The sequence below is a fragment of the Lampetra planeri genome, chromosome 29 (assembly GCF_965212315.1).
Source record: "Lampetra planeri chromosome 29, kcLamPlan1.2.h2, whole genome shotgun sequence".
NCBI lineage: Eukaryota > Metazoa > Chordata > Hyperoartia > Petromyzontiformes > Petromyzontidae > Lampetra > Lampetra planeri.
Genome location: NC_136135.1, coordinates 741,731 through 802,678, shown reverse-complemented (window position 1 = coordinate 802,678; position 60,948 = coordinate 741,731). Strand labels below are relative to the sequence as shown.

The following is a 60,948-nucleotide window of genomic DNA, read 5'->3' as shown; positions in this document are numbered from 1 at the left end:
CGCATCCTCTTTTAAACTGATCGATCTACACCAGAGAGAGCCTTCTTTGGGGCCTAGTCGCCAACAGGGTTCGATCAGAGGACGCTAAAAGGTGAACAGCATAAAGACAATGCCACTATGAGAGCATTCATAGCTCGGGATGAGCAGCTACAAAATGGGACATCTATTGCCAGTATCAAAGCATAACACTGGTCAACAACAAAAAACATTTTTTTCTGGCCTGGACTTTTGCAACTGTTTTAGACTAATTTCAGGGTGCTGATTCCAAATCTGATCTCAGATTTGCTCCATCACATCTCATTTTTATGCTATCGGCATACCCCATTTTCATTGATTTTACCCGAAATTAACTCTGTCACTTATGATTGCAAGTTGTTGCAAGTCAGTGACTGCTTTAGTGTTAAAATATGGTGCTGTATTTTTAGGATAGTGTGTTTATAATATAATTTAATCTAGATATCCACATTTATTTAATATTTTTCTTCTGCAGTTTTTATTGAAAATGCAATATTTGATATCTCAAAAACCTGATGTGATAGACAAAAACTGATGCCAGATGATTTGGAATCAGCACCCCAAAATTACCTTAAACCCGTTGGAAAACCTTATGCCAGAAAAAGTGTGTTGACCTGTGTTATAATTGTTTGCAGTTTCACCACAAGTATGTGTGTGGTTAATGCAGACATGATTCCTTGCACAAGGTTTCTGTTTGGTGTTTGAACATCTTAACCCCTCCTGTTTTATTGCCAGATAGGGTGACAGCTATTCTTATACTTTGGTGCTGGCAAGAAAGGCCTCAGTTGTCCAGGTTATCCCATCCGGATGTCACAGTGGGCCTTGCGCAATGCCCGACAGCCTCCTCCGGCACATCGGTTTGCTGGTTTTCACCATCAAATTCAGTTTTCCAAAGGCACTCCATCCTTGCTCTTGATTCACGTCTATTTGCATAATTGTGAATCTGGTCACCTTCAATAATTACCTCAGGTGCACTGTACACAAATCTGCCTTGCTCGCAAGTTCTCTTCCTTCTGCCGTTCCTGTTCAGCGAGATTGTCTCGCGTGACCTTTGCTTTGCTCATGTTGACCTTGATCCCAGCTTTACAGCCTTCTTTGCTAAGGTCGTAAATTATTTGCAAAGTTAATTAATTTTGCTTTTTGTAGGCAACATCTGAGGTGGCTCATACTTTGCTCCGTTACCTATTTGGGACAATATCTCCTCGCGATGCATCACATAATTAGTATTTTGTTAAAATTTAATGTTTCATACTTTTACTTATATATTCATGCTTGTACATTTCAGAGTGTGTCGGCGTGCGATATTATATTTAAATCCAGGTCTCCCTTGAAGAAGCTCTGGTTTCGCTGGGCTCTTACCTTGTCACAGTGAAGGTTGATTGTCGTGAAAGGTAGGTGAGCGTGTGGTGGGGAGTAGAGTGAGATGAGAGGGGAGATGTAGGAGAGTGCGTGGAGGGGAGTAGAGTGAAATGAGAGGTAGGAGAGTGCGTGTGGTGGGGAGTAGAGTGAGATGAGAGGGGAGAGGTAGGAGAGTGCGTGGAGGGGAGTAGAGGGAGATGAAAGGGAAGAGGTTGGCAGGGCTGAGTCCACGGAAGATTTTGAAGACGGTGAGCGTGATCTTGCTTCTGATGCGAGATCGCATTCGAAGGCCGATGAACGACTGCGCTCATCTGACGACTCAGCCTCGCCGTGGCACGCGGAGCTCACGCCGCCCTGCAGGTGAACCACGAGGGGTCCCAGCAGCCTCAGCGGCCACGTCGTGACCACGTGGCCTGTCGACCCACACCAGGGACGGGACTGACCTTCGCCACAGGTGCACAGCCAAGAGCGATGTCCTGACACTTGACGACGTGAGGTTGAAGGGGCCAGTGTCGCGTGTCTTGGCGTAAAGTGACCACCTGGACGTCCAAACGACGTCTAAATCTGACCCAAAAATAACGGCGGTTTGTCGCATTTCACGAGTCAAATGAATCACGGCCGTCAATGTGAATGTAAATGAACACAATTAGTTAATCGGCAGACAATATCTCTAGAATAGAATAATTTCTACCCAACCCCATCGGCCTTGTGGGAGTATATGATTTCAGCAGCATTGGTTCAAAACAAGCAAACACTGGACCGATTTCGACAGTGTCTCATCAGCAAAATCATGCTCGCTCTCATCAACACTGACGAAGTGCTCATGTTACAGGCCAGGGTCCTCCCTTTACGCTATGGGACCCTACTTCGACACGGCGCGTTTTTTTATGTAAAATACTCGCAAACATTCAACAAAGATCCCCCGCAAAGACTTTAACAGACTTGGGACAAGTTCTGTTCGCGAGCAGCGCCTATGCAGCCGGCACGGTGCACGGGGGGGCAGGGTGGACGGCACCACGCCCGGCCGCCTTTGTCTCCCGCGTAACGATGTTTACACTCCGCTCCTGGCACTCATTTGAGGCTGAGTCTACCTAGGGGACGCCCAGGACCGGTTTAGATAATCGTCACTGGTGTTGTGGGCCGTGAGCAGGAATCGAACTCGGGTCGCCGGGTTCACAGCGTAGCGCGCTGACAGATCACGCGACCGTTCCCCGTATCCACATACACAACAAAGACACACACACACACAACAACAACAACAACAAAGACACACACACAACAACAACAAAGACACACAACAACAACGACACACACACAACAACAAAGACACACACAACAAAGACACACACACACAACAACAAAGACACACACACGGACACAACAACAAAGACACACACACGGACACAACAAAGACACACACACACACACAACAAAGACACACACACAACAACAAAGACACACACAACAACAAAGACACACACACGGACACAACAACAAAGACACACACACAACAACAAAGACACACACAACAACAAAGACACACACACGGACACAACAACAAAGACACACACACGGACACAACAAAGACACACACACGGACACAACAAAGACACACACACACACAACAAAGACACACACACAACAACAAAGACACACACAACAACAAAGACACACACACGGACACAACAACAAAGACACACACACAACAACAAAGACACACACAACAACAAAGACACACACACGGACACAACAACAAAGACACACACACGGACACAACAAAGACACACACAGTCACACACAGGCACCAACAATCGCGGAAACACCAACAACCCCCATCATGCACGCGGCTATTGTCACAGCCGTGGTTGTGGTGGTTGGGGCCGTGGTTGTGGTGGTTGGGGCCTTGGTTGTGGTGGTTGGGGCCGTGGTTGTGGTGGTTGGGGCCTTGGTTGTGGTGGTTGGGGCCGTGGTTGTGGTGGTTGGGGCCGTGGTTGTGGTGGTTGGGGCCGTGGTTGCTGTGATTGTTGGTGGTGGAGGCTGCGACATCCTCTTCTATCTTCACGGCGGCGACTCAGGAGCCGTCCGGTGTCGCTTGGTGGTGTCGCACGACGCACAGAGGCTCCACCAATCCACCTCCACCTCCGCCACACTCCTCCCATCATCGCTCACGCACTCTTCACGAGCTACATGATCTGTAAATTGACCTCTTTATTTGGGAAAATGTTAGTGATGTGGAGACAAGAGAAAACAAAACCGTGACATCGCCGTTCCCCGGGGGGTGGGGGAGAGGGGGCATCGCCGCCTTCCCGTGATACACCGCGAATGCCCCGTGATGCACCGCGAATGCCCCGTGATACACCGCGAATGCCCCGTGATGAAATGCACCTGCGCGTCGTGAGAGGCCGTCACAGGTGTGGAGAGCCATGGAGAGGCTGGGGGCACATGGGGGATGAACGCCGGGTGTCGGGTGGTGGAGGGCAGCGCGGGTGGGGGGGGGGGGTGACGATGGTGACATCGCCGCCTCACGATACTTGACATCCCAGACCGATGACTAATGCGTACATGAAAAAAACAACAACCCTACTCTGAGCAGATTTAGCACGTGGTACAAGGCAGCTCCGTCGGTCACCGCGCGACTCCAACGCCGCGTCGTCGCCCTGAAGTGTCGGGAAACGACCGGGCGTCACCGGCTCCCGTGCGGGAGCCACAGTCACCGTGGGGGTCACATCCGGTGCCGCTGCTGGACAAGGAGGGGGTAAGGGGGGTTGCGGGGAGGGGCGAGGGGGGGGCCGCCAAATTTAAAAGCGGAACACCGCCGTCGTGACCGTCGGCGCACCGCGGCCCGGCGGCAGCGTCGCCCGCTTCGACCTCCTCCCGTCTCGGCGGCACGGGGAGCGTCTCCGTGACGGAGCGGGCGGCTCCGGCTCGAGAGCCGCGCGAGCTCTGCCACGGCAGCCCCCGGCCCCCCCCCCCCCGCGCCGCTGGTCGGGTTCCGCGTGGTGCCGGGCGTGTCGGCCGGAGCGCCGTTGCGCGACGGCGCGAGCGAGTCCCTGCGTTGCGCCGCGCGTCCAAGGCACGCGCCGCACACGCGCGCGCGCACGTTCCGCGTGGCCAGTCGGAGCACGCGGTCGGCGCGGCCGCGACGTCCTGGCCGGACTCCGCTGGCATTGGCGGCCGCTCGTGGGCAGGAGGAGGAGGAGCCGTTCAGCCTCGATCGACGTCGCGCGGAGCCGGCGGTCGGCCGGCGCTTTCGGGATGCCGGCGCCGGATCTCCTTGCGGCGGCGGCGACGGTGGCGCCCTGTCCGGATGGCCCCCCCGTCACGTCGCGCGGCCTCCCCGCCCGCGTCTCTCGTTCCCTCTCTCCCTTTCTCTCCGCCGCTCGCGCCGGGCCGTCAGAGCGACGACTGCTCCGTGTCGCGGTGCAGAGCGTCCGGCGCCGCCCGCGCCGCCAGCAGCCTCAGCCGGTACTGCTTCCGGCACTCGCGGCACGAGTGCATGTGCGTGCAGGCCGGCGAGGGGGGCTCCGCGAGGCCGCCCCCCGCCACCAGCTTGCCGTTGGCGAGCTTGAGGTGGAGGCCCGAGGCGTCGGGGGCGTGCGGCCCGCGCGGCGGCAGCGGCGGCGCGCGGCCGGGCCTCCGTCGGGGTTGGCGTCTCCGCCGGGACGTCTCCTGACACGAGACAGCACGGCGCAGCTCGCTCACCATCTCCTGGCAAACAGACACCTGCGCACACCGCGCCGCACACACCACCGCCACCACGCACACCGCCGCCACCACCGGCACCGCACACGCCACGCGCAGACACCACCACACGCAGAGCACGACAGGCGTCCCGCACTCGCTCCTCCACCTCCAAACAAAACTCGCGACGCCGCGGCGGGATTCGTACGACGCATGCCGGGGTCGTCGCGGGTCAACTCAAGGCGGGGGAGACGCCGGCGCGGGGCTCTGCAAAGCGCTCGGGTGGACACTGTGGGGGCCCCCAGTGTGAGACGGCATCGATTGATTACTTTAACCGCCCCTTACCCTCTGGTGGTTTAACCCCCCCCACCACCCCTCCACTGCAACCAGCTTGGGTGGTCATAGCTGTAACAAGGTGGGAGTTAACAAAAATACAGGCCATCACTAAGCTGAACACAGTTAAATCTTGACTAAAAGCTTTCGTGACTGCAGGAATTAATATTCTTTACGAATAAGAAAACTGAACACAGTTGTAAGAAACCTTGGGCAGACACCGCTAACCCTATTGACTACGCTGACTCTGTGTTTAGCCGGGGTGGGGGGGTGGGGGGCGGGAATCAAATTGCTGTGATAGCATCTCTACCCCAGGGTCCCATTCCAGGCAGGGGGATGGTGTGCGGGTGGCTGTGGCGGTGATGGTGGCGGTGGTGGCGGTGGTGGTGGTAGTAGTAGTGGTGGTGGTAGTGGCGGTGGTGGCAGTGGTGGTGGCGGTGGTGGTGGTGGTAGTGGTAGTAGTGGTGGTGGTAGGGGTGGTGGTAGTGGTGGCGGTGGTAGTGGTGGTAGTGGTGGTAGTGGTGGTGGTAGTGGTGGTGGTGGCCATGGAGCCCTACCTCATCTGATTCGGAGGCCGTTTTTCGCGAGTTCCAGATAAACTCGAGAACAGCGATGAACACGGCCATGATGAGGCCACAGAACAGAACCACGAAGATGCCGCCAATGTTTTCCAGACCCAGGCCTGTGCGGCACACAGAAGACAACATGGTTACCACGTGCGCTCAAAACCGGCTTCTGAAGGGCGCGTGAGTTGACGGTGTCGGCCCAGTTACCAACAACAACACAGACGCACGTGACGACAATATCGGTTTGACCGCCACGTGACGAACTTCTCTCTCACACGCAGAGCGGGTGGGAAGGCGCTGCCCTCTACTCCGTGTGGACCAGAGAGGTCACTCGAAGAAGCGGTCTCGAAGGTCACTCTGCGATATCCACTTCCGCGGCCCGTTCACGAACAGGACGGGCTCCACTGCTCCTCTGCCGGATTCTTCGTCTCGTGAAGATGCGACGCCGATTGCGCAACCGGCATTAAAGTGGGGGGCACTTTATTTAATTATTTTAAACATTACCACCTTGCCCTCTCGCGGGGGGCTTGGGTCCCACGGCAGCAATTCAACTGGCCGGAGCTTCCATTCAGAGTGGATGTTGCACGACTCCGTGTGACCCACCACCCCACCACCACCCCCACCATGGCCCCCACGCCGTCCCCGTGTCCCCACGTACCTTTGGCGCGGTGATCTTCCTCCTTGGGGCAGCTGCCCCCCTCCCACCACTTGCGCTTCAGGATCTCGATGCGATTGTTCTCCTGCAGCTGGAGGATCGCGAGTGTGATGTCATCACGGAAGGGGGAACCTGCGGGCACGCGTCACGCAGCACACTCAACATCGCCCCCCCCCCCTCTCTCCACTCCCACACCCCCCCCTCTCCACTCTGACAATCCCCCCCTCTCCACTCCCACAATCCCCCTCTTTATCGTTAGTCATTGATATTAAATAAGATTAATCGAATTCACCCATTGGCTAACCTGATCTGATCGGATGTAGCTACGCCACTACCCACCCGCCTCCCCAAAGATAAAGACGCCACGTGCAACCTTTACAGACTGTTGGGGCAAGTGCTTGTAGCGAGCACCTATTAAGCCCGAAACGGCACACAAAGGCGGGGGGGGGGGGGGTGCCCAGCACCACGCCCGGCCGCCTTTGTCTCCCCAGCTACGATGTTTGCACACCGCACTAGGTACTCATTTGATGCCGAGTTGACCTAGGGGAGGCCCAGGAACCGGTTCAGACGACTATGGTCACAGCTGTTGGTGGCCGTGAGCCGCAATCAAACTCGGGTCGCCGGTTTCGTGGCGCAGCGAAGCGCCACCGCTCCTCGCCCAGCCGCCCGGGCAGCGTGAGCACCACGGCGGCGGTGGTGGCGTCATACCGAGCGGCATGCCGAGCGTCATACCGAGCGGCATGCCGATGCCGTAGCCCTTGGTGTCGAGCAGGCCGCCGATCTGCGTCAGGTTGCAGTTGCGCTGCCGGTGGTACTCGTTCATGGTGGACTCGAGCAGGAACGCGTAGTTGGCGTTGAGCACGCGGGCAATGCCCTCCTCGGTGCTCTTCACAAACACGCTCGGCTGCTTAGACAGCATGAAGTTCCACATGCGCTGGTAGGTTTGGTAGCGCGAGTTCTGCAGGGGGGTGGGGGGCGAGCGGCGGCGGTTGAGGTGGCGGGGGGGGGGGCGAGGGAAGGGCGGCGAGTCGGGGGTCTGGCGGGGGCGGCGCTCCCCACGGCTTTGACCCCCGGGCGGGCACGCCGCTCGCCTCCCCCCCTCGCCACCTTCCGGCCTCGCCGCCAAGAAGGAGAGGCCACGCAGCCACCCGCAGCACAGCACGCCGCCTCGAGCAGCCACACCGACCTCTCGCCACCCAGGCACACACCTCACCAATACAAGGACACCCCCCCCTCCAATAACACCCCGTAAGTGCTGTTAGCGAGCACCTATTGAGGCCGGCAAGGAAACACGAGCGGGTGATGTGGAAGCACCACGCCAGGCCGTCTTTGCCTCCTCAGTGCTGATGTTCACACAACGCACCTGATGCTCACTTAAGGCTGAGTCGACCTAGGGGTTGAAGTGAGAAGCCAAAGCGAACTTGTGGGTTGTTTGATTCAAGAACGCATTTGCACAGTTGTGTCTTACCGTTTTCCCAAATCGGAATTGCATGGCTCAGAATTGTTCCAGATTATAACCCAGTTGCACCAAATCAACCCTTCATGGAGTGATGGTCACTGGCTTTCTATTCATAACTCAGCCAGTCACTTTATTTCCGGTAAGGCCCAACGTCTCCCACTAACTCTCACCACCTCTCACCATGTCCCACAATCACCACCTCTCACCATCTCTCACAATCTCCCACCATCTCTTACAACCTCTCACCATCTCCCACAAGATCCAGCGATCTGTCAACATCTCTCGCCACCTCTCCATATCCCACAATCTTTCACAATCCCCCAGCCATGTACCCCCAAGCTCCCACAAGCTCCCATAATCCCCCACCATCATCCGACATCTCCCACCATCCACCAGCATCTCTCGCGAACTTTTCAACAACATTTCCCAGAATCACCCAAACATCGGCCACAATCTCCCACCATCTTTCATCATCAATCATCACCACACCCCCCTCCCTCCCCCGCCCCCCCGCGCCATAACAGACCTGAAAGAAGGTCATGGTGGAGCCGGCCTGTAAGGTGCCATACTCGATGTTAGTTTGGTCAGCGAGGTCTTCGGCTGACTCGATGGGCACTTCCATTCTCTGAACGGTAAGGAAAGCAGCCAGATTCGCTGTGTAAGACGAGATGATGATCAAGGTGAATGCCCACCTTGATAAGAACATAAATTTTCAGGCAACCTTGGCGGGGAGAGAGGGCAAGTCTTCAAAACACACTCTAGAGAAAAGAAGACATCTGCAACATCTGACAGCCGTTAGTACCCTCCAACAGCCCCCCCCCCCAATTCCCCACCTATCTACCCCTACCCCCCACCCCGACCACACAGGGCTGCACACGTGACCGTCTGGCTGGTGAGTGATGCGCCGTGTCATGTGACTGATGCCCCGTGCCACGTATCTGATGCACTGAATCAGTCGACCTGCTTTGCCTTTTCATGGGCTGCGAAAACTCTGTGTGGCAACCACCTGATCTGTCGCTCCATACAAAGTCAAGCCCTCCCTTCTCTATGCTTGTGAAGCGTACAGCCCTGTACAGGAACATCTGTGCTGATTTTCAACATTCAGGCGAGACTGCCCACGATCCATTCTGGGTTTAACCCTATTGGATTGTGTGAGGACCTCACAGATCCATTCTGGGTTTAACCCTATTGGATTGTGTGAGGACCTCACAGATCCTTGAACGATCTCGACACGTTCACATCGGTGAGCTCCTACGGCAGGCGAGGTTGCGTTGGCTGGGTCATGTCGTCCGCATGCTGAACCACCACATGCCCAAGCAGCTCTGCTTGACTGGATCGAGGGTGCTAAACGGGCGTGGCGCGGGCTAGAGAAGAGATCGGCTGCTGCGGTACAGGAGGATATGGAGGTGAGCCGATGACTGGTACCAGCAGTGTCAAGATCGGCCTCTATGGAGGAGGCTCGTGAAGGACGCTCCTGGGCAGTTGGAGGCAGTAGCCCTCCAGTAACAACGGAAGGCAGAGGAGCGACGCTCACAACAACGAGCAGAGCGCTGGACGGCTAAAACGCAGCAAGGTGGCACAGTGCAGAGCACAGGTGGTGCATCTACCAGTCATCTCAGCCATTCAACTCGTTTAACATGGGTCCGTTCCGTCACCTCCTGCCAGAAAACCTTCTACACTTCACGTGGCCTCAAGGTGCACCTAGGCGCCATGGTGACGTCGGCGTGTGAGAGTGAGCGCGGGTGGACGTGGGGTGTGTGTGTGTCCGTCTCCAGCGGGGCTTGTCAGATGAGCGCGTGTGGTGGTGACGATGGGACACGCATGCAGCCCTGTTAGGCCAACCAACCAATGTCACGTAGCCCATGCACACACGCACCCACGCACACGCGCAAAGACAAAGATCCCCCATACAACCTTTAGCAGACTGTTCGGGCAAGTGCCGTTAGCGATCACTGATCGAGGCTGAAATGGCACACGCGGGGATGGGTGGCCAACACCACGCCCGGCCATCGTTGTGTCCCAATACCACACCAGGTACTCATTTGAGGCTGAGTCTACCTAGGGGAGGCCCAGGACCGGTTCAGATACTCGTCACTGGTGTTGGCCGTGAGCGTGAAGTGCTAACCACTGCGCCACCGCTCCTCCCCACCCTGACACACACACGCCCCTCAAACACATTGCTAGACTAAGTATGGACATTTAAACGTTTCATTTTAATATCTAAACAATGAATCACCGATTGTCGTAATTAATCATGTGAACTACATCGAAATTCATGAAGCAATTACAGCGAGCAGTTCACGAGGAGGCGTGAGTGTGAGCAGCGCTCGTGTCGTGGGAGCATTGTGTAGAGTGCAGCAGTGGGAGGTAGCGGGGTGCAGCAGCAGCAGCAGTGGGAGGTAGCGGGGTGCAGCAGCAGCAGCAGTAGGAGGGAGCGGGGTGCACGTGGCGGGGGAGTGGGGGCGGAGCGGGACCACCTCGGGCTGCACGCTTCATGCTGGGTGCGTTGTGCAGGGAGTTTAATGCAGCGTCTTGGGTGCTGGGTGCAGCCTGCGGTGTTCTAACGCGAGGGGTATTGGCTGCTTAGTGGGTTGTGCTGGGTACGATTTCACGCGCAGGGCTTTAAGAACCGGTTCAGATCATCGCTGTGACTGCTGTTGGTGGTGGCCGTGAGCGGGAGTTGAACTCGGGACGGGGAAGGGGTCTCTGCCAGGTCCGTAGCGCAGCGCGTGGATCTTTGTGGATGAGCGTGCGCGTGTGCGTGCGTGCGCGTGTAGCTAGGAGGGGACACGTACCAGACGCCGCTGACGCAGCGGGTGGAGAGCGCGCGGGGCATGATCTCGGAGCCCTGCTGCATGAAGCCCCCCACGGGGAACCAGAGGCTGTTCCCCAGCGTGTACTGGTTGACGGCGAGCTCCGTGCGGCCCCGTAGGCACGGGTACGGGTTGTACCACTCGTACGGCGAGAGCCTGGGGGGGGGGGGGGGGCACAAGCGCTGAGATCGTGTCCCGCTTGTCTGTGTGCGTGCCTTGCGGTGTGTGTGTGCTGCTGCTGCTGTGTGTGCCGTACCGGCCTTTGTAGGTGCTCGCTAGCAGCTCCTTCTCCAACAGTATGTTAAGGCTATACGGGGGATCTTTGTCTTTGTGTGTCTATAGATATCGGTAATGTCGTGGTTAGCGCGCTGCGTTACGAACCTGGCTACCCGAGTTCGATTCCCGCTCGCGGCCAACACCAGTGACGATAATTAACCGAACCGGTCCTGGGCCTCCCGCTAGCCTCAAATGAGTACCTGCTGCGATGTGTAAACATCGCCCCTGAGGAGACAAAGGCGGTCCGGTGTGGTGGTGGCGGCCACCCACTCCCCTCGGGGGCGGAGGGGGGGGGGGTCTCTGTGCGTGTCGTGTCGCGCGCGCGAGCGACGAGGTGTGGAGTGAGGAGGTAATGGACCTGGCGACGAGGAAGAGAATGCAGGAGACGGCGAGGTACGCGAGCAGCATGAACAACCACACGGCCGGGGAGAAGGGGTCCAGGAAGGAGAAGTAGCCGGGCTTGCGGCCCTACACACAACCACAGAAGCAGCAGCAGCAGCAGACGCAGCAGCAGCAGCAGACGCAGCAGCAGCCGCAGCAGCAGCAGACGCACAGCCACGTGTGAACGGGACAGCAGACACACGTCTGCGCTATGAATCCAATGAGCCGGGTGCGATTCCCGCTCACGGCCAACACCGGTGACGAATATCTGAACCGGTCCTGGGCCTCCCCGAGGTCGACTCAGCCTCAAATGAGTACCTGGTGCGGTGTGTAAACATCGACCACTAGGGAGACAAAGGGGGCCGGGCGTGGTGCTGGTCACCGACCCCTTTGTGCGCCGTGCCGGCCTTCGTAGGTGCGCGCTAACAGCACTTGCCCCAATATTCAAAGGAAGGTTATAGGAGGGGGATCTTTGTCTTTGCATGTGCGTTCGTGCGTGTGTCTGTGCGTGCACATGCGTGTGTGTATCTTTCTGTGTGTGTGTGTGCACGCGTGCGTGTGCGTCTTTCTGTGTGTGCCTTTCTGTGTGTGTATTTCTGTGTGTGTGTCTTTCTGTGTGTGTCTTTCTGTGTGTGCACGCGTGCGTGTGTCTTTCAGTGTATGTGTGTGTACGAGTGCGTGTGTGTCTGTGTGTGTGCACGCGTGCGTGTGTGTGTCTTTCTGTGTGTTTTTCTGTGTGTGTGTCTGTGTGTGTGTGCACGCGTGTGTGTCTGTGCACGCGTGTGTGTGTCTTTCTGTGTGTGTGTGCACGCGTGCGTGTGTGTGTCTTTCTGTGTGTGTGTCTGTGTGTGTCTGTCTGTGTGTGTGTGTGTGTCTATGTGTGTCTGTGTGTGTGTGTGTGTCTATGTGTGTCTGTGTGTGTCTGTGCGTGTGCCAGTGAGCGCCCCACCAAGTGCACGCGGTACAGGATGCTGATGCCGAGCGTCATGAAGGGTTTGGAGAAGTCGATGACTTTCTCGCGCTCCGCCGTGATGGTGAACGACGCCACCGCCAGGTCCGCCTTCTGCGAGCGCCATGCACAACGACGACGATCAGCCAGCACTCAGTGGCGGTGACGCCACCACGGCGCTTGTGCCAGGCTTGGTGCACTTTGAGGTCACGTGACATGTGGAAGGCTCGCTGACAGGTTAGGGGCAGACCCAGGTGCCATGGGTTGACTGACTCAGATGACTGGCAAATGCACGTGCATCATCTGTGCCCCCTACTGTGCCAACTCGCTGTGCTTTAGCCACCCGGCGCTCCGCTCGTTGTGAGCGTTGCTGCTCCGACCTCCATTATTGTTGGAGGGCGACTGCCTCCAACTGCCCGGTAGCGTCCTGCACGAGCCTCCTCTATAGAGGTCGATCTTGACACCGCTGGTACCGCTCATCGGCAAGTCCACTCAGCCCCACATCCTCCTGTACCACGTCACTCCATCTCTTCTCGAGCCCGTGCCGTGCCCGTGTATCCCCTCTTCTGGCCGGCCAGACAGAGACTGCTTGGGTAGCACATGGTACAATCCCGTCAAGCCCTGATCAGCGCCCTACCTTATTACAGACAAATTCAGACCTTGCTGGTCACCCCGTGCCCTCAGACATCTCAGCGTTCATCATACGGAGTCCCATTACAAGGGAGAAACACAAACACGTAGACAACAACAATTTCCCGGATTGAAACGGCTGTACGCCGTATGGACCTGAAAACTCAATTTCCCTGCACAAGAATACGGGGTGAACCGTCTGGGTTGACAGCGAGGGTGACGGCTGGAAACACACACACGCACAAACACACACACGCACAACACACACACACGCACAACACACACACACGCACAAACACACACACAAGCACAACACACACACGCACAACACACACACAGGCACAACACACACACGCACAACACACACACACCAGCACACACGCACAACACACACAAACACACACGCACAACACACACACAAACACACACACACGCACAACACACACACGCACAGACACACGCACAACACACACACACGCACAAACACAGGCACAACACACACACGCACAAACACACGCACAACACACACACACGCACAAACACACACGCACAACACACACACAAACACACACACGCACAAACACACACACACACGCACAACACACACGCACAACACACGCACAATACACACACACGCACAACACACGCACAACACACACACACGCACAAACACACACGCACAACACACACACACGCACAACACACACACACACGCACAACACACGCACATGCTCACCCTCTGAATGAGCTCCCCCACCATGCCCGTCCACGTCCCGTTGGGCTCCGGCGCCCCGTAGATGCCATCGTCCACCAGCTTGATGCGGTAGTTGAACTTGAGGATGTCGGCGATCTCGGCGAGGAGGTCCACGCAGAAGCCCTCGTACTGCGCGTTCCCCTCCACCTCCTTGTAGTTGGGCCGCAGCATCATGTACGGGTTCTCCTGCACGTGCACGCGCCCAGCCACCGGGCGCGCAACCCGCTTTCAGATGCGCTTCTGCGGCCGTCTGGAACGTTCTTCGTTCCAATAATCGGAGGCCACTGGAGCTCTGCACTTTAAAATCTCGATTAAAAACTCTTTTCTTGTGAACTGATTTTCGTGTTTCGTTTGTCGTCCTTCTGCCGCACCTCCGATTAGCGCGGGTTGGCTACGTACGGTGCGAAATAAGTTCAACATACATACAATCCATATTTTCCCACCAGGCACACCCGAGCCGTGCCAGCACGGTTCTTGTGGACAAAACAGCTTTATAGCTCATTAGATTCCTCCAGCATAAATACAGATTATGATTCTGGTTCAGGCTGGGTTGTTTGTTTTCCCACTGGCTGTTTGGTGTGCCGTGCCGGAAACCGAACGAACCGTGACGCGCCGGCCTTCACGAGAAGACGCCGGAGTCTGGCTTGGGGCCAAATCAGGGCCATGCGCGGAGCGCGACGTCACCACGTGTGCGTGACGTCAGTCCGTAGGCGGTGGCGGTGACCTCACCTGGATGGTGGTGACCGTCAGCGTGCGGTTCGCCAGGCTCTCGGAGGGATTCGCCGTGGGGAAGGTGATGTCCATCATGAGGCCCCGGTTCGAGTGCCACTTCCCGATCTGCGGAGGGGGCGTGGGGAGGCGGGTTCATGGATTATATATTTTTTATTAATTACAAATTTTTACCCCCTTAGAAAACCCCAAATAACATGCATGTGGCAAACACGTAATGACACACACACTCGTATACAAAGCCAAAGATCCGCATCATCTCCATCCCTTCTCTAGCCCGTGCCGTGCCCATGTAGCCCCCTCTTCTATCCGACCAAACGGAAGCTGCTTGGGCAGCACGCGGTGGCTGGGCATGCGGGCAACATGACCCAGCCAACGCAGACTCGCCTGCCGGAGGAGCTCACGGAGGCTGGTGAGCCAGGCGAGGCAGGCGAGGTAGGTGAGCCATGTGAGGCAGGTAAGTATGGTGAGCCAGGTATATCAGGTGAGCAAGGTGAGCCAGGTTTGTGACGCAGGTCTCACCTGCTTGAAGCCGTCTCTTCTCAGCTGCAGAACGCGCAGGCTGTAGTTGGTTCGCTGTCCACGGCTGTTAAACTCAACACGGCCCGTCAGCCCGTCGTACTCCACCTGTGGGACGCGGGGCACAGGGACACGGAGGACACCGAGGTGAGAAGGGATTGACACAGAGACATGAATGCACATAGGACGCGGAATCGCACAAGACAGAGACTGGGTGGAGATGCGGGAACACGGAGACACGGAGAACACAAACGCCGAAGGCACGGTGCCATGTGAGAGAGAGAGATGGGACGGGGACACGGGGACGCAGGGAGCCAGGCAGCCGGTGGGACACCAGGGCAGGGGGCTACTCGAGGGCACCTTTTGCCGGCGCTTTTCTCGAGGTGCCCCGTGTGACCTCACGGTGTCAAACACCGTGTTGTAGGGGTCATGGGGGGGGGGGGGTCAGGGCCACAGGTTAGGCTCGCCACCTGTGCAGGGACAGCCCAGGAACTGCGTCTGTGTTTGGGTGGTGGCACTGGGAGTCGATTGGAACCAAGGTCCGGTAACGGTGCTGAGTCGAGCTCTGTCGCGGTCAGGGTACGGGCGGGGGAAGGGGTGGAGCTCGTGGTACGGGTAGGGGCGGGGTAGGGGTGAGGTGGGGGTGGGGGTAGGGCGGGGCTAGGGGCGGGGCTGGTGGCTCACGGTGCGCATGTAGTTCATGAGGCTGGTGCCGTGGTTCCAGATGTGCGGCGAGCTGCAGGACAGCGTCTTCACCGACACCACTTGGCTGCGGTTGAGCTCCCGCACGGCGTTCACCACCACGTGCACCGCGTCGAACATCAGCCCCGCCGTCAACTGAGACGCGCGGGCGGGCACAGAGGCAAAGACAAAGATCCCCCGTGTAGCTTTTAACAGGCTGGTAAAGCAAGTGCTGTTAGCGAGCGCCTATTAATGCCGGGGTGACACACGAAAGACACGGGAGCAACCTCCCACCACGTCTCCCTCCTCCACGCGACGCCGTGGGTCATGGCCACGTGGGATCCAACGATGCCGAGGCCACGGCTCTGTGTCCCGTCTCCCGTGTCTCACCTCGGGCCCTGGGAAGGGTCGTCTCCTCCGGCAAGTCTCCCTGCTCGACATGTTGAGGCTGCGCACGAACTCGGGGTAGAAGGGGTGAGCCTCGTTGTAGAGCGAGAAGCCCAGGATGCTGGGGCCGTCCGCTCGAAGGCCCTCCAGCTGCACCACGGGGAAATCCTGCCCAGGAAACACGCGGGGTGACCTCCAGACACACAAGGTGACCTCCAGACACGTGGGGTGACCTCCAAACACGCGGAGTGACCTCCAGACATGCGGGGTGACCTCCAGACACACAAGGTGACCTCCAGACACGCGGGTGACCTTCAGACACGCGGGATGACCTTCAGACACGCAAGGTGACCTCCAGACACACAAGGTGACCTCCAGATACGCGGGGTGAGCTCCAGCCACGCGGGGTGACCTCCAGACACGCGGGTGACCTCCAGACACACAAGGTGACCTCCAGATACGCGGGGTGACCTCCAGCCATGCGGGGTGACCTCCAGACACACAAGGTGACCTCCAGACACGCGGGTGACCTCCAGACATGCGGGGTGACCTCCAGACACGCGGGTGACCTCCAGACATGCGGGTGACCTCCAGACACGCGGGGTGACCTCCAGACATGCGGGTGACCTCCAGACACACAAGGTGACCTCCGGACACACAAGGTGACCTCCAGACAAGCGGGTGACCTCCAGACACGTGGGGTGACCTCCAGACACGCGGGGTGACCTCCAGACACACAAGGTGACCTCCAGACACACAAGGTGACCTCCAGACACGCGGGGTGACCTCCAGACATGCGGGTGACCTCCAGACACACAAGGTGACCTCCAGACACACAAGGTGACCTCCAGACACGTGGGGTGACCTCCAGACACGCGGGGTGACCTCCAGACACACAAGGTGACCTCCAGACACACAAGGTGACCTCCAGACACATAAGGTGACCTCCAGACACACAAGGTGACCTCCAGACACGCGGGGTGACCTCCAGACACATAAGGTGACCTCCAGACACACAAGGTGACCTCCAGACACACAAGGTGACCTCCAGACACGCGGGGTGACCTCCAGACACACAAGGTGACCTCCAGACACATAAGGTGACTTCCAGACACACAAGGTGACCTCCAGACACGCGGGGTGACCTCCAGACACATAAGGTGACCTCCAGACACACAAGGTGACCTCCAGACACACGGGGTGACCTCCAGACACGCGGGGTGACCTCCAGACACACGGGGTGACTTCCAGACACACGGGGTGACCTCCAGACACACAGGGTGACTTCCAGACACACGGGGTGACCTTCAGACACGCGGGTGACCTCCAGACACGCGGGGTGACCTTAAGACACGCGGGGTGACCTCCAGACACACGGGGTGACCTTCAGACACGCGGGTGACCTCCAGACACGCGGGGTGACCTCCAGACACGCGGGGTGACCTCCAGACACGCGGGGTGACCTCCAGACACGCGGGGTGACATCCAGACACACAAGGTGACCTCCAGACACGTGGGGTGACCTCCAGACACGCGGGGTGACCTCCAGACACACAAGGTGACCTCCAGATACGCGGGGTGACCTCCAGACACACAAGGTGACCTTCAGACACGCGGGGTGACCTCAAAACACGCGGGGTGATGAGGGTGGCCTCAAGGAAGATTGGGTGACCACACGGCACGCGGTGAGGCATGGGTGGGTGGGGGGCGTGGGACGATTGCCGAGGAGATGCTGAGAAGGAGGCCCCCAGTTCAACGATGGCTCCGGGGGCTCATGCCAACCAGGGCGGGTGAGCGTGGTGAGCGAGGCTCGCAGTGGGCGGTGGTGCTCACCAGTGTGGTGAGGATGTAGCGGTAGTACGCAGACAGCATGCCCAGCTCGGACGCCTGTCCGTCACACACAAACATGCAGACAAAGGCAAAGGTACCCCAATAGCCTTAACAGATCGCTGGGGCAAGTTCTGCTAGCGGGCACCTATATGAAGGATGGAACGCTGCATGAGGCTGTGTGTGCGGAGCGTATGGTGAACACAGTGAGTGCGGTGAGTGCAGTGTGGTGAGTGCGGTGAGAGCGGTGAGAGTGGTGCCCACGTGCGTACCCGCTTGAGCACGGTAAGGGCCGTGGGCGCACGAGCGTCCAGGATGATGGTGCTAATCTTGTCGTCGCGGATCTCCTTGAGTAGCGGCGTCGGGTCCTGGTCCTCTGCGAGCATCCGCACGGTGAACGCGTCGCGTGCGATCAGGAACTTCCGCACCAGCTCCTCCAACCGCATGAGACCTGTGGGGCAACCACGCACAACCACGGTCAATAACAACCACGGGTAACCAGGATCACATGCAGCCACACAGCATGCGGTTATAGTGGTTGTTGTGGCGAGCAGCGGGTAGTCAGTGGCGATCAAGGTTAGGAATAACATTGATAAGCACTGTGCATTGTGAGCAACAAGCGTGGTGAGAATGGTGAGTGAGGTGAGAATGTGGTAAGAATGGCGAGCGTGGCGAGTGTTTGGTAAATGTTTTGGTGAGCGTGGTCAGTGTCTGGCGAGTGTGCCGTTGGGGAGTGTTTGGCAAGTGTGGTGAGTGGCGAGCGTGGCGGGTGTTTGGTGAGCACGGTGAGCGTGTGGCGAGTGTCTTGCGGCGCGCGCGCACAGTCGGGCTTGACGCAGAGCAGGCTGACGGTGGAGGCGTTGAAGAATCCGATGAGGCTGCCGATGGCGTTGCTCACGTCCTCGTAGCTGGGGTAGAGGTTGACCGAGGCGAAGCGCTGGTACAGCAGCTTGGGCGTCTCCTCCGCCCCCACCTTCACGTGTGGAACCTGCGTACGGAGCCACGGAGAACACAGAGAACAGAGAGAGAGAGACACAGGGATGTCCCACGGTTTTTCCATTCCCACAAACCGAGCCACGCAAGGGCCACGACGGGGTCGTGCCAGGCCAGACCGACGCTGCTCGGAAGGCGTCGCGGTTGTTTTTCCACTGGGGGAGCCGAACCTGCGCCGTGCTAAGTGACGCACTGCGTACCGCCTGACGTCACGCACGCGGTGAAGGGATAGTTAGCCCTGGCCCTGCTTGGCCCCCGATCCAGATTCAGATGTGGTGGGTGTGTTGATTGTGGTGGTTATTGTGAATGTTGTAGTTGTGGTGACTATGGTGGCGTAGTTGTGGTGGCTTTAGTGATCACTTTGACGTGATTTTAAAGTTGGAGTCAAGCAGCCACGTGAATAGTCTGCGCCACATCTAAACTTTGGGGGGTGGGGGCGGAGGCACTGCCCCTGCGTTCAGAGCGACGTCACGTGATGAGGTGCGGCCCTCACCTCTTTCTCACCGCACACGTGACTGATGACGGAGGAGGAGGCCGGGCTGGAGGAGGGCCCCAGCACGGCCACCACGCCCTTCTCCATCACCTGGCACACTGCCCAGAGACACACACAGAGACCCACAGAGATACATAGAGACACACAGATACCCATAGAGATACATAGATACACACAGAGACACATGGAGATACATAGAGACACACAGAGACACATGGAGATACATAGAGACACACAGAGACCCACAGAGATACATAGAGACACACAGAGACCCACAGAGATACATAGAGACACACAGAGACCCACAGAGATACATAGAGACACACAGAGACACATGGAGATACATAGAGACACACAGAGACACATGGAGATACATAGAGACACACAGAGACCCATGGAGATACATAGAGACACACAGAGACCCACAGAGATACATAGATACACACAGAGACCCATAGAGATACATAGATACACACAGAGACACATGGAGATACATGGAGACACACAGAGACCCATGGAGATACATAGAGACACACAGAGACCCACAGAGATACATAGAGACACACAGATACCCATAGAGATACATAGAGACACATAGAGACACACAGAGACCCACAGAGATACAAAGAGACAGACAGAGACCCATAGAGATACATATAGATACACAGAGACCCATGGAGATACATAGAGACACATAGAGACCCATAAAGTATATAGAGATACATAGAGATACACAGAGAAATGCATAGAGACACACAAAGACACACAGAGACCCATAGAAATACATAGAGATACACCACGCCGTTCATCACCTGACGCACTGCTCATGGAGATACACATAGATACTTAGAGATACGCGTGAAGATACATATAAAGGTATATAGAAATGCATAGATATACGAAGGCACACACACAGACACACACGGATATAGACACATATTACTGGTAGGAACCTCCTGGTTACACCAGCCCACAGGGGATTATTGTGTCCGTCCGTCCGTCGTGAAGGGAGGGGCTGGGTGGGGAGGGAGGGGCTGGGTGGGGAGGGTGGAAAGGGGCTGGGTGGGGAGGGTGGGGCTGGGTGGGGGGTGGGAGGGGTGGGGCTGGGTTGGGAGGGGCTGGTCACCCTGTGGTGCCCTTATACAAATCAACGTTTAACCTACTCACGCCGGCTTGTGCTCGCCCTCACAGTCGGGCATATTTGCGGAATACACCACGCCGCCGTTGACTCTGGCCATTGACCGAGCAACCCAACGTTCCTACCAGCTCCCTCCGCAGTAATGTCTTTACACATGCAGATGCATACCATGTGAAGGAATGACTGTGATAAGTACATTTATGGACGATTAATAAATGAACGAGTGATTGAATGAGCGGGCACGTGGTGAATGATCAACGCAATGAGCAATGATGAGATGATTGGGAAATAAATTTAGATATCGTAGAGTGAATGAATCACACAATGATGAGTGAATAATGCGTTCACAATGATATCCTGATTTGGGGCAGTTCAGCCCATCATCCATCCGGGGTCAATAAAAGCGGTTCCACTTCGTCGAAAAATTCCTTGTGGATAGACTCGTCCTTGCCATAGGAACGTGGAATGTACACCACTGGGTCTGTAGAGTTGTGAACAGGAGATTATCACCGACGCCTCGAGGCTCATTAAGATCAGGAAATGACTTTGACTTTGTGAGCAATTACCAATTAGGCTGAACGAGCGAGTAGTGAGCGCGTGACACATGAATGATGAATGGCTGAGTGCCATTAAATAACCCCGAGCCACGCGGGCGGTTCTGCATCTCCCACCAGCGAGGCGCGGCCTGGTGGTGAGCGCGCAATGTCAGCAGCAGCTTTGGTTCAGAGCGAGCAAGCTCGTCACGACCGCTCCCTGCATCGCACGGCTCCACTACAGAGCCCCCCCCCCCCCCCCATCGGCCCTGAGCTCTCACAACGAGAACCTCGCTCGAGCCAAGCGCCGCCTTGCACGGCGAGTCGATTGCAGCTGTGACGACGGCGCTGTTCGTTGCTGCCCGCTTGGCGTGTTGGGCCCTGCGCTCAGCAGAGGTGTGTCTGTCGCCACGGTAACCCCGCGTCGTCGCCACGGTTACCCCGCCCCCCGCGCCGTCGCCACGGTTACCCCGTCCCCCGCGCCGTCGCCACGGTTACCCATCTCCGTGGCCTCGTAGTCGTTGTCGTGCAGCAGCTCGTGGACGTCCACGTCGACGCGAGCGCGCGGGAGCCCCTCGGAGCCCACGTGCTCCTTGGCGAGCGCCAGGGCGAGCTTCTCGCCGCGGCCGCACGCCGGACTGTCGTCCAGCAGCGCGGCTGGGGGGCGGGTGGGGGGGGGGGGGGGGCACGGGGAGGGTTGGTGAGGTGGGGATGGTGAGGTGGGGATGGTGAGTGAGGGATGGTGAGGTGGGGATCGTGAGTGAGGGAGGGTGAGGTGGGTATGGTGAGGCGGGGATGGTGAGGCACTACTCACCCATGGGAAGGGATGGTGAGGCGGGGATGGTGAGGCACTACTCACCCATGGGCAGGGATGGTGAGGTGGGGATGGTGAGGCACTACTCACCCATGGGCAGGGATGGTGAGGCGGGGATGGTGAGGCACTACTCACCCATGGGAAGGGATGGTGAGGTGGGGATGGTGAGGCGCTACTCACCCATGGGCAGGGATGGTGAGGTGGGGATGGTGAGGCGCTACTCACCCATGGGCAGGGATGGTGAGGCGGGGATGGTGAGGCACTACTCACCCATGGGCAGGGATGGTGAGGTGGGGATGGTGAGGCACTACTCACCCATGGGCAGGGATGGTGAGGTGGGGATGGTGAGGCACTACTCACCCATGGGCAGGGATGGTGAGGTGGGGATGGTGAGGCGCTACTCACCCATGGGCAGGGAGGTGAGCACGGGGGCGCTCCCCGGCACCATGAGCAGCAGCAGCAGCAGGAGGAGCGGCGGCCACGGGAGGCGCGGAGACGACGCGGGGCCTCGCGGAGCCCTGACGGGGGTCGCGCAGCTGGGGTCCTGGGGCGCCTGGGGCGGGGGGAGGCGGGGGGGGGGGGGAGGCGGGGGGGGGAGGCGGGGGGGGGGACAGGGGGGAGCCGCCGATTTCAATTCCCGGCCAGGGCTCATGAAAAATGGTATTGGTGAAGGTGATGGTGGTGATGATGGTGAAGGTGAGTGTAGTGGTGGTGGTGATGATGGTGGTGATAATGGTGAAAGTGAGTGTGGTGGTGGTGATGGTGAAGATGACGGTAGTGGTGATGGTGAAGGTGAGTGTAGTGGTGATGATGGTGGTGATAATGGTTGTCTTGATGGTGATGATGGTGAAGGTGAGCGTGGTCGTGATTGTGGTGATAATGGTGAAAGTGAGTGTGGTGGTGATGATGGTGGTGGTGGTGATGGTGAGGGTGAGTGTAGAGGTGATGATGATGATGGTGGTGATGATGGTTGTAGTGATGACGGTGGTCGTGATGGTGATGGCTGGGCAAGGTGACCTCGTGATGAGGCGCCATCGAGACCGCGAGAGGTCCGAGCAGGGGAACGAGGCCGCGAGTCTCCCCGCTATCGACGAGACTAATCACGCATCGAGTCACAGGCGGACACACACGGATACATACACACGGATACATACACACGGATACATACACACGGATACATACACACGGATACATACACACGGATACATACACAAATACATACACACGGATACATACACACAGATACATACACACGGATCCACACACACGGATACACACACACGGATACATACACACGGATACATACACACGGATACATACACACGGATACATACACACAGATACATACACACAGATACATACACACAGATACATACACACAGATACATACACACGGATACATACACAAATACATACACACAGATACATACACACATATACATACACACGGATACATACACACAGATACATACACACAGATACATACACACAAATACATACACACGGATACATACACACGGATACACACACAAATACATACACACGGATACATACACACAGATACATGCACACAAATACATACACACGGATACATACACACGGATACATACACACAGATACATACACACGGATACATACACACAAATACATACACACGGATACACACGCTTGCACAATGAGATATACAACCAGGTACATAGAGATATACACACGTTCAATGCAAAGCCATGGACACATACATTCCCTACACGTACACACACTCCCTGCACGCACACACTCCCTGCACATACACACACTCCTTGCACGTACACCACTCCCTACACGTACACACACTTCCTATACGTACACACACTCACTACACATACACACACTCATTACACATACATACACACCACACTCACTACACCTACACACACTCCCTACACGTACACACACTCACTTCACGTACACACACTCACTACATGTATATATACACAGACACCCATAGTCGCATACCGACACAAAGACAACGGCCTAGGGGGGAGGCCCAGGACCGGTTGAGATGATTGCCACTGGTGTTGGCCGTCAGCATCTGGGAGAAAGAGCTTTATAGCTCATCGGATTCCTCCAGCATATTTTCAATATCCTGACTCTGTGCGGGAATCGAACTCGGGAAGCCTGGCTGCTCATAGCGCAGCGCGCTAACCACATCGCCACCGCTCCCCCATCTTGCTCCGCACAGACAAAGACGCACGCGCGGGCCGATGACCACCGCTGCGTCTGACGCGTTTCGCTCCTCTGGCTGCCACCCGGGCCGCACTCTCGTCCACCGGACACCATCATCATCATCTCCTTGATTATATTCGCTCCCCGCGGCATGATGTCCGCTCGCTCTCGTACACAGAGAGAGGGAGGACGACTCGGAGGCGCGGGGAGGAGGAACCACAGACGAGCGGGAAGCCAGCAGCAGTAGCAGCCACGCGGTGCCGGCGATACACCACAATTTCCCGAGCTCTGCGGCCCTCTATATATGAACGTGTTATCGGCATATTTAATGTTTGTACGTGGAAGGAAAGCGGAAGCACCCGGACAAAACCCACGCACGCGAGGGGGAAACACTCTATCCCATCCAGAGAGAAGAGTGGAGTCCACTTGCCGTCGCCGTCTCGTGGCGAGTCGGGGTAATGGTTCCTCCCCGACGCCCGCGGGGAAGGGAGATTCACAATGTTCGTGCGGTGATCCACCAACCCCTCGCTAACTTCCGCAGTGCTGGGGTGCAGACCACGTGAGCTGGGCATCGTCCCAGGTTGAATTCGCAGCCGCTGTGTCGCCCATTCTCTGTGACTTTCCACACGCTGTTGCCAGGGAACAACTCGAGCGATGGATGGGCGTGCGCGTGTGAGGGTGGGTTTGACTGTGACTGTGTGTGTGTGACTGTGTGTGTGTGTGACTGTGTGTGTGTGACTGTGTGTGTGTGACTGTGTGTGTGTGTGTGTGTGACTGTGTGTGTGACTGTGTGTGTGACTGACTGTGTGTGTGTGACTGTGTGACTGTGTGTGTGTGACTGTGTGTGTGTGACTGTGTGTGTGTGTGACTGTGTGTGTGTGACTGTGTGTGTGTGACTGTGTGTGTGTGTGTGTGACTGTGTGTGTGTGTGTGTGACTGTGTGTGTGTGACTGTGTGTGTGACTGTGTGTGTGACTGACTGTGTGTGTGTGACTGTGTGTGTGTGACTGTGTGTGTGTGTGTGTGACTGTGTGTGTGTGACTGTGTGTGTGTGACTGTGTGTGTGTGTGTGTGTGTGACTGTGTGTGTGTGACTGTGTGTGTGTGACTGTGTGTGACTGACTGTGTGTGTGTGACTGACTGTGTGTGTGTGACTGACTGTGTGTGTGTGACTGACTGTGTGTGTGTGACTGTGTGTGTGTGACTGTGTGTGTGTGACTGTGTGTGTGTGACTGACTGTGTGTGTGTGACTGTGTGTGTGTGACTGTGTGTGTGTGTGTGACTGTGTGTGTGTGTGACTGTGTGTGTGTGTGACTGTGTGTGTGTGTGACTGTGTGTGTGTGACTGTGTGTGTGTGACTGACTGTGTGTGTGTGTGACTGTGTGTGTGTGTGACTGTGTGTGTGTGTGACTGTGTGTGTGTGTGTGTGACTGTACAACAAATCTGGCGACCCGGGTTCGATTCCCGCTCACGGCCAACACCAGTGACGATTATCTGAACCGGTCTTGGGCCTCCCCTAGGTCGACCCAGCCTCAAATGAGTACCTGGTGCGATGTGTAAACATCGCCACTGAGGAGACAAAGGCGGCCGGGCGTGGTGTTGGTCACCCACCCCCTCGTGTGCCGTGCTGGCCTTCATAGGTGCTCGCTAACAGCACATGCCCCAACAGTCTGTTCAGCTTTTGATTTAAAGCTTTCGTGACTGCAGGGATGCATATTCTTGGATCTTTCGGTAAAGTCACGTAGAAGGGAAATAATAAAATAATAAAAATAAAACATAATAAAATTCTCACGACGTTTCGGCTGCTTGTGCAGCGTCTTTCCGACAGCTGTTCCTCACCTGAGGACGGTTGCTTGTGTTGTGGCCGAATCGTCGTGAGAATTTTATTATGTTTAATTTGTATTATTTTATTATTTCCCTTCTACGTGACTTTACCGAAAGATCTAATAATAAGTCTGTTCAGGCTAAACAGGGGATCTTTGTCTTTATCTTTGTGTGACTGTGTGACTGACTGTGTGTGACTGTGTGTGTGTGTGACTGTGTGTGACTGTGTGTGTGACTGTGTGACTGTTAGTGACTGACTGTGTGTGTGTGACTGTGTGACTGTTAGTGACTGACTGTGTGTGTATGACTGTGTGTGTATGACTGTGTGTGTGCGATTGTGGCTCTGCGGTGATTGAATGGAGAGCGGCGGTGTAGCTGTGCTACGAACCCGGCGACCCGAGTTCGAGTCTTGGGGCGTGAGAGTCGCGGCGTGAGAGTCGCGGCCTGGTGCGGAGACAAAGGCGGCCGGACGTGGTGCCGGCCCCCCCCCCACCCCCCTCGTCTGGCGTCCCGGCCTTCGCAGGTGCTCGCTCACAGCACTTGCCCCGACAGTCTGTGGAGCCGGCACCACCCTCGGCCTCCTTTGTTTTCCCCCCGACGCCGATGCCGACACCCCGTACCAGGCGCGACTCGCTGCTGCTAAGCGGACATTGAAGACCCCGAGCCGGTTCAGACAACACTCGCACCACTGATGTCAAGGCGACGAGTGCGGAGCGCGGTGCGCTAACCACTGCGCTCCGCGCACACACACAAAGGCAAAGATGCCGCCAATAGCCTCTACAGACTGTTGGGGCAAGTGCTGCGAAGGCCGACACGGCACACGAGGGGGTCGGTGGCCAACACCACGCCCGGCGGCTTTGTCTCCGCCCCAAGTACTCATTTGACGCTGAGTCGACCTAGAGGCTGCCCAGAACCAGTTTAAATAATCGTCACTGGTGTTGGCCGTGAGCGTGAATTGCAATCGGGTCGCTGGGTCCGTAGGGCGCTAACCGATGCGCCGCCGCTCCCCACACATACATACGTATAAACATACGCATGTACAGACATGCACACGCAGGTACACGCATGCACACGCATGTACACACATGCACACGCATGTACACGGAGACAAGGACACCCCCGTGTCGTCTACATATCCTGGTGGAGCAACTGCTGTTAGCGAGCCATTGATCCCGCCACGAACGAAGGGGTGGTGAGGCCAACGACAAGCCCGGCCGTCTTTGTCTCCCGAGTGCTGATATGTACACACCCCCACCTTGCACTCGCCACGCACACACACACACACACGTACCAATACCTCACCATTACAACTCACTAGAGCTCGCCACCAAACCTCACCAGACAAAACCAGGCATCAGCAGACATCACGAGATATCACCAAACTCACCAGACCTCGCCAGACCTCGCTGTCAAACATCGCCAAACTACGCCAAAACCTCGCCAGACAGCACCGCCGATCTCACCAGACATCACCAAATCTCACCAAACATCACCAACCTCACCGGACATCACCAAATCTCACCAAACATCACCAACCTCACCGGACATCACCAAATCTCACCCGACATCACCAACACCCCACACCAACGCTCACCGCCGAGCTCACCAGCCTTCACCGCCAACCCAGCTCAAGCCTCTCGGCGAGCCGAGCCCCCCCCCCCCCCTGCGACGAGTCTCGATACAAGGGGGGTAACCGGACCCCCTTGGAGCCGGACCCCGTTAGGCTGGACCCCCCCCCCCCCCAGTGTTTACCTCCAGCAGTGGAGTCGCCATGGCACCGCGCGGTGTGAGGACGATCCGGTCCCGCGTCCCGGGGGCTCACATCCCCGCGCGGCGATGGATGCTCGCCTCCCGCGCTGGGGGCGATGTGCGGGGGGGGGGGGTTGGGGGGGGGGCACGAGGCGAGTCCCGGCTCGCTCCGAGGGCGCCAACCGGGCGGGGATGAGCGACCGGAGCGGCGCGGGGAGTGGCCGCGTGGGTCACATCCCGTCGCCTCGGGGGGACAGCGCTGCCGGGAGAGCTGCGAGATGGTGCAGCGGGGGGGGGGGGGTAAGTAGAGGGGGGCGGGGGAGGTCGACTATCAGGGGATCTTTGATGGACCCGGCAGCGGGGGAGTCCTGGAGGTCGCCGGGGCGCAGGGAGCGGGTGATGGGGGTCTGCGTGTCGCCGGATTCGCGCGAGGGATCAGCGCAGGCGGTGGAGCGGCGGCGGTGGCGGCTTCAGCACCGCGATGCGCGCACGGGGGGGGGGGGTGAGCCCGGACGGGAGCGACCCCGCCCGCGCGCCGTAGAGGAGCCCGGACAACCGCGGTCGGAGCCCGAGACCCTCGGTGGAGCCAGGAGAGCCGGGATTGGAGCCAGGAGAGCCGGGGTGGAGCCAGGAGAGTCGCGGGTGGGACCCGGAGAGCCGCGGTAGAGGCGCGCACTGCGGCGGGATGCGCAGGGACCGGCGAGGTCGCCGCTCAATCCCAGCGGCGCAGGGAGGCGGCGGCGGGCAGAGCGAGCGCGGCGCTGCGCCTGGCCAAGCCGCGGCGCTTCCACTGCGGGCTCATTGGGTATGGGCGGCGCGGCGCGCGGCGGCACCGCCACCACCACCACCCCGCCCATGCGCTCCCTCACTCCCTCCCCCCTCCCACCCCGCTCCCTCCTCTCTCCTCCATTCTCGACTCCTATACCCCCCTCCCTCCCCTCCCTCCCCCCCTCCCTCCCCCCCTCCCTCCACCATCACCTCTCCGCTTCCCTCCCTCCTCTCGCGCTCCGCTCTCTCCTCTCCCCTCCGTTCTCGACTCCAACCCCCCTCCCTTCCTCCCTCCCTCCCTCCCCCACCACCGATTCCTCTACTGCCCTCCCTCCTCTCCCACCCATCCTCGCTCGTCTCCCACACTCTCACTCCTCCCGTCCATCCTTCGCCTCCATGCCTCCGTTCACTCCGCCCCGCATCCCCTCCACTCCATCTGTAACCTCCGCCCCAACCCCGCGCCGTCTCCATCTCTCGCCTCCCCCCCCCGGTCCACCCCCCCCCCCCTCCGAGTCGGCCCGCTCCTCGCTTCTCATGGCGCGGGCGAGCGGCCAGCAGCCGTCTCTCTCGGGGGGTGCTGCGCCTCTTGTTTGGCTGTGCGCGTGCTGCGGAGCGGTGGCCCGGGGGGGGACGCGCTGAGCTACGAACCCCGACGAGCCGAGTTCGATTCCCGCTCGCGGCCCGCATCGGTGGCGTTTTCCGGAATTGGTCCTCCCCCCCTCCCCTCCCCTAGGACAACGAGTTTACGGTGCGGTGTGTATAAAACATCAGCACCGGGGAGACAAAGGCGGCCGGGCGTGGTTCTTGCCACACGACCCTCTCGTGTGCCGTACCGGCCTTCATAAGGTAGCTTGCTAACGGCACTTGCCCCAACAGTCCGCTAAAGGCCACCACGGGGATCATTGTTTTTGTATTGTGGGTGTTCTTGTGTTGTGTCAGAAGAGCGGTAGCGCGCTTTGTTCGCGCACGTCGCTGCGAAGCCGGCGATCAAAGTTCATTTTCCACTCACGGCCACCATCAGTGACGAATATCTGAACCGGGGCAGGGCCTAGCCTCCTCTAAGTCGACTCAGCCTTAAATGAGTACCTGGCTCGGCGTGTAAACCTCACAAGGGAGACGAAGGCAGGCGGGCAGGCGTGGTGTTGGCAAAGCCACGCGTTCGTGCGCAGTTCCGACCTGTCTCGGTGCTCGCTAACAGCACTGCGCGATGAACCAGGCGACTCGAGTTCGATTCCCGCTCACGGCCAATAACAGTGACGAGTATTTGAACCGGCTGTGTGCCTCACCTTGGTCGACTCAGCCTTAAATGAGTATCTGGTGCAGTGTGTGTAAACATAATCACTGGGGAGACAAAGGCGGCCGGGCGTGGTTCTGGTCACCCATCCCCTTGTGTGCCGTGCCGACCCTTCATAGCTGTTCACGAACCGCACTTGCCCCAACAGTCTGCCACATGCTGTACGGGGGATCTTTGTCTGTGTGTGTGCGGCTGTTACGCGCGTTGTCGGGGCGCGCGATGGATCTCTGCAGATGCAGCGCGGGGAAGGTGGCACAGCGCTGAGACTGAGATCCCCTCAACCCCCCCCCCCCCCCTGGGGAGCGGAGCGGTGGGGTAGCGGTTAGCGCGCTGCGCTACAAACCTGGCGACCCGGGTTTGATTCCCGCTCACGGCCAACATCAGTGACGATTATCTGAACCGGTCCTGGGCCTCCCCTAGGTCGACTCAGCCTCAAATGAGTACCGGGTGCGACGTGTACACATCGCCTTCATAGGTGCTCGCTAACAGCACTTGCCCCTACAGTCTGTTAAGGCTATACGGGGGATTTTTGTCTTTGCCCCCCCCCCCCCCCCCCCACACACAAACACACACAGGGCGCGTGTAGGTTTTCAAGTGTGCGCAGAGTTCGTGGATGCATGCACGGGGCAAGCTCCTGGGCCCGGCTCTGAGCAAGAGAAGCCGTCCGAAAAGGAGGGAAGGTGGGGGGGGGCGCGGGGGGGGACCCGGTGTGGGGCTGCTGAGGTTGGGACCCCAGAAGCGACACGGCCGGTGGCATCGCGCACGGGGGGACAACACTCGACTCAGTCGCGCATTCATCCGAGCCGCCTTTATTAGCATCGAGAAGAGTCCGGCAGCGGCAGCAGCTCGCCACGGGCCGTGCCGGGGAGGTGAAGCGGCGGCGGCGGCGGCGGCGGCGGTGGCGCTCACAGCGGCGTGGAAGTTGCCACGCGCGGGTGGTGAGGCGGGCGGGGGTGGGGGTACAGGAGGAGGCGGCTTCAGTCCAGGAGCTGCGCGCAGTCTCGGAGCAGCTCCATGCCGTGCTCGCGTCGCCGCAGCCTCCGCGCGAGCCTGCACAGAGAACCCGGCGCGCGGCGCGGAGTTTATTTCGCTCTCCGCAGATCGCTGCCCGCTTGTTGCAACCAATTCCCGTGCTCCGATTGTCGCGATCGCCCCTCTTTGATTCTGGCGCCTCGGGGATGTACCCCTACTGCTCACTGCAATGGGAGGCGCGAGAGATGTATGCACGGAAGAATACGCAACGGTGATGATGATGAACGCGGCGATGGTTTCGCCATGAACAGCGCGCTCCGAAATGTCACGCACAGCTCTGTCGCGAAACAGACGCGAGCCATCGCGACAAATCACCGCCACACTCCACCCCCTGCCTGCCCCAACAACAACCGCCGTTGGCCACGAAGTGGCGATGGCGTCACCACGGCGATTGTGCCAGGCCAGGTGCTCTTTAAGGCCACGTGAAGTGTCGAAGGCTCGCTGGCAGGAGGTCACGGGACACAACCCGGTGCCGTGGGTTGACTGAGATGACCGGTAGATGCACCACTGCGTTTTATTCGCCCGACACTCTGAATGGAGGGCGACCGCCTCCAACTGCCCAGTAGCGTCCTTCACGAATCTCCTTCACAGAGGCCGATCTTGACACTGCTGGTACCAGTCATCGGCACAGCCAACACGCAGACAATACAGACAACACACAGACAATACAGACAACACACAGACAATACAGACAACACGCAGACAATACAGACAACACGCAGACAATACAGACAACACGCAGACACAGCCCTCCCTACGCAGTGTTAAGCGACGCGGCAAGCGGCAGCAGCAGCACACAGAGCGATCCACACTCGCCGTATTGTCTCCATACGAGCGTTGTATCATCTTGTATTGTCTAGATACTTGCATTGTTTAAATGCTTGAGTTGTTTATAAACGTGTATTGTTTATGAACACGTATTGTTTATAAACGTGTATTCTTTAAACGCGCGGCGCTCCTCACCTACCCACCCCGCTCCCCACGGGGTAACCAAAAAATGAATTGACGATACGGAGACTCATCACCATCATTACTGCGATGCGCGCCGCGAGCAGCCTAATAATTGAACACGCCTAACACACGCATTGCCGCGCTCGATACTGTCATTGTTTTGGCAATAAGGAATTTATATTAATATATATAAAAACGAGAAGAGCACACATCGTTATAAATACGGTCCTTAATTGGTATTAGCGTCGCTACACGTGAGCACGTGGGGCCAATTATGCCGCCCGCCCGCCCGCGTCAGGGATGGGCCAGCGGGGGGGGGGGTGGGGAGTCGCTGTCCGCGGTGCTGAAGCCACGGCGGGCGGTGTGGGGCGCGGCGCGGAGGCGACGAGACGACATCTCCCTTCGCCTGGCGCACGCACGAGGCCCTGGGCTTGGATGCCGGAGCCCGACAATCGCCTGGTTGTATATTTGGAGTCCGCGGTGGCGGTCGCGTGGATCTGTTTCGGGTTCCTCCGGCTGTGTCCTTCACATTTTAGAAACGCGAGCTGAGATTATTTTTCGAGCTGAGATCATTTTTCAGCTCCTACTCTCTATAAAACCCTACGCGTGATGATATTACACGACGTCGATGAGCTATCACGTGTGGAAAGGTCGCCTCTGAAAAACAGACATTTAGCTCCGCGGGCTTTACCTGTCGCATAATAACATATATTTAGATGTTGTTGAGTACGTGCAGTCACCGCTCTCCATGGTGCTGAAACCCGGTGCTGTCCGCAGTGTCCAGAGCGGCCGCTGTCCGTGATGCTGATGCCCAGACCCACAATTCTCCCCGATTAACCCCCACCCCCGAGGGCATGCAGCCATCGCAACCTATCTACCCTTCCCATTGAATATTCGCCAGCGTGACCTTAAACTTAGCGTTAAATCGTATTAGTATCCCCTCCTAACGACCACGGGCATTCACTGTGTACATCCGGAGGGCGCGTGCGGCACGCCTGCATCCAATTACGGACCCTTCAGAAGCCAGAAGCGCCGGGACACGATCGCTGAAAGGTTTGACCCTCGTTAAGGGCAAATAGCTGCGCAACACGGCCCCGCCCGTCCAATAGCTGCCTTCAGAGAGCAGCAGTGATCACGGGTAAGCGGCGGCACTCGTTGACTCTTACGGCGCCGCCAATCGCGTGGGCTGCAAAGCAGGGTGTCATTTGCATAGAAGTAGCCGGCTTACGGCGAGGTAAAAGGACAGAAGTGACTCATCCGTCCCATCGGCTCGCAAGACCGCTTCGCTATCCCCACCCCCCACCCCGCCACCACCACCTCCAGTCGCGCAGCAAGAGAGTCTCGCTTCTCGCAGGAGAGCGGAGAGCCACCCAGCAGCAGGGCCGCCCTGTCTGAGCGGCGTCTCTCCGCAGCTGCGACTGCGCCTCTCTCTGTCTCTCTGTGTGTCCCACTGCTGCACGTAGGCCGCGTCCAAGCGCTCATGCCGATGAAACCGCTGGGGGTCCCAGTTTTTTTAGAAACGCCTTCTCGTGGCAGAGCAGGGCTACGTACGGCTCCTCCTCGACTGATATTATTATAATTATATTATTGCTATTAATAAAACTAATATTTCACGTTGCTGCTGTGTTGGCAATGGTCCACACGCACAAATAACAATAAACTCGGCATGTTCCTCAATAGAAACGTGTGTGTGCGGCCGTAAAAGAAATACAAATATATAATGGGCGACGTTTCAGGTAATGGACCCTTCTTCGTGGCACGAAATATTTTTTTTTGTTTACGCGTAATGAAGGACAGCCAATGCCTGGAAACGTCGCATCTTGTCGAAATTTGTCCCCAAGGCCGCACACCGAATGTGGCGAGCGTGTTCATTATCACCGTCAGCTGCTCTTTGCTGAGAGCAGACGCACGCAGCGCGTACGTCCCGATTCCTCGTCGTAACAACTTCGGGTGAAATCTGCAGTGCCGCTAATCCCTGAAGCGGCGCTCCCTCCCGGACCGTGTAAGCCGACAGAAGCGGCAAAGATGCTCTGGAAATGGCAGGGGCCACCAAACCCACAGCTTCCAAACATCTCCACGCGATTCAATTAATCCGAGGAGACATGGGGGCAGCGCAGGACTTCCTCGCGTGGACAAAAACGGCGGGTAACCGAGCGGTGACGCTTTTTGTTGTTGTTGCAAACTCATCCCGAAAACGAAGGACGAAAAAAAATCCGTGCGCATCTGCAACAAATTTGCGCGATTCAGCGCAAATTCTTTGCTCGCCATTTTCAATGTTGACTCGACGGAAATCGTCAATGAGATGCGATGCTGCCAGTGTCGCCTTTCCGTTTGGAATGAGAAATAAATGATCCCGCTTTTTATTGACGGACGAACAGGGAGGGGCTGACGCGTGAACGCTGTCGACCTCGGAAAGCGTGAACACAAAAAGGGAGCTGGCTAAAAATATCGAAAAGCAGCCAGATTTTCTGAAAATTAATGTCCGAGACTCTTTAAACACTCGCTGGGAGCAACGCCAACAAATGACGATGATAGTGATCGACATGGCGACGTTGACAATGTCGATAGTGATTTAATCACGATTGCATTTATAAAACTGATTGCAATTATGATGCTAATGATGGTGACGGCAATGACGGTCGTCATTATGAGGATATTCCTCATCACCGCGAGAAGACGGCGGGGCGGTCTTAGAGATAATTCATCAGTGAGGCAGCGAGGGCGGACCAAATGCAACGTTCAAAAACAATTCAACAAAGGCAACTCACGAGGAAAAAGAGACCTTAAGAGCTCAAGTGTGCTCGAATATATGTTCATGTCTTCATGGTCATGATGACATTGATGACGATGGTGAAGATGGCGATCATCATGGTAATGAGGGCGATGATGATGCTATTGATGACGGTGATAACGAAGGTGATTGCTGATAATGACATTAATGATGGCGATCGTGATGATCGCGATGACGATGACACTGACGATGGCGATAATAACGACGACGACGACAGTGACGATGATGACGACGACTTCGATGGATGATGGCGAAGACGGCGGCGCTGCACCGCGTGGCTCGTCACCTGGGCTGCGCTCGGCACATCTTGGCGAGCGCGATGCGCAGTTGGCGCGGGGGGCCGGCGGGGCGCCGCTCCGGGCCGCGTGGCGCATCAGAGCAGGGACCGCGCGGCCGGGCAGCAGCGGAGACGCGGCGCAGTGGCCCAGGCAGAGGGCCGCGTTCCCCTGCGCCCCCTCCAGCCCCTCGCCGGCCCCCGTGGAGCCCTCGATGAGGGCAAGAAGCGCGTCCAGTCCTGGGGAAACACGCGGTCGAGGGAGTCCGCGCGGGGTCGCACACCGGACAGTGGCGTGAGACCAAGGCACCAGCATTCGGGCCCTGCCACTACGCCAGTCGCAATGGTCTTGATATTGACGATGATAACCTCCTACGCATTTCCCAAGTAGTACTAATCGCATATCTGCATTTCCCATAAATATGCTAAATTCCTATTGATATGCAAATTATTTTGTCAAGGCGCTCTTCCCCCCTCCATCCCAGCTTAAATAGTCGCTCCAAGCCTGGAGTGTGTCATTCAGACTCTGTCTTCTCGACAGACCTGTTCTCCACCTGAGGACGGCTGCTTGCGTTGTGGCCGAAACGTCGTGAGAATAATTTTATTATGTTTTATTTTTATTATTTTATTATTTCCATTCTACGTGACTTTACCGAAAGAACCAAGAAGATGATAATGATGACGACGGTGGTGGTGACGTATCTGTTGAACCAGCCTCGGGCCCTGTCACTGACTGCAGCTGTTGTGATCGAGCGTGCGTGCGTACACACGTGCGTGTGTACACACACACGTGCGTGTACGCACGTGTGTGTGTACGCACGTGTGTACACACACACGTGCGTGTGTACACACGTGCGTGTGTACGCACGTGTGTACACACACACGTGTGTGTGTACGCACGTGTGTGTGTACACACGCGCGTGTGTGTGTACGCACGTGTGTGTACACACGCACGTGTGTGTGTACACACGCACGTGCGTGTACATTATGCCCGAATATGTGCGAGTCTGTTCATGCTTGAGTACGTGCGTGAGTGTGAGAGTGAATGTGCGCCGTGCAGGCCTTCACTGGTTGTCGCTAAATGCACTTGCCCTAACAGTATTTCCGGCTATATGGGGGTAATCTCTGTATGTGTTCCTGTGTACGTGTGTACGTGTGTACGTGTGTACGTGTGCACGTGTGTAAGTGTGTACGTGTGCACGTGTGTAAGTGTGTACGTGTGTGCTTGTGCATGGGGAGCGGTAGCGCAGTGGTCAGCCCACTGTGTGACGAACCAAACTCGGGTCGTCGGGTTCATATCTCAGTGAGAGTCTTTACCGGACCCGTTGTGTGCGAGTGTGCCCGTGCATGCGTGAGTGTGTGTCTGAATGTACTGCGTGCATGTACATGTGGGGAGCGGTAGTGCAGCGGTTAGCGCGCTGCGCTACGAGCCTGGCGACCCGGGTTCGATTCCCGTTCACAGCCAACACCAGTGACGATTAGATAATCGTCACTGGTGTTGAACCGGTCCTGGGCCCCCCAAGGTCGACTCAGCCTCAAATGAATACTTAGTGGGGTGCGTAAACATCGCGACTAGGGAGACAAAGGCGGCCGGGCGTGGTGCTGGCCACCCACCCCCTCGTGTGCCGTACTGGCTTTCATAGGTGCTCGCTAACAGCACTTGCCCCTACAGCCTGTTAAGGCTATACGGGTTCTTTTTTTAATCTTTGTGCTTGTGTATGGGGAACCCGCCATCCCGCTAACGATGATTATTTGAAGCAGACCTTGACCTCGCCTAGATCACTCCGCCGGGGAGAGACGAAGGTGGCCAGGCGTGGCGCTTGCCCCACCACCCCACGTGTGCCGTCCCTTCAGAGGCGCTCGCTGCTCACAATACTTGGCCCCATCAGGGGGTGGGGGTGTGAGTCTTGGTGCGCTTGTGGAGTAGGCGTGTGCGTGCGTTTGGAGGCTTGCCCCCTCTTTTCTCTCCGCCTGATAAAGACTGCTTGTGTTGCGATCGAAACGTCGCGTGTTTTTTGCTTTTATTTTTAATTTTATTTCTAATTTAAATTTAATTTAAATTTTGTTTTTATTTTTTATCTACGTGACTTTACCGAAAGAACCAGAGAATACGTGTGTACATGTTTATGTACGTCAGCCTATGCATGTTGTGTGCGTGTGTATACATGTATGTGTGTACGTGCATCTTTTGTATTTGTCTAAAATCGTCTCCAACGGTATATGCGGCTTACATGGGGCAGGGGGGCAGGGGGCAGGGGGGCAGAGGGCAGTCTGTGTGCGTGTGGCTGTTCGGCGCTCGGTAGATACACGGACACAATGCGCGGTGAGCAGCGCGCTTCGTAGGAAGCGCTCCAGGGCGCTTCACAATGCCGGGGAGTCGAGAAGCCATTGGGCAAATCAATTCCGCTCGACAACAACAATACGTGACCTCCGCCGAATACGGTGTTTATATTTTTCTGACTTTGTGTGTTTTTTTATTTGAACAGCAACGCAGCAGCAGCCGCAATGTAACGACAATGAGATTTGTATTGCAGCTGCAACTGAGTGCCTAGCGATCGTGAAATAGGTTGTTCGTTGATTTTTTGGGGAAAAAGAAAAACACTGCGGGGGGGGGGGGGGGCTTCACTCCGTATCGGGCAACAAACACGTTTTCAAATTTGATGTAAAGATTTTATGAAGCCAGCAGCAGCAGTGCTGATACGACCTGGAACAGAGTTCATGAGGCACGGCGCAGAGCAGCTTTGTGACCTCCAGGTGTGGACGGCGCTTTAGACATGTAAATTAATATTGTCATTAATTATTATTTTTAAGCCTCTGTCCCCACTCTGATTTTTAGACGCAACTTCCTAGCAGCCACCGAAAGAGTTCAGCGTTCACTAAATCTCAAGGAGCGACTAAGGACGGACGAGGCATCAATCGTTCGTGTGAATATGAAGGCCCAAGACCATGAAGGGCCCTTTAAAGTGCCGTCGTGAGCAGCGTTTTCTCAATCGATGCTGAATTAAACAGGAGGCCGGGGCTGTGCTTTCAGATTCGGAGTGATGTTGTTATGTGAGTGCGCGCGTGAGCAGTTTGGCTGCTGCTGCTGCAGGAGGCTACAGCAGCAGCAGCAGCAGCTGCAGCTGCACTGGGAACCGGTCGGAGCACGAAGTTGATTTAATGTCGCACGAATGACCCCGCAAATAACGCAGCGCAGCAATCTCGCCGAGGAATAACGAAAGCGCGAGGCCACATCTCGGCATCTTTATCAGACGGAATGGATCTCAGCTTGGCAATGATCCTCAAATGATAAAATGAGGCATTTATATCAGAGCACACACTGCTGGGGCTGTGCGTCGTACGTGCGTGGCTGTGTGTGTGGCCACTCATCTCAGTCAGTCGACCCGTGGCACCTGCTGGGTCTGCCCCGTGACCTGCCGGCGGGCGTTCGACACTTCACGTGGCCTCAACGTGCACATAGCCTGGCACAAGCGCCGTGGTGACGTCACCGCCACTTAGTGGCGAATGGCGGTTGTTGTTGTGGCTGTGTGTGGCTATATGTACGTGGCTGTACAGGTGGTATCATCTGCCAGACTCCTCAGTTAGTCAACCTCGTGACCTCCTGGTGCGAGCGCCGTGGCGACGTCACCGCAGTGTAGTGGCGCCTGATGTTGTTGTTGGTTGTTGTTGTTGTCGTGCCTCTATTGTGAGTGTGTGTTCGTGAGAGATGACGGGGAGGTGTGGCAAGTCCACGAAGAGCCTAGCGGTGACCAAGCTCGAGTCGGGTTGTTTCCCCACGGGGTGAGAACTCAAGAGACCAGGACAGCTTCACTGGCAAGGGAGTCCTGGGTGAGCACGTTGGTGAGTTCCCGCGGAATTGTTGAACCAGGCAAGAACTCAAGGGGACCGCAGAGTTGACCGACTTAGGTCAGAAAAAGAACCAAAAGCAAAACAAGGACATGAGAGCACAGCAAAGGAAGCAAACAGAAACCACAAAAAAAAACCCAAATTGCGTCACGTGATCGAGACGCTGACCGTGTCCACTCCGACCCGTCCGGGCCGCGGCATCCACAGCCCAAGGGCGTCGGGGCAGCTCGGACCGCGCGGGGGAGCGGGGCGGTGGAGGGCTCAGGGAGAGCGTAGCGGCGTCCGGCCTGGGATGTCAACTGGGCGAGCGACTTCTCCGAGCCGCCGGCTCCACGTGAAACGCGCGGTCCGACGTTCACATCACCGCCTCGTGCGGCTGCCGCTCGGATTGTGGAAGCACGCACCGCCCGCCCGCTCAGGGTCACGGCAACGCGCGCGGCATCGCGTCCGCCAGGATTGTCTCCGGATGAAACCGTTTTCATCGCTTCGGACAACTTGAATGTAAAGATGCGATTGATCACTGCAATCCGCCTCTTCCCGGTGTTTCGTGATTCACAGGCCCGTGCCAATCAATCGCCAGGACGAAGCCTCGCCCCCCCCCCCCCCCTTCATCCCCTCCGTGCCACGTCTGTAATGGGCTGGAGGGGCGATGGGGCGCCACCCGGGACGAGTTGCCGAGAATTCGCTCGCCTCCGAGGGTGAGAACCGCGGCCGACCTAAAGCCGTCGCCTTCATCCGGTTGCGCTCGTTAGTTCGTTTCTCTCTCCATGATTCGCTCCGTTAATATTGCATCTGATATCTCTCGTGATGTGCGGCTTCGTGTAAGTCTCTTGCCACCTTTGTAGTTTGTTTGAACTCGACCTGGAGTCCCGTGGACAAGAGGCGTGCAGTCCCCACGGGGCGCTCACCGACTCACACGCCAATACAACATTACAATCCCACACGCAGTTTTACATTGACTAGGTTGACTCAGCCTTAAACGAGCACCTGACGCGGTGTGTAAACATCGGCACTGGGGGAGACAATGGCGGAGGGGCGCCTGGCGGCCTCTGAAGGCCGCCAAGCGCTGTCGGCCTTCATGGAGGAGGGGGTGGGGACCAAGAAAAACACTTCTGCCCGTCACCCTGGGGAGGTGAAGGCTCGTCAGAGTGATTACCGCCGCGTGTACACACGTGCGCGCGCATAATGGAATGCACACACACACACACACGCGCGCGTGCGAGCGCATCGTAAATGATCGCGTGCGCGTGCGTGCGCGTGCGTGCGCGCGCCACCTTCTCGGCGCGAGCCACGCGCCCGTAACGAGCACGCGGCAGAATGAGGGCCGGGGAAGGCGAATTGATTTGGCCGGGGGGGGGGGCGGCCTCCAAGCCCGTCGTAATTGGGGCGTTTAACGCCCGGAATTAACACCTCGATCCCAGCGAGGGGCGGGGTGGGGGGGGGGGTCGTGCCATCGCCCTCGCCGGGCAGCTGCCTCTGTAGCGCCGTTCACGGGCGATCGACTCCCGCCACTACGAAGGGGTAGAACCGCCCGGCGTGTGGCGAGCACAGTCTTAGTCGGGGGGGGGGGGGGTAAGCCCCTCCCGAGGTCTCACCACCACAATGCGCATCTCACACGGATTCTGAATAGTCCATAGGCCAGAACGTGATACCCACCCAATGTAGCGAACCTTGAGCGGTGCCCATTTATCTACACGGCCAATGCGAGTGGATTGCTTTATCACGCGACTCGCTTCAAATGGGAATCCCAAAATTTACCGTGACTGGCCACCTCGTTAGGGAACTGGAGCCACTCCGGCCTATGGCACCTCGCCGGGTGTGACCGACCCGGCGATGGCGTCCGCCACGAGTCTGCGCGCAGCTTCACACTGCGGCCACCTCCCCGACGTTCGATTAAAAGAGTCACGGCCTCTAATTACAGCGCCCGCGCGGGCAACTGCAATTAGCTGACGAGCAGGTAACACGAGGCCCCGTGTGGGGTGAGTGGGAGCGTGGGTGGGGGGGGGTGAGAGGAGGAGGGGGTGAGCGCTCTGTTCCCTCACCGTTGACCCTAACCCCAGCCCTACCATCAACCCCAGCCCTACCATCAACCCCAACCCTACCATCAACCCCAGCCCTACCATCAACCCCAACCCTACCATCAACCCCAGCCCTACCATCAACCCCAGCCCGTGACGACAGCCTCGACCATAACCCTGATCTCAGCCTTCACCACCCTGCCCGGGCGCTCTCTGCGGGCTCGTGCGGGTGGGAGCTGAGAGCCCCCGGGACGCTGCAACCCCCGCCCACCCCCCCCCCCCCCGTGCTCCACCAGCAGTGGGGGATGGGGGGGGGCTCGAGCTGGAACGATGTCCTGCTGAGAGAGGAGTCGTCGATGGGGAGCGCCGGCTGCAGGAAGATGTCCCAGGTCGCTGACCTGGACAGACTCGGTTCAAAACCAAACCCTGCGCGCGAGGCTCCATCTCCGTCTCGGTGACTCCGTCTCCCCTGATCCTTACACCGGGACTCTACTAAACAGTCACCCAGCTCTCTCGGGGCTCGACTAAACACTCACCCAGCTCTCACGGGGTTCTACTAAACACTCACCCAGCTCTCACGGGGTTCTACTAAACACTCACCCAGCTCTCAGGGAGCTACAACTTGTGAACGAGGAATACATCGAACAAGAGGCCGATGCGTGGCTGTGAATCATCCGGCCGGGAGCAGACAACCAACCCCCTTCTGTAGCCACCGAGAGAGCCTCCGTCTGCAGGAGTGAGCGCCACGCATTGCCATCGACTTCAAAGACGGGGAAACTTCTCCCGGTAAAGAGACGTCGCTCCTAGCGCTTGCTCCCCGCTTCATCGACTTCACCCGCCTCCCACGACGACGCGCGGGGGACGCCGCCGGCTCCCCCGCGACACCGCGGTGCCGACGGGGCCCCGCGGGCGGCGAGAAGGCGCCTGGGTTCGACTCTGTAGGTGCCACCCCGTGGCCCGGCCCGTCGCGAGCCACGCGGAGATCACAAAGCGCACGGCTCGTCACGGAACAAACAACAACAACAAAGCTCAATCGAACATCCGCGGCTTCAAGCGCGCTCCTTGTTCGGCGGTGACGGCAGCGGCGGCCCCGCGGGACCCCACCGGGGGTATTGAGACCCGGAGCGGGGGGGGGGGGGCTGGGGGATGGCCGGGCTCACTGGGCCAGCGGTGGGGGTCGTCGTGAGCGGCGCCGGCGATGTCGGCGTCTACGTGAGCGGGGTGCGAACGCCGACGCAGCCGCAGCGGGCAGGGCGGCTGCGTGCGCTCGATCGCCACGGCGACCGCTCCGCCATTGCCAGCCCCGTGTGGTTGTTGTTGTTATGGGGACGTTTCGTGAGTCTCGGAGAGAAGTCGGGGGGGGGGGGGATCGCACGCGGCGCTCGGTGCTGGGGAAGAGCCGCAGCCAGCCGAGCAGCAGGGGTCGGAGGTCGCGGTGGAGGCGTTTGCTGACGAAGCACCCACCCCACCCTCCCCCGCACAAAGACAGACAAAGATTCCCCGGATAGCCTGCACAGACGGTTGGAGGCAAGTGCTGTTAGCGAGGAGGGTAAGTGCTGTTAGCGGACACCTATGAAGGCCGGCACGGCAGACGAGGGGGGTGGCTGGCCAACACCACGCCCGGCCGCCTTTGTCTTGCCAGTGGTGATGTTTATACACCACACCAGGTACTCATTGGAGGCTAAGTCGACCTGGGGGACCGGTTCAGATAATCGTCACTGGTGTTGGCCGTGAGCGGGAATGGAACTCGGCTCGCCGGGGTCGTAGCGCAGCGCGCCCACACCAACACACGTAATACTCTCACAGGCACACTTGGACATATAGTTATACACCCATTATACACTCCCCAGATAACACATGCATGCACACGCAGAGACGCACTGGTCGTCATTCGCACACACGCGCACATAAACTATAATACAATCCCCAGACACCGAGGCACGCGTGGCAAGCACACAGGCTGGCGATTTACACTCCAGCCGAAGCAATATTTCGCTAAACAGAGATAATCTCTTTTTATGGAAGATACAAGAGCCTCGTCGGTGAATCAGCCAAGTGAGACCACAAACATGGCAACCACAAAGATCCCCCCATATAGCCTCAAACACGTTTTTGGGGCAAGAGCTGTTAGCGAGCACCTATGAAGGCCGGAATGACACACATCAAGGGGTGGGTGGATATCACCACGCCCGATCGCATTTGTCTCCCCAGTGGCGATGTTTACTGCACACCGCACCAGGTACTCATTTGAGCCTGAGCAAACCTAGGGGAGGCCCAGGACCGGTTCAGATAATCATCTCCGGTGTTGACCGTGAGCGGGAATCGAACTCGAGCTGGTCAGCTTTGTGTCGCAGTGCGCTCACCGCTTTGCAACACCTACACAGCACCCAGAAGCAAGCAGCCAGCCTGCAGGACCTTCCGTGGAGAGGCCCCCCCCCCCACTGTGCCCCGTCCTCCCTCTGCAAGCCGCGCTTCCCCGCACGCGTGCGTCGACGCGCGGGCGAGCACATGGCGCTCGGCGTGCCACATCGCGCGAGACTTTCACAACCGCCGACGGCGTCCGCCGTTGGTGGCTGCGCGCGATGTCCGACGGTTTCGCCGGCACGCGGTGGCAGCTTCTTCGGGGAAGGCAACGAAAACGCCACCGAAGCGGGGGGGAGGGGGAGGGTGGGGATGGGAGTGGGTGAACCGTCGGACGTCGTGTCGAACGACCCTGCTGGACGCGATCCAGACCCGAGGAGAGAGCCGCGTCGGCATGCGAGCGAGGCTGGGTCTGGGGAGCTGCGCGCCGCACGCACGCCAGGGCTGCTGCATCGACCTCTGCGCGTGCATCCGGATGAAAGTTCAATATCTCAGCGGCTCTCTTGCTTCCCCGCCAAGGTCGTTCTAAATGTGATTCCTGCTCTCCTCGTCGTGGAGAGGCGGCCGGGTGGCGCAGAGGTCGAATGGAGAAGCGAGAGAGGTTGGGAGGGGGAGGAGAGGGATGACTCCGGGAGCGTGTGACCACGGCCAACTTAGGGGGGACCTTCGTGTCCGCGGGACTTCCTAGCCCCCCCCCCCTAGCCCCCCCTCCGCCCCCCCCCCCACCTCCGCGTCCCGACACAACAGCAGAGCGCTCTCGCACAACGGCGTGTGCGGCACGGGCGTTGGAGGACCGGGCAGCGTGTCCCTAGGGCCTCTGAAGCGGCGCGTGGCCGTGACGCGCCTCGCCAGGGAGGACGGAGCGATGAAGAGCGACGACCGCTCGAGGAGAAATTCCCTTTCGAGTGACGGGGCTCACGTTATGGGCAGCGCACGCGCGGGCGACTGAAATCCTTCACAACTTCAAATGTAAATTCCCCCGCGGTTCCTTCTCTCCCAGCAGCAGCAGCAGCAGTACCAATCACGTGTCCGCTCTGCGCGATTTCCATGCGGACGCGCGCGAACACGTCCCCGTGATGAACCATCGCGACGTCACTGAGCACCCAGGGCCCGGTCCCTCGCTGGCCGTGCGAGAGGCGCGGCCGATTCTTCATGAACCTCGTTGCCAAGGCGATGTCAAAATGCATCATAGTTATGGGGCCCGCATTTCAGGATCGCGCGGTCCATTACCCAAAATAAATAGGGCACTTTTTTCCCCACCACCACGCCGGCGTCTTGGAGGAGGGCGTCAGAGCCCTCGACGAACCGGGTAGGGGCGGTGCGTCAGGGGCATTATGCGCGACCGGTCACTTGCTCGCTCCGCTCAACTCCGCTCGCCACCCGATTCGATTTGCCGTTCAGGAGAGATTTGCGCGGGACGTCGCGACGCGGGGGCCATCTCTCCGCGCCAGCCCCAGGGGGCTTTGTCGGCACGGTGACCGCTTGGCGCGAGCGACTGGCCCGTTTCTCCAAGAAACGCGCCGGAGGCTGCTTAACGTGAGAATTGTGTTCGACACGCACCCCTTGCCTCTGCAGCTTTGTCACAGGACACGGCTAGGAAAGGGGGGGGGGGGGGGAGCGCCTCGCTTTGGTGGGAGAAAGAAGTCATTGCAATTCACACAAAGCCCACGACACTCCACACACACCCATTAAAACCCACACAAACACATTACAATCCACACAAACCCATTAAAACCCACACAAACGCATTACATTCCTTATGAACTAGAGAAGCCCAGCACAATCTACACAATCCTATTACAATCAATGCAAACATATCACAATCCACAAAAAACATTATAATCCATGCAAACCTATTACAATCCACAAAAAACATTACAATACATAAAAAACCCCTTACAATCCATGCAAACCCATTACAATCTACACAAACCCATTACAATCTACACACACCCATTACAATCCACGCAAACCCATCACAATCGACACAAACCCATTACAATCCACGCAAACCCATTACAATCCACGCAAACCCATTATAATCCACACAAACCAATTACAATCCACACAAACCCATCACAATCCACACACACCCATTACAATCCACACAAACCCATTACAATCCACGCAAACCCATTACAATCCACGCAAACCCATTACAATCCACACAAACCCATTACAATCCACACAAACCCATTACAATCCACACAAACCCATTAAAATCCACACACACCCATTAAAATCCATGCAAACCCATTACAATCCACGCAAACCCATCACAATCCACACAAACCCATTACAATCCACACAAACCTATTACAATCCACACACACCCATTAAAATCCACACACACCCCTTACAATCCACACACACCCATTACAATCCACACAAACCCATTACAATCCACACAAACCCATCACAATCCACACACACCCATTACAATCCACGCAAACCCATTACAATCCACACAAACCCATTACAATCCACACACACTCATTACAATCCACACACACCCATTACAATCCACACACACCCATTACAATACAAACAAACCCATTAAAATCCACACACAAACCCATTACAATCCACGCAAACCCATTACAATCCACACACACCCATTACAATCCACACAAACCCATTACAATCCACACACACCCATTACAATCCACACACACCTATTACAATCCACACACACCCATTACAATCCACACACACCCATTACAATCCACACAAACCCATTACAATCCACACACACTCATTACAATCTACACAAACCCATTACAATCCACACAAACCCATTACAATCCACACAAACCCATTACAATCCACACAAACCCATTACAATCCACGCAAACCCATTACAATCCACGCAAACCCATTACAATCCACACAAACCCATTACAATCCACACAAACCCATTACAATCCACACAAACCCATTAAAATCCACACACACCCATTAAAATCCATGCAAACCCATTACAATCCACGCAAACCCATCACAATCCACACAAACCCATTGCAATCCACACAAACCTATTACAATCCACACACACCCATTAAAATCCACACACACCCCTTACAATCCACACACACCCATTACAATCCACACAAACCCATTACAATCCACACAAACCCATCACAATCCACACACACCCATTACAATCCACGCAAACCCATTACAATCCACACACACCTATTACAATCCACACACACCCATTACAATCCACACACACCCATTACAATCCACACAAACCCATTACAATCCACACACACTCATTACAATCTACACAAACCCATTACAATCCACACAAACCCATTACAATCCACACAAACCCATTACAATCCACACACACCCATTACAATCCACACAAACCCATTACAATCCACACAAACCCATTACAATCCACACACACCCATTACAATCCACACACACCCATTACAATCCACACACATCCATTACAATCCACGTAAACCCATTACAATACACACACACCCATTACAATCCACACACACCCATTACAATCCACACACACACATTACAATCCACACATACCCATTACAATCCACACATACCCATTACAATCCACACACACCCATTACAACACACACAAACCCATTACAATCCATACACACACCTTAAAATCCACGCAAACCCATTACAATCCACACACACCCATTACAATCCACACACATCCATTACAATCCACACACCCATTACAATCCACACACACCCATTACAATCCACACACACCCATTACAATCCACACAAACCCATTACAATCCACACACACATTACAATCCACACACACCCATTACAATCAACGCAAACCCATTACAATCCACACAAACCAATTACAATCCACACAAACCAATTACAATCCATACAAACCAATTACAATCCGGCCTACCGGACATATGTGAAGAGGTCCATAGCTCATCGGATTCCTCCAGTCTAAATAAAGATTCGAATTCACGAGTGCTACTCGTCAACAGAACTTGCCCCAACAGTCTGTTAAGGATACACGGGGGATCTTTGTCTTTGTTTGTGTACACAAGTGTGGGGGCTGGGGGTCATAGTTTTGCCTGCACGCGCGCGCCACTCCCGCCCCGGGCAATCAGAGCCGCATCCATCACGTGCATTACTCCGGCGTAATCAGCTCCAAATAATTCTTAAACAAAAGGTCGCCCCGTTTGGTTAACCCTCTGCCTCGCCCGCTCCGCCTGCCGCGCCTCCCTCGCCCGGCGTCCGGCAAGACGCCCGCGGCCCCTTGACCCAGCACCCCGAGATGTTAACTCCCTCGCCTGGTATACAGGAGGTCGTGGGTTCGTGAGTTCGATCCCGACCCTGATGCCTGTAAGTTTGGAGTTTGCGTGTTTTCTCTCCCCATCGTCGCGTGGATTTTTCTCTGGGTCCTCCGGGTTTTCCCCTCCACATTTAGCATCATGATCACGCGTTTAGTGTATTCGGCTGTTATACATTTGCACGTGATAAGTCACTTTTTTCATCTATCATGTGTAGCCAGGTCAATTCTGAAAAGGAACTATATATATCCGTGGGCCCTAACTGCTAAAATAGTTGTTTTATAGTTTAGAACACGACACGGTCGCAACCAGCGGTGCGAGCGGCAGTGGCACCATCACCACCACTCACCGCCAGCAGCAGCATGTTCCACCGGGTCCACCTCGACTCCACCACACTCCCCCCCCCCCACCACCCCACCCCCCACCCCCCCACCCCCCCACCCCCCCACACTGGACGTGGACGCGGCCACACGGCGTGAGGGCCAGCGCCAAGTCTCCGCGCGTAACCGCGGGTCGCGTCACGACGCCGCCGATGGCAAACGAGGGCGCTGGGAGCACACCGAGAGACTGGGAACGCAAACAGCAGCGGCTGCTCGTTCCAGACAACGCATTTACATGAAGGTGTCCTCTCGTCCGGTATGGTGAGACGTCCTCCACACCCTGACACGCGCCGGGTTTCAACAACAGCGTCAACTTGTAACGCGCCGTCTCTGCCACAGAGGAACGAGGAACCACAGGCGAGGAGCGGGAAGGCAGCAGCAGCAGCCAAGCCATGAGTCTGCGCCGAATTCCCCCCGAGCTCTGCAGTCCTATATTTATCTTTACATGTTATCGGATAATTCACGAGTGTTTACGCGGGAGGACCCGAGGTGGGGGGGGGGGCACAGATGGAACAAATGGAGTCCACAATTGTTGTTCTGTGCCACCTTCTCCTGGCGAGCCAGGCCACGGGAAGGGAGTTTCACAATCCCATCTGTGTGGCGATCCACCAAACCTCGCTGCTGCTGCTGCTGCTGCCGCCGCCACAACAGCGCGGGATTACAGGCAGCAGCCACGCGCAGTGTAGCGACCACCACCACCACCACCACCACCGCCGCTGTCACTGCGATGCAAGTTCAACGCTGCGAGTTCAACCCCAATGAAGCTTTGACAGCTAAATTGAGTTCCAAATAACCCACACACACCGCCTTGTAGTGAATGACCCAACGCAGAAGATCCCCTGGGGTGAGATCTTCCAGGAAGCTGCTCATGGGCCACCCTAAACCGCATCCACTGCACAAACCATGGCAGCAGATGCCGATACCTGATGCACGAATGGGAAAGTAAAACCTCTCCAGGAGTAGTGCGCGATTGCCGTCACCCAGGACAGACGGTAGAACGTGCAACGGCGCAATGCCCCAATCCACAAATACGACGGAGACATCATCACGGCGATCCACCCCGCTGCGACTGACGCGGTTGTCTGCTGGCTTGACCACGTGGATGTGACATTGTAGTCGTTGCTCTCCATCTACATCAGCAGCCACACGAGATGAGAAGAAAGAAGGAGACCGCCACCACCACCACCACTGGCCGTGTTCGTGGCTGCGAGGGCGCGCTCCGGGTGGCCGGCCACAGCAGCCGACGGGGAGCGCTCAGGAAGAGGCCGGGCGCGATGGAGTTAAGGAGTGCGTGAACCATTACATTAAGTAATGGCACGGTGACATTAGCCTGATGAAGCACACACCGCCGGGCTCTTAGAGACAATCAGCGTGTGTGGCGAGCAAACAGCGCCCGCTAAGTGTTCGCAATTCATCCTGATTTAGCACGCGCGTGTACCCACGTGCGTACACGCGGGGGTACGTGTTTTGTACAACTTCATTCGCACCGTGCGTAACCAACCGTGCCCAGCGGGGGTAGGACAACAAACTGAACGAGAAGGGGCGTGCATATTCGGACACGGCGGAGATGGCATTGCACCGCCGTGTCCGCTCCTCGCTCTCGTAGAGGAGGAGGAGGAGGGACGACGACTCGGAGGCGCGGGGAGGAGGAACCACGGACGAGGAGTGGGAAGGCAGCAGCAGCAGCCACGCGGCCAGGAGTCGGCATTACCAAAGATTTCCCAAGCTCTGCGGTTCTGCGATTTTCCATTATAGATATTGGTATCGAGTGCACACCAACAGACAAAGATCCCCCCCCCACCCCTATAGCCACTAGCAGACTGTAGGGGCAAGTGCTGTGAGCGAGTAGCAGCGATGAAGGCCGGAACGATACACGAGGGGATCGGGTGGCCAGCACCACGCCCGACCGCCTTTGTCCCCCCCCCCCCCCATTGTGGATGCCTAAAACACCGCAGCGGCCACTCGTTTGGTCTACACACCACACCCAACACCGGTCGCCACCCCCCACCCGCCTAACACTGCGCATAAACAACCCAGCGTCCATTCGGTGGCAGCATCGTAAAATAACAACCCAATGTAGAGCAGCAGGCAGCAGCCTCCTGAAAAAGTCATGCGACTCAGCGTGGCTCTCCTGGATTAAGAAGTGAGCTATTGTTGTAGTCCTCCCGTCGCTATTCGCAGAGCGGATTCGCACGCGTTTGGGAGACTGAGTGACTGCGAGTGTCGTGGAGTTAATGGGCCAAATTATACCGCTCAACTTAATTACAGAAGATATACTAACGACCCCGAACGCACGCGCGCGCACACACAAGCACAATGCAAAGATCCCCCGCATAGCCTTAACAGACTGTAGGGGCAAGTGCTGTTAGCGAGCACCTATGACGGCCAGCACGGCACACGAGGGGTGGGTGGCCAATTCCACGCCCGGCTGCCTTTGTCTCCCAGGGTGCGATGTTTACACCAGATACTCATTTGAGGCTGAATCGACCTAGGGGAGGCCCATGACCCGTTCAGATATTCGTCACCAATATTGGCTGTGTACTGTACACATGTTGGACTTCTTTCGCACCGCACGTAGCCAAGCGTGCTAAATCGTCGGTGCTGGCCGGGTTCGATGGGCAGCGCGCTAACCAGAGCGCCACCGCTCCCGCGTGTCGCCGGAGTTGACGAGCCGATTGCGAATTCGGGCTTCACCACGGCGATGGATTTCTCCCACGCAGACACCGCGGCCTCGACGCTTCCTCGCCGAGGTTGTTTACGCGGCGGAGGCGACTCCTGAACGCCTCGTGAAACAAACAAAGCTTGCAGAGAGGGAACGAGACGGAGAGAGAGGAAGAGAGAAAAAGGAGAGAGGGGAAGAGAGAGAAAAAGGAGAGAGTGGGAGAGGGGGGGGAGAGTGGGAGAGGGGGGGGAGAGTGGGAGAGGGGGGGCAAGCATGGGGGGTGTCGGGACGCGGCGGTTGTGGGGAGCGAGCGAACGTGTCTGTCTGTGCGTGTCTCTGCGTGTCTGTCTGCGTGTGTGTCTGTCTGCGTGCGTGTCTCTGCGTGTGTGTCTGTCTGTCTGCGTGCGTGTTTGTGTGTCTGTCTGCGTGTCTGTCTGCGTGTGTCTGCGTGTGTGTCTGTCTGCGTGCGTGTCTCTGCGTGTCGGTCTACGTGTGTCTGCGTGTGTCTGTCTGCGTGCGTGTCTGCGTGTGTGTCTGTCTGTCTGTGTGCGTGTCTGTGTGTCTGTCTGTGTGTCTGTCTGCGTGTGTGTCTGTCTGCGTGTGTGTCTGTCTGCGTGTCTGTGTGTCTGCGTGTCTGCATGTGTGCCTGTCTGTCTGTCTGTGTGTGTCTGTCTGCGTGTCTGTCTGCGTGTGTGTCTGTCTGCGTGTCTGTCTGCGTGCTTGTCTGTCTGCGTGTGTGTCTGTCTGCGTGTCTGTCTGCGTGTGTCTGTCTACGTGTGTGTCTGCGTGTGGCACCTGGGTCTGGCCTGTGACCTCCTGCACCTAGCCTGGTACACCACTCAACCCACAGTACCTGGGTCCGTCCTGTGACCTCCTGCACCTAGCCTGGTACACCACTCAACCTACGGTACCTGGATCTGGCCTGTGACCTCCTGCACCTAGCCTGGTACACCACTCAACCCACAGTACCTGGATCTGGCCCGTGACCTCCTGCCAACATCAGAGAGCCTTCGACACTTCACGCGAGGGCCTCAAAGTGCACCTAGCCTGGCACGAGCGCCGAGGTGACGGTCACAGACGCTTCGTGGTGACGGTCCGTGTTGTTCGCGTATTGATAGGCGTTCGCTGACCACACGAGCCTCCGCCAGTCCGCAGGGCTACACGGAGGAGATTGTCTTTGTGTGCGCGCGTGTGGGGAGCGGCTCTGGTGAGGGGTGGCGCGCTGCGCTACGAACCCTGCGGGCCCAGTCCCAGTCCCACTCATGTCCAACATTCGTGACGACGACTCTCCGAACCGGTCCTAGTACGGTGTGCAGTAAACATCAGCACTGGGGTAGTGTAGCGGGTAGTGTAGTGTAGCGTGTAGTGTAGCGGGTAGTGTAGTGTGTAGTGTAGCGGTTAGTGTAGTGTAGCGTGTAGTGTAGCGGGTAGTGTAGTGTGTAGTGTAGCGGGTAGTGTAGTGTGTAGTGTAGAGGGTAGTGTAGTGTAGCGTGTAGTGTAGCGGGTAGTGTAGTGTGTAGTGTAGCGGTTAGTGTAGTGTGTAGTGTAGCGGGTAGTGTAGTGTGTAGTGTAGCGGTTAGTGTAGTGTAGTGTGTAGTGTAGCGGGTAGTGTAGCGGGTAGTGTAGCGGGTAGTGTAGCGGGTAGTGTAGCGGGTAGTGTAGCGGGTAGTGTAGCGGGTAGTGTATCGGTTAGCCCGTCCCACTACGAACCCGGCGGCCCAAGTTCGATTCCCGCTTCACGGCCAACACCAGTGACGATTATCTGAACCGGTCCTGGGCCTCCCCTAGGTCGATTCAGCCTCAAACGAGTACCTGGTGCAGTGTGTAGTAAGCATCGCCACTAGAGAGACAAAGGCGGCCGGGCGTGGTGTTTACCACCACCCCCTCGCGTGCCGTGCCGGCCTTTATAGGTGCTCGCTAACAGCACTTGCCCCAACAGTATGTTAAGGATATACAGGGGATCTTTGTCTTGTATGCATGCGTGTGTATGCGTGTGTGTATATATGCGTGTGTTTGTGTATGCGTGTGTATTGTGTGTGTGTATGCGTGTGTGTATGCGTGTGTGTGTATGCGTGTGTATTGTGTGTGTGTATGCGTGTGTGTATGTGTGTGTATGCGTGTGTGTGTGTATGCGTGTGTGTATGTGTGTGTATGCGTGTGTGTGTGTATGCGTGTGTGTGTATGCGTGTGTATGTGTGTATATGTGTGTGTGCGTGTGTATGTGTGCGTGTGCGTGTGTGCGTGTGTGTGTGCGGGGTCCGTGCATTGAGGAGGGATGCCCAAGAGAGGTGAGGGGGGCAGTAGCCCTGTGCTGGGGGGAGCAGATCAGATTTGGAGGTAAAATGAGAAAGCATTTGTCTTACTTTGTGTTGCCGCGGGAGAGATTGGTAGGAGGCTCGCGCGCGGAGCATACTAATGCGTGCGAGCACGCAGACGCACGCACAGACGCACATGCAGGACGCACACGCGCACACGCAGGGGCGGTTCGCCCAGACGCACGTGTAAAAGTGCAAGCACATGCAAAGCCAAAACCCCCCCGTCTAGCCTCTAACAGGCCGTTAGGGAAAGTGCTGTTAGCGAGTAGCACCGACGAAGGCCGGCACGGCACCACGCGCGGCCGCCTTTGTCTCCCTCCTGACGACGTTTGCTCATCGCACCAGGCACTCATTTTTAAGGCTGAGCCGACCTCGGGAAGGGCCACAACCGGTTCGCATCACAGCCCAGTCGGGGATCAATCTCGGGGGGCTCGGTTCGGAGCGTCACAAAGCGATCACTGCTGCACACACAACGACGACCCCCCATCGAGACGACGCGCGCTCACGTACCACACGAGTACACGCTCACGTACCACACGAGTACACGCGCTCACGTACCACACGAGTACACGCTCACGTACCACACGAGTACACGCTCACGTACCACACGAGTATACGCGCTCACATACCACACGAGTACACGCTCACGTACCACACGAGTACACGCTCACGTGCCACACGAGTACACGCGCTCACGTACCACACGAGTACCCGCGCTCACGTACCACACGAGTACACGCGCTCACGTACCACACGAGTACCCGCGCTCACGTACCACACGAGTACATGCGCTCACGTATCACTCCAGTACACGCTCACGTACCACACGAGTACACGCGCTCACGTACCACACGAGTACACGCTCACGTACCACACGAGTACACGCTCACGTACCACACGAGTAGACGCGCATACGTATCACTCCAGTACACGCTCACGTACCACACGAGTACACGCGCTCACGTACCACACGAGTACCCGCGCACACGCACCACACGAGTACACGCGCACACGTACCACACGAGTATACGCGCTCACGTATCACTCCAGTACACGCTCACGTACCACACGAGTACACGCGCTCACGTACCACACGAGTACCCGCGCACACGCACCACACGAGTACACGCGCACACGTACCACACGAGTACACGCGCTCACGTATCACTCCAGTACACGCTCACGTACCACACGAGTACACGCTCACGTACCACACGAGTGCACGCTCACGTACCACACGAGTACACGCGCTCACGTACCACACGAGTACACGCTCACGTACCACACGAGTACACGCGCTCACGTATCACTCCAGTACACGCTCACGTACCACACGAGTACACGCGCTCACGTACCACACGAGTACACGCTCACGTACCACACGAGTGCACGCTCACGTACCACACGAGTGCACGCTCACGTACCACACGAGTGCACGCTCACGTACCACACGAGTACACGCTCACGTACCACACGAGTGCACGCTCACGTACCACACGAGTACACGCTCACGTACCACACGAGTACACGCTCACGTACCACACGAGTACACGCTCACGTACCACACGAGTACACGCGCTCACGTACCACACGAGTACACGCTCACGTACCACACGAGTACACGCTCACGTACCACACGAGTGCACGCTCACGTACCACACGAGTGCACGCTCACGTACCACACGAGTGCACGCTCACGTACCACACGAGTACACGCTCACGTACCACACGAGTGCACGCTCACGTACCACACGAGTACACGCTCACGTACCACACGAGTACACGCTCACGTACCACACGAGTACACGCTCACGTACCACACGAGTACACGCTCACGTACCACACGAGTACACGCGCTCACGTACCACACGAGTACACGCGCTCACGTACCACACGAGTACACGCTCACACACAAAGACAAGATGACGAAGATCCCCCCCCCCCCCCCATTCTGCCACCAACAGACGGGTGGCGCGAGTTCTGTTCGCGAGGTCGGCACGACGACGAGCGATGCTTATACACCGCACCGAGTACTCATTTAAGGCTGAGTAGATCTAGGGGAAACCCAAGACCGGGTTATGATATTCGCTGTAGCAGCTGTCGGTGGCCGTGAGCGGGAATGAAACTCGGGCTCGCCAGGTCCATCCCCCGTGCGAGATACAATCACACCCGCGCAGAACACGGGCACGTACACAACAGACAAAGATCCCCCGTGTAGCCTTAACAGACTGTTGGGGCAAGTGCTGTTAGCGAGCACCTGTGACGGCCGGCACGTCACGCGAGGGGGTGGTGGGTGTCCAGCACCACGCCCGGCCGCCTTTGTCTCCCGAGTGGCGATGTTTGCACATCCCACCGGGTCTCATTTGAGGATGCTGCCGCACGTGCCCCGGCAGTGGCAGCAGCAGCAGCACTGACGTCAGCGAGAAGCAGTGGGCTGTGTGTGTGTCACTCCTGGTGTGAGTGGGCTGTGTGTGTGTGTCCCTCCTGGTGTGAGTGGGCTGTGTGAGTGGGCTATGTGTGTGAGTGGGCTATGTGTGTGTGAGTTGGCTATGTGTGAGTGGGCTATGTGTGAGTGGGCTGTGTGTGAGTGAGTGTGAGTGGGCTGTGTGTGAGTGGGCTGTGTGTGTGGGTGTGTGAGTGGGCTGTGTGTGAGTGAGTGTGAGTGGGCTATGTGTGAGTGGGCTATGTGTGAGTGGGCTATGTGTGTGGGTGTGTGAGTGGGCTATGTGTGAGTGGGCTGTGTGTGAGTGGGCTGTGTGTGTGGGTGTGTGAGTGGGCTGTGTGTGAGTGGGCTGTGTGAGTGGGCTATGTGTGTGGGTGTGTGAGTGGGCTATGTGTGAGTGTGAGTGGGCTGTGTGTGAGTGGGCTGTGTGTGTGGGTGTGTGAGTGGGCTGTGTGTGAGTGAGTGTGAGTGGGCTATGTGTGTGCGTGGGTGATTTGCCATCTGCTGAGGAAGGAGGTGTGAAGAGTGATCCGGAGCCTGAGAGCAGGTACAGCGTGAAAATGCCCTCCCAAGTGGATTGCGCTCGACGGAGGCAGGCGACTGTGTGCACGCTGCGTTACATGACGTCATTGTGGCTGCCTCGGCCACCGTACGTGCTCCGCAGGATTGGATCAGTGCCCTGGTGGCCCCCCTCTTTATGAGAAGGGGGACCGCACTAATTGTAACAACTATCGGGGCATCTCCCTCCTCGGCGTGCCAGGAAAGATCCTGGCAATGATGATATGATGAGACACCGCCTCGATGGGCAGCGTGCTGAGCGGAGGCTTGCGGAGCCCCCATGTATTATTCTCTGCCCCCTATAGAAACATGTCTACGGAAATTCAAAAAGATCTACGGCTCTCCTTTGTTGACCTGGTCAAGACCAAAGATGCTATCAATAGGCCGGAGGCTTTGGCGATCATTGATTCTTCCTTGGCCCCTCCCCGTCTGCTCGTGCTCAACGAGGACCTTCACGATGGTGGGTAAAGCTACGTGGCTGCGAGTCAGAGCCAAGCCGCGTCCACCTTGGGGTGCGACAGGGATATCCTTTGGGCCCCGCATCATTTCACGTCTTGTTTAGCCACCTAGTTCGAGTGGCGGTACCGGAGGTGTTCCCATCCAGGACAAATATGATGGGAGCGCTGAATGATGCTCGGGTGCGGTCAAGGGATGGCTCCCTATTGGTCAACCTTGTCATGTGGCCAGCTCTGACTTGCCAGTCGAAGTTTCACTCTGAAGCAGTCACGTGACGTGGAATCTAAGGTAGTATTATTTATAGAGCGCCTTCATTCAAGGCGATTGACATAGTTAAAAAAAAACGTTACAGAGGCGTGCAAGGGTTGAGGAATGCCGAGACCGTGGGGTACATATGGATCACGAAAGGGTTGGGGAGAGACGGGAAGGAGTGGAGGGGCGCACTGCACAAAACAAAGCTGAAGAGGCATCGTGCCTACAATCGCAACCTGGGCCCCTTACAAGAAACGCCTGCGCCACCTCGACACATTCAGGCTGATCCGCCTACGATCCATCCTGGGTGTAACCACACTGGGCTACACGGCGAGAAGCTCACACATCCTGGAACGATCTGGAAACGGTTCCATCAGTGAGCTTCTCCGGCAGGCAAGGCTGCATTGCCTGGGTCATGTAGCCCACATGCCCAGCCACTGCAGGCGTGTGTGTGCACGCGCGCGCGTGTGTGTGAGTGTTTGAGCGTGTGTGTGAGTGTGAGTGTTTGAGCGTGTGAGTGTTTGAGCGTGTGTGTGAGTGTTTGAGCGTGTGTGTGAGTGTGAGTGTTTGAGCGTGAGTGTTTGAACGTGTGTGTGAGTGTTTGAGCGTGTGTGTGAGTGTGAGTGTTTGAGCGTGTGAGTGTTTGAACGTGTGTGTGAGTGTTTGAGCGTGTGTGTGAGTGTGAGTGTTTGAGCGTGTGAGTGTTTGAACGTGTGTGTGAGTGTTTGAGCGTGTGTGTGAGTGTGAGTGTTTGAGCGTGTGAGTGTTTGAGCGTGTGTGTGAGTGTTTGAGCGTGTGTGTGAGTGTGAGTGTTTGAGCGTGAGTGTTTGAACGTGTGTGTGAGTGTTTGAGCGTGTGTGTGAGTGTGAGTGTTTGAGCGTGTGAGTGTTTGAACGTGTGTGTGAGTGTTTGAGCGTGTGTGTGAGTGTGAGTGTTTGAGCGTGTGAGTGTTTGAACGTGTGTGTGAGTGTTTGAGCGTGTGTGTGAGTGTGAGTGTTTGAGCGTGTGAGTGTTTGAGCGTGTGTGTGAGTGTTTGAGCGTGTGTGTGAGTGTGAGTGTTTGAGCGTGTGAGTGTTTGAGCGTGTGTGTGAGTGTTTGAGCGTGTGTGTGAGTGTGAGTGTTTGAGCGTGTGAGTGTTTGAGCGTGTGTGTGAGTGTAGTGTAGCGGCTAGCGCGCTGCGCTACAAACCCGGCTACCCGAGTTCGATTCCTGTTCACGGCCACCATCAAATAAGAACCTGATGAGTGATGTGTAAACATCGCCACTTGGAAGACAAAGGCGATCGGGCGTGGTGCTGGCCACACACCCCCTCGTGTACTATGCCCGTCTTCATAGGGGCTTGCTAACAGCACTTGCCGCAAAAGTCTGTTAAGGCTATACGGGGGATCTTTGTGTGTGTGAGGTTCTGTGGGTGCGGTCATGCGCTTGCGCTGGGCGCAGTGGCACACAGGTTTCCGTGCAGCCCAGAGAAATCAATCTCAAGTCTTATCTGCAGCGCACAGCGCGCTCACTCGCAGATCACTCACGCACAGCATACTTACACACAGCATACTCACACACAGCATACTCACAAACAGCATACTCACACAGGAAACTCAAACAGCACACTCACAAACAGCGAAATCACACACAGCGCACTCACACACAGAGCACTTACACACAGCACACTTAAACAGCACACTCACAAACAGCACACTCACAAACAAGAACAACAACAACAACTGCTATTCGCCACAAAGTGGTGGTGACCTCACCACGGCGCTTGTGCCAGGCTATGTGCACGTTAAGGCCACGTGAAGTGTCGAAAGCCCGCTGGCAGGAAGTCACGGGACAGACTCAGGTGCCATGGGTTGCCTGACTAAGATGACTGGCTGATGATGTACCAGCTGTACCCCATACTGTGCCAACTTGCTGTGCTTTAGCCACTCGGCGCTACACTCGTTGTTGTGAGCGTTGCTCCGTTGTTGCGACTGCCTCCAATTGTCCAGTAGCGTCCTTCACGAGCCTCCTCCACAGTGGCCGATCTTGATACCGCTAGTACCGGTCATCGGCAAGTCCACTCAGCTCCACGTCCCCCTGTACCACATCACTCCATCTCTTCTCTAGCCCGGGCCGCGCCCGTTTAGTCCCCTCTATCCGGCCGAACAAAAGCTGTTTAGGCATGCGGTGGCTGGACATGCGGGCTACATGACCCAGCTTCTCACACAATCTAGCCTGGTTAAACCCAAGATGAACCTCAGGCAGGCCAGCCTAAATGTTTCTCACCGGCGAAGGTGTTCTATTAGGGGGGTCCACGTTTCACAAGCTTAGAGAAGGGAGGGCATGACCGTGGCTGAGAAGAACTGACGCTTGGTGTGGAGCAAAAGACCAGGTAGCTTCCACACAGCAGCGTTACGTAGCTGATGCAAATATAATGCCGCTCAGCTGATTCGGTGTGAGACCTCTGCTGTCAAACCGGAGCCAGTCATGAGCACACTGCCCAGTTGGGAGTTGTGGTGGTGGAGTGTTTGATGGCACAAAATACCCAGGCAGGTGCTTAGTTTTGGTGGGGCTGATCACTCAGGCCCAGGTTCAGCAGCAGCCCCTCCAACTCCTCTGAGTGAGCAGCAATCATCAGATCATCGGCATGACAAATAAGGAGCCATCACTTGACCGCACCCAGGCATCGATCAGCCTCCCATTGTATCTGTACCAAATTTAAATTCCGCTGGTACAGCCATCAAAGGCTTCACGAACTACGTGGTCGAAATAGATGTTAAATAATTTGTAAGCCAGAGGACATTCCTGTTGCACCCCAAAGTGAATAGGAAATGGCTCCGACTCCGGACCACGTAGTTTTCCCCGGGCCTGTCCACTATCATGAAGGTCCTTAATGATTGTGCGCAGAGAGTCATGGATTCCGAAAGCACGAAGAACAACCAAAAGTCAAGGCCTACTGATGGTATCATAGGCCTTGTCCAGGTCAATGAAGCAGAGGTCCTGTCAGAATTCCCTATATGTCTGCTGTAGCAGACTGACAAAAAATATGGCATATGTGCAGAACTGCCCTGGCCTGAAAACACATTGGGGTTCTGCAAGCATCTCCTCAGCATGCCTAGCAAGGCGATGTTGAATAATCCTTGCCAGGACCTTTCCCGGCACACTGAGGAGGGAGATGCCCCTGGAGTTGTTACAGTCTGTGCGGTCCCCCTTCTTAAAGAGGGGGACCATCAGGGCCTCCTTCCAATCCTGCGGAACCCGTCCAGTGGTCCAGACTGTGATTATGATGTCATATAGGACAGTCTGTGCACAAACGCCACCCTCCCTCAGCATTACGCTTGGAAGATAATCTCTGCCCGGCGTTTTTCCTGATCTATAACTCCGGATCACCTTCTGTACTTCCTCAACAGATGGCACCTCAGGGGGTGACTACTTCTTCCAATATTTGAGGCATAGCAGCCTTAGCAGGGTCACCCCCAATTTTATCCATGATGTTTTACAAGCTGAGGGATTTCCCCTCCCCCAAGTCCTCACCCAAATGCTCAGCAAATCTGCAAACCTGTTCTTGGGGGTTGGAGATTGGATCACCTTTCTTTCCGCTAATGATGGTGATTAGTGTGGCAATGTACTTTTATAATGGAGTTAAAGAGTGATTTGTAATCGCGGGCTACTGAGGCAGACTCCATCTCCTCAGCATCCCGCAACCAACACCCATTCTTGCAGCGCCGCACAGCTCTCTGAACCTCTGAGCGAAGCCTACTCATTCTCTGACGTGGGATGCTGTAGACGGTGGGTGTGGGCCTGTCACTTTTTCTCAGCCAGCCGGAACACCACTTCTGTCAGCCAGGGTCTCTGGGGAAGTTTGACCCGTGTATCCAAAGCAGCCATTGTAGCTGCATAAGCAACAGTCTTAAACCTCGCCCATTTTCCCTCGGCATCAAGAGGAGAGGGGCACAATGCCAACCCCAGCTGTAAGCGATGATAAAATTATCACTTGCAACTTTCATCAGCTAGCTGAGACCAGGCCACTGTGGGTTTGAATGGGGTCCTGGGTGTACACCCACCACCTGAGTGGAAGAATGGCAGGCGCATCTTACATATGACAAGCCGATGGTCAGTGGGTAGATCAGCTCCACGGCAGGTCCTGGTATCAAGGACATGGGCCTGCATCTGCTTTTCCATCACTATGTAGTCCAGTAGATGTTCTTGCTTGGACCCGGCATGCATCCATGATGTTGTGTGGATGCGCCCATGTCAGAACAGCGTGTTGGTAATTACAAGCCCATGGGCTGCACAAAAGTCTAGCAGCCTCCTACCGTTGTTATTGAGCTTATCTGGCCCATGCCTTCCAATCACTCCAGACCAGGTGCTAGCATCATGACCAACTCGAGCATTCAAGTCACCCAACAGGATGACTCTATCCTGAAGGGCCACTTTAGTTAGCACCTGTGAAAGGAGGACATAGAAGGCATCTGCCTCATCGGCCTTGCCTGCATCCCTCCA

At 56.8% G+C, this 60,948-nt stretch overlaps 2 protein-coding genes across 6 annotated transcripts in view; both read right to left on the bottom strand.

Moving 5' to 3' along the window:
- Positions 1 to 3,567: 3,567 nt before the first annotated feature.
- On the bottom strand, positions 3,568 to 27,864 carry LOC144728536 (glutamate receptor ionotropic, kainate 5-like). Of its 5 annotated transcripts, XM_078608042.1 has the most exons (20): positions 27,765 to 27,864; positions 22,391 to 22,538; positions 21,670 to 21,828; positions 19,501 to 19,598; positions 18,837 to 19,002; positions 18,287 to 18,465; positions 18,021 to 18,074; positions 16,191 to 16,355; positions 15,804 to 15,956; positions 15,123 to 15,227; positions 14,601 to 14,708; positions 13,854 to 14,057; positions 12,488 to 12,601; positions 11,516 to 11,625; positions 10,864 to 11,037; positions 8,595 to 8,760; positions 7,342 to 7,567; positions 6,613 to 6,741; positions 5,946 to 6,070; positions 3,568 to 5,097 (listed from the first exon to the last, which is right to left on the bottom strand). In XM_078608042.1, exons 1-20 carry the CDS (start codon positions 27,783 to 27,785, stop codon positions 4,768 to 4,770), a joined length of 2,934 nt encoding a protein of 977 aa, XP_078464168.1. In that variant the 5' UTR covers positions 27,786 to 27,864; the 3' UTR covers positions 3,568 to 4,767. The 5 variants fall into 5 exon arrangements, with proteins under 5 accessions (XP_078464168.1, XP_078464165.1, XP_078464164.1 ...); XM_078608039.1 differs by lacking the exons at positions 3,568 to 5,097; positions 5,946 to 6,070; positions 6,613 to 6,741; positions 8,595 to 8,760 and adding exons at positions 8,761 to 8,789; positions 23,003 to 23,081 and having other exon boundaries at positions 7,390 to 7,567; positions 27,765 to 27,841; XM_078608038.1 differs by lacking the exons at positions 3,568 to 5,097; positions 5,946 to 6,070; positions 6,613 to 6,741; positions 8,595 to 8,760 and adding an exon at positions 8,761 to 8,789 and having other exon boundaries at positions 7,390 to 7,567.
- A 2,845-nt stretch (positions 27,865 to 30,709) lies between these two features.
- LOC144728535 (tetratricopeptide repeat protein 12-like) overlaps positions 30,710 to 60,948 on the bottom strand; it is a 195,354-nt gene continuing 165,115 nt past the window's right edge. Inside the window, 3 exon segments of the mRNA XM_078608037.1 lie at positions 30,710 to 30,873; positions 34,884 to 34,920; positions 34,923 to 35,111. Coding sequence (XP_078464163.1) covers positions 30,801 to 30,873; positions 34,884 to 34,920; positions 34,923 to 35,111 — 299 coding nt within the window. The 3' untranslated portion in view covers positions 30,710 to 30,800.

What these genes read in the sequence shown, in the direction of transcription:
- LOC144728536 (XM_078608042.1), bottom strand. Translation starts at nt 27,785, where the DNA reads ATGGCGACTCCACTGCTGGAG. An exon ending in ACGTGTGCGGTGAGAAAGAG is followed by an intron (nt 19,003 to 19,500) that starts GTGAGGGCCGCA and finishes CTCCGTACGCAG; the next exon opens with GTTCCACACGTGAAGGTGGG. An exon ending in TCCTGTACCGCGTGCACTTG is followed by an intron (nt 11,626 to 12,487) that starts GTGGGGCGCTCA and finishes GGTTGTGTGTAG; the next exon opens with GGCCGCAAGCCCGGCTACTT.